At 50.9% G+C, this 70,420-nt stretch overlaps 2 protein-coding genes and 1 long non-coding RNA gene across 3 annotated transcripts; all 3 read left to right on the forward strand.

Annotated features, from left to right (window-relative positions):
- The first annotated feature begins 15,717 nt into the window (after positions 1–15,717).
- LOC120393272 (maestro heat-like repeat-containing protein family member 7) lies at positions 15,718–35,248 on the forward strand. Its single transcript, XM_039517817.1, has 13 exons — positions 15,718–15,735; positions 16,662–16,798; positions 17,804–17,901; positions 21,612–21,707; positions 22,953–23,032; positions 24,426–24,549; positions 25,177–25,263; positions 27,468–27,572; positions 28,733–28,868; positions 32,628–32,728; positions 33,786–33,935; positions 34,567–34,721; positions 35,101–35,248. The coding sequence occupies exons 2-13, from the start codon at positions 16,663–16,665 to the stop codon at positions 35,246–35,248; spliced, it is 1,416 nt and encodes a 471-aa protein (XP_039373751.1). The 5' UTR covers positions 15,718–15,735; position 16,662.
- A 5,462-nt stretch (positions 35,249–40,710) lies between these two features.
- LOC120393271 lies at positions 40,711–41,729 on the forward strand. The gene is made up of 3 exons (XR_005591989.1): positions 40,711–40,730; positions 40,838–40,975; positions 41,704–41,729. It is a non-coding gene; the product is annotated as an uncharacterized LOC120393271 (long non-coding RNA).
- Positions 41,730–47,588: 5,859 nt separating this feature from the next.
- Positions 47,589–48,819, forward strand: LOC120393273 (maestro heat-like repeat-containing protein family member 7). Its single transcript, XM_039517819.1, has 3 exons — positions 47,589–47,663; positions 48,346–48,447; positions 48,718–48,819. Exons 1-3 carry the CDS (start codon positions 47,589–47,591, stop codon positions 48,817–48,819), a joined length of 279 nt encoding a protein of 92 aa, XP_039373753.1.
- Positions 48,820–70,420: the final 21,601 nt, after the last annotated feature.

Below are 70,420 nucleotides of genomic sequence, written 5' to 3' on the forward strand. Positions count from 1 at the left end.
CTATACCTGGGCACCGCTGATTGCACAGGCTGATCCCCATGGGGCTAGGCCCATGTGCTCTCCAGCCTCTCCCAGCCCACCTGCATTAGGGGTGCTGTGCCTGTGTGTCGAACTGGGACTGTTCTTAATGTGGTCTGTGAATGCTGAGTGGGGAGTGTTGGCCTGGGAAGGTGGCAGGGGCGTTTGTCTGGGACTGGCTGCACTGGGGATGGGAAACGTGCCTTGGGGGAGGAGACCTGAGCATGTAACGGGAGAACCCAGGAAGGGGTTGGAGGCCAGGTGACACCTCTGCCCGGGACACTGGACAAAGGCTGGGGGAGGGGCCGGGGGAGGCTAAGTGAGGCTGGAGGGAGTTTCAGTTTGAGCTGGCTGGGAAAATGGAGAGGAGTCCAGATGGGGCTCTGATCTCCCAACGGGGCTCTGGCCTCCCTGCCCCCCCCCACCCTCGCAAGAGGGACCTAACTGAGGGGGTCCTGCTGTCTGTACCTGCAAAACCTGTCCTGGACTGTGTTCCTGTCGTCTAAATAAACCTGCTTTACTGGCTGGCTGGAGACTCATGGTGAATCACAGGAAGCCTGAGGTGCAGGGCCTGTCTCCCCACACTCTGTGGCACTGCACCTACCCATCCTCAGCCTGAGCCCCCGGCCCAGCGTTAGCGGGCACTGTGCTCTGTACCCTACACCCGTATCTCCCAGCCCTGCTGCCCAGCATTAGAGGCGCCTGTGCTCTGTACCCTACACCCCGCATCTCCCAACCCTGCTGCCCAGCATTAGAGGCGCTGTGCTCTGTACCCTACACCTGCATCTCCCATCCCTGCTGCCCAGCATTAGAGGCGCTGTGCTCTGCACCACACCCCGCATCTCCCAGCCCTGCTGCCCAGCATTAGAGGCGCTGTGCTCTGTACCCTACACCCCGCATCTCCCAACCCTGCTGCCCACCATTAGAGGCGCTGTGCTCTGTACCCTACACCCGCATCTCCCAACCCTGCTGCCCAGCATTAGAGGCGCTGTGCTCTGTACCCTACACCCCGCATCTCCCAGCCCTGCTGCCCAGCATTAGAGGCGCTGTGCTCTGTACCCTACACCCCGCATCTCCCAACCCTGCTGCCCAACATTAGAGGCGCTGTGCTCTGTACCCTACACCCCGCATCTCCCAACCCTGCTGCCCAGCATAAGAGGCGCTGTGCTCTGCACCCTACACCCCGCATCTCCCACCCCTGCTGCCCAGCATTAGAGGCGCTGTGCTCTGTACCCTACACCCCGCATCTCCCAGCCCTGCTGCCCAGTATTAGGGGGTGCTGCACTCCATACCTGACACATCACCAGCCCCAACCCCCCTGCCCGCCATTAGGGGTGCTGTGCTCTGTACCTACACATCTCCCAGCCCCAGACCCCTGCCCGGTGTTAGGCAGTTTCTAGTGTCTGCTCGGAGACCCAATTCTGCCATTATGTCCAGCCACATCTCCTCTCATGAGGCTGAATCCTCCCATCTCCCCAGACTCTCCATAGCCCAGGACTTGGGGGGCACCTGCTGGCAAGTGGCCTCGATCCCCACCACGCAGGCAGGGGTCATTCAGCCGGCGATAGCCCTTCTCTCGAGCCCTGAGTGCCTGTGTGTCATGGCTGCCTGCAGGGGTTCAGGGCCAGCAACTGCTTCGGGGGAGAGAACAGGGGCTGGCTAGGTAGGGGCTCAAACCGATGAGTGTCAGTTTGGATCCTCAGCGAGCCGTAAGGGTGCAACGCGGGACGGGGGGGCAGGGTGGTCAACCCCAGCCAGTTCATCATAGACCTTGTTCCTGAGGCCTCAGTAGAAATGGGGATATTCACCTGGCTGCACGCAGATGCGAAGGACTGGAGAGAGGAGGTGGCGGACGTGCCCTTTTGATGCCCGTGCCTGAGCACATGGGGAGAGCGGGCGCAGGCATCGCCCATGGTACTGCTGGCAAATGTCTGTGACTCAAGTGCCCTGGGTGCACATGCCCCTACGGTGGAAGATCTACAGGCACGGGATGGTGCCTAGGGAGCTACAGAGCCAGTGGTGAGAGGGTTTGGCCTTGACAGTCTGCTCTGGGTGCCTGGGCTGTCAGATCCCAGCCAGCCACTGGCATTGCCAGACCTCCTGATCTATGGTGCTGCTGCTCTCCTGCTTCTAGGAGTCACTGCCTCCCCTGGGCCAAGATGTGACAGTGCTGCCCATGGGAGCCAGCTGAGGTCACTCAATTAGGGTGAACTGCAAACAGAACGGGGCAGACAAACCCCAGAAGCTGGTGGTTATTCCAATACTTAGATTTACCAAGCCAGCACAGAACAGCTTCTACCATACCCCACTGATTACTCAGAAGTTCAAACACTGCACTTCCCTTAAAGTGACCAACCTCAAGCCTCCATCCAGACACACACGTCAGATATGATGATGATTACTGAAAATCTTATCTCATCATATAAAGAAAAGGTTCTTCCAATCTCAAAGGATCAGCCACATACCCAGGTCCAATTATAACTAGATCTTACCTAAAATACACGCTATAGCCAATTCTTATTAACTAAGCTAAAGTTTATTACAAAAGAAAAGCGAGAGAGTGTTGGTTAAAAGACCAATATACATACAGACTTGAATTCAGTTCTTGAGGTTCAGATACATAGTAGAGGTGAGCTTGTAGTTGCCAAAAGTCCTTTTAGAAATAGTCCATAGGTTATGGTCCAATGTCCATATTCAGGGTGACTCCAGTCAGTGACTGGGGATCTCAATCCTTATGGCTTAAGGTTCCCCCCTCTTGAAACCCAAAGCAGATCTGAGATGAAGTAGGATCATGTCCTAGGGTTCTTATACATTTCCAGCAGCCTTTTGGCTTGAGAAAACAATAGGCCTAATGCTCCTTCTCCCAAACATCCTGGCAATTAACACAGGGTAATTTAGCCATTAAATAGTTCAGATACGGGTTACCACAACCTTCAAAGAGACACATAGAAAATAATACTATTTCACTCAAGCATCTTCCTAAATGTTAATATTCCTTTTTTGATCTTTAAATTAAAGCCATAGCAATAAACAAGTCTTGTTTGCTTACATCACAAGACCTGAGCAAACACCTACCCTTCTACCTCTAACAATGCAGACCTGCATTTCAAAGCTCTATTCATTACACATCTTCCTAACCAGTTTCTAAAGTTCAGCCCTGGGTCAGGTTAGTCTGTGTTAGGCCTGAATGAAAATATAGCAGACAAAACAGTTATGCTAACCTGACTGAAATCAGGCTAGCAAAGGTTTTAGGTAATCCCAGAGTGGAAAAGTACTGAAAAGCAGCATTGTTTTACAGAGCCCTGGAAAACGTGAGACAAGCCTGAGATAAACCAGGGATTGCATGGCTGGCATACCATTAGCTGTGCTAAGGACAGTGTTTGAAGAGCTGATAAGGAACTCTAGCATCCCACGGTTCAGATTCTAACTTTTGGTTGAGTTATAGGTTTGTTTAAAAACTCCCCTGTATTTCTAACTTTTGGGTGTTGTTAAGATATAATTAATAATCTAAAGTTGTAGACATAAAGTCTAGGCATGTGTGTATATTAAAAGTGTCTAGTTTTAAGTTGTTAAACAAAGGGGTGGGTTTTGCTCAAGTGAGTGATGTATGACGTAATAAAACTGTCTATATAGGCTAATGCTAAGCTGTAAAAAGGGGCTGGTTCTCACTGGAGATGAGCAGCCTTTTGTTGATGCGTGCACTTGTCAATAAAAGGCTTTAGATCGGACCTTGCTGGTGTTGCCTGTCTCTTTGTGAACAGACAACGAATTTCGCTGTTGGGGTTAAAGTCCCTAACATCTTTGGCGACTCCGGCCGGGACTTTGTCTGACTCTCCGGCGGGGGATCAGACTCTGAGGCAACGCAGCAGCGCGCATCCTCTGGTTTAGAGGAGCCTTGCCTGGTAATCTGATCTCTGCGTCGGTGATAAGCGAGTTCTGTGAACCAGCTGAAGCTCGTAGAAATCCAGCAACATCCACCTACCCGTTGAGTAGGGTTAAGGTTGCCTGGGTTAGAGTCCCAGTGCAGATTGTCGGGGTTTGAGTCCCTGACAACTTAGGTCTGGGTTAGAGTCCCAGTCCAGGTCTGGGTTAGAGTCCCAGTCCAGGTTTACATAGGATCCAAGTAGTCTGGGTTAGAGTCCCAGCCTGGGTTTGAGTCCCAGTCCAGGTGTTTGAGTCCCCTGGAGAGGTAAGTGAGCGCTCGACGCGGGAGGTGGGGTTAGAGTCCCTTTACCTCGGCGGGAAAGAGGTTAGAGTCCCCTTACCATATGGGACAAGTTGGCAGTAAGTGCCTGGGGCGCCCCATTGTCTCTAATACTTAAAAATTAAAGAAGATTTCTGGAATTGGGTAGCTTTTGGAGCTGTATGTTTAAAGCTGTATGGAGAGCTCTTGTAAAAAAAAAATCCCCCAGCATATGCCCCAGAGCCACACTGGGAGGAAGACTGTCCGTGGGGACGTCTGTCTCTGTTGGGCTCACGCCATCTGAATTTATTGACTGTGCAGCAAGATAAGATGCATAGTGGTAATAGGAAATAATGGCTTTTGTGTGTGTGTGTGGAAAATGGGAGAGGACAGTCTAAATATTCCACCTCACCCCCTAAGGGTACCCCAGCATGTTACATGTACGTACATTATGGTCCTAAAACCTGCAGGTATTTAGAGAATTGGAATCTTTACACGCGTGAAAATCTATTTAAACAATGCCCATTAGAAGGTACCTTCAATCTAGATAAGATCATATATCTCAAAGGAGCTTTTAATCACCAAAGAAAAGCCTCTGACACAGTGTGAGCAATTTGTCTAGGAATGGGTTAATTTGAAATTTAGCTTGACTTGGTGAAACTGGAGAAGCCACGGGCTGGAATCTGAACTGGAATCTCTAAAGAGACACTGCAGGAGATTCCAGGGTGTAAACAGCTCTCCCAAGAGTGGAAGCATGTTGAAAATTCTGGACAAGCTGTATACAGGATAATCTCCCGTCTGCCTATTCCCCTTCTCTGAACGTTATACAGACGTGGCCAGTTTGGACATGTGTGAGTATTAAAGTGGCTTAAGGGTTGAAGTATTTATGTTCTTCCTGAGTAATGTGGGAGCGTTCCCAACACTCTTCATTGTTGTTTTATTATTTTTAATTAAGCTTTAAAATTTGGTTATAGGGTGTGTTTTATCCTCCCCCAACGTCCTGCAGTAGATGAATTGGTAACAGATTTGTCACAGTTTGGTGAGCAATTGAGAATGGGGGAGCCCTATAGAATTTACACCATCTATCTGTTTTACCTTTGTTATTTTGTGTTTCTTTGTTTGGCACTGTTGGTGTGATATGTTGAGGATTGCATGATTAAAGGTGAGCCTACTCTCAGCTGCAGTAAGTCTGAGAACTGGAAAGGGGATCTACCCTCAGTTGCAGCAGGACTGGGCAATAAAGTAGTTGGAGAAAAGAAACAAATATGTACTTAATAACTAGAATTAAGTAATTAAGAGCATAGATCATGACCCAGGCAGCAACTCAAACCTGCGCCCAGGGCAAGTTGCAGGCTTTGAGACAAGATTTCCAGTTAGAAAAGGAAGCCCTGGTTAAGCAAGTACCAGTCCTTTAGGGACTTGCCAAAATGTAACTATTTGTGCTCAGCATACACCGTAACAGCAGTGTGTTTGCTACAAGAGGAAATTAAATAATTAAACACCAGTGGGCCGTGCATTTTGCCCAGGTGGCAAGCCTCACAAGGAAGAACTCGGGTAGTTTTGTGAGTTAAAATGTTTTAGAGAAAAGACCAGAAGGGTGGGGGCTAGTTAAGAAGCCAACCCTCCTAGTTAAAACTGGTAGTGGAATACGTTGGTACACATGAAAAGAGACGGTTCAAAAAAAAAAAAAAAAGGATCGGGCCCAGGCGGCCAGGCAACAGACAGAGAGCTTGGAGAACAGGTTGGAAACTTTTAGGGAGTAGTGAAAAAACAAAAACAGAGTAAGTAAGTATACGCATAGGGGTTCATATACTCAGAAGAATATTTGGAATGGTGATCTGAGTTGGTAAGTGGCTGTTGAAAGGACAGGCAAGTGATTTAAGGCACAGTGAAAAGTTAACTCTATAGTTGCTGGAGGGAACAGCAGTTGAACTTTGTAAACGTACTACAGTAAAAAGTTCTTGGTGTCTTTGAAATGTTTGTAAATAAATTCAGGCAAAGAAATTATTAGATTGCAATCATTTGGCTATGAACAATTTTGTTAAATTAGCTGAAGAATGTATACAGTGCTATGTAATTAAAATTGTATTAGGCTCTAAGAGCACTGTGAGTGATGATGTTTTCTTTCAGTGTTTACAAGCAGGAGTTACAAGTAAAAAGTGAGCCAGCAAGCATCTGTATTAATGCAAATTATCTAACTAATAATATAGGAGCCACTAAAACAGGGGCTGCCTATAAAACACATACAAGAAAATATGGGGTAATTCCTTGTTTTGCCTAAAATCAACAAGAGTCTTTGTATATTTTTAGTAATGATTGCATGCCCAGAAGGGGTAGACTTCTGTTTTTGTCTTTCAGATAATCAGAGAAAACTGATGCTAGCTGAACAGCATTCAACATACCATGCCTTTGATGGCACAGTAAAAATTATGTTTTGTGTTTTATGTTCTGTCTTGTGGTGTCTGTCTCGTGGTCAAAATTGTTTTGTTTATGGGATAGTCTGGATTGGAATACAGATACTTGTTTTGTTCAACTTGGAATACAAAGTGTTTGGATAAATTGGGAAAAATATGGTATACTAAAGCTTAATACATTTCCTTAAATAAGAGAAAGAGAAATTTTATTGGCCAAATCTTTTAATTGAAAATTGTTAGTAAAACTTGCATACCAATAGTTTTTGGAAGCAAGGACATGGAAAGTTAACCCACTCCCCATATTGTATTTGGATCCTTCTGGCTATCTCAGATTTCTAGCCAGAGGGCTGGGGATGGTGGGAAACTATTGGACTAGAGGCTCTATGAAATAAACTCGTCCAAGTGGGTGTGCTTGTCCTAGCTTGTTGTCCCAAAGCTCTAAAAAAAAATTATTTTAGTAACAGACTATATGTGACAAACTTTACATAATAAGACTAATGTACTGTATAAAGGCAATGTATATGTGTTCATTGTTAGAAAAGGTGTATAAGTGAAAACTAAGTTTCCTTTGTAGGTTAAAAGAAGCCAAAAAAAGGAAAAAGGAAGAAGAATGAGTTAACTGAGGAAAAATAGCTGACAACCAAGACAAGGGGGGCTTAAATGTGCCCACACAGCTGTAAAGTCTGCAAATCGCTGACAGGCACTAATGAAATGTGTTAGGTTTCTTTTTTTTCACAGGTAAAGACGCACTACACAAAGACCCTACGAGCCCTGCCACCCTTGGAACCAGGAAACTGGATTAATGTAAAGCTCCACCAGCGAAAGACTGCTTTGGCTTTATGCTGGAAAGACCCTTATTGAGTCCTGCTGACCACCAACAGCGTTGTGCAGTGTCAGAATCCAGGATTTCCTGACCAAAAAGGACATTAAGGACTGACCCTGGTGAAGAAACAAAGAATTATACACTGAAAAAAAAATGTGTGGACCCCTGTTTGGGAATGTGGTATTGATTGGATTTTGGGGTTTATTCTACAGGCTGTACCCTGTGTTTTGGATAAATCCTTCAGCATGTATTGCCCTCCCTCATTGCATTTTGAATAACATTGTCCTTATCCAGTTTTTAGATTGCTTTTGTATACCCAGATTGCTCATAAGGGGCTGCCATTAAATTAGTATAACAGAGAGCCTGGGCTATTTCCTCTGCAACAAAGAGGGACCTAAAAGCCAAGAAAATGATGAGAAATTGGGCCAACTAGAAAAGGCCACTAGACTTATTTTTGCAGCTCAGTTATCTTAAGTACAGGCTAGAGTTGGTGAGTTACATGTCATTTCCACCCTTAGTTCTGTGACCCAGACATTACTGACAGAGATGGTACTGAATATCACTGAGGCTGGAAAGGCATTGCAGTGGGATCTAGTATGTTTAAACTGATCCTGAGCACTGGACTAGGCCCACTGCCCTTACAGATGCATCTGGAGTACCATCTGATCTGTGGTCAGGAAACATACTTGGACACTTTCTGGATGGAGGTGTGGACATTAACAGTGCTCCTTCCAAGCATATGGACCGGTTAGGGTGGGTGTTGGCTCCCACATACCAAATCCTGCTGGGTCCATGGGGAGGATGCATGTGGGACAGAATTACTCACCGGGACATTTGAAAACTTAAACCACTTGGTATACCTCACTAATTTATAGTCAGAGCCCCAAACCAATAAACTGTTACCCCTGAAGGCAATTTAAAGCTTCGTTTGCAACTGAACAAACTGTAACTCGGTTGTGCCCTGCCAAGCGGTAATTTGTTGTCCCAAGAGTCCCGTTGGTCCTCTAGGGACAAAGGGGGGATTGTTAGGCCTGAATGAAAATATAGCAGACAAAACAGTTATGCTAACCTGACTGAAATCAGGCTAGCAAAGGTTTTGGGTAATCCCAGAGTGGAAAAGTACTGAAAAGCAGCATTGTTTTACAGAGCCCTGGAAAATGTGAGACAAGCCTGAGATAAACCAGGGATTGCATGGCTGGCATACCATTAGCTGTGCTAAGGACAGTGTTTGAAGAGCTGATAAGGAACTCTAGCATCCCACGGTTCAGATTCTAACTTTTGGTTGAGTTATAGGTTTGTTTAAAAACTCCCCTGTATTTCTAACTTTTGGGTGTTGTTAAGATATAATTAATAATCTAAAGTTGTAGACATAAAGTCTAGGCATGTGTGTATATTAAAAGTGTATAGTTTTAAGTTGTTAAACAAAGGGGGGTGGGTTTTGCTCAAGTGAGTGATGTATGACGTAATAAAACTGTCTATATAGGCTAATGCTAAGCTGTAAAAAGGGGCTGGTTCTCACTGGAGACGAGCAGCCTTTTGTTGATGCGTGCACTTGTCAATAAAAGGCTTTAGATCGGACCTTGCTGGTGTTGCCTGTCTCTTTGTGAACAGACAACGAATATCGCTGTTGGGGTTAAAGTCCCTAACATCTGCGAGTTAATTAACTCTTTCTGGCCCTGTTTTTCTTCAGTGAGATATTAGATCAGACTCATAATGTCACACAAGACCCCCGCAGCAATCATCTCCTGGGGCTGCCGAGGCACTGAGCAGCTAGCAAGGCCTGAGACTCAGCTGGTGGGGAGGGGTAGGAGGCTGCTCTTAAAGCAGCTTGTGCGTTGTTGCCGTGGTGGAAGGGAAGCAGAGATGGGGCCGTTTTACATCCCATGGCCAAGGCACCCAGCAGCTTGGGCAGGTGCAAAGAGCCGCCCGCGTGAGCTGGGAATGGGAGCTGGGGGTAAGGAGAGTTCAAGAACCCCCATTCTGCGCTGTCACAAGGAGGAGGAGCCAGGATGGAACTGATGCTCCCACTCGGGGATCTGGGGAACCCCCTGGCTCCAGCTGCATAGATACAAGGAGGGGCTCTGGCCTGGGGTCTGCACGAGCTGGGACTAGATGAGCCCAGTGGTCCCTTCTGGCCTAACGTCTGTGACTGTGGGGAGCGGAAGGTCCTGTGATGGTACCTCCCATAAGTCTTTATGAAAATAGGACATAGCTGGAATATGTTTTGTGCTGCCTGTGCCATGTAACGTATCTCTGTAAAGGTTATGGTCTACTATATCTAGTCATCCTATTTGTACACATCTATCATTTTCTACTTGAGGTTAAGAATATTGGCTGTATACTTGCTTGATTTCTAAGTAAGCTTTGTGAGGCATTTGGTCAGCTTCTTTAGGAAGGAATTCGCAAGGCTAAGTACCCGATCAGGAAGCACTTGGGGAACAATGCCTCTTGGAATGCTCCAGTCCACATAAGAAGTCTTCCTGGAGACATACACGATATCACGTGGACAATGGCTTCTACCTGTAAAGACTGTGAGTCATGCATGGACATGTGACTTGCCCAGGTGACTCCAGGACTCCATCTTGGAGCTGGACTTTCCATAGGAGTGAGGAGGGGGATCTCCACCCACAAGAGAAAGTCTATTTAAACCTCTGGGAGACCCCTCCATTTTGTCTTCAGCTGGCTAAAGAGAGCCTCCCCACCCCCAGGATATTTGGACAGAAACTGCAACAAAGGGGTGTGAGTGATTGCTGGACCCAGGCTAAAAGGAGATTAGTCTGTAAAGGGTGCCTTCCGGAACTGGTGAGGATCTTATCAGTATTCAGTGTTTGATTAGACATAGATTTGCGCATTTTATTTTATTTTGCTTGGTGACTTACTTTGTTCTGTCTGTTACTACTTGGAACCACTTAAACCTACTTTCTGTGTTTAATAAAATCACTTTTTACTTATTAATTAACTCAGAGTATGTATTAATACCTGGGGGAGCAAAGAACTGCGCATCTCTCTCTATCAGTGTTATAGAGGGTGAACAATTTATGAGTTTACCCTGCATAAGCTTTATACAGGGTAAAACGGATTTATTTGGGTTTAGACGCCATTGGGAGTTGGGCATCTGAGTGCTAAAGACAAACACACTTCTGTGAGCTGTTTTCAGGTAAACCTGCAGCTTTGGGGCAAGTAATTCAGACCCTGGGTCTTTGTTGGAGCAGGCGGGAGTGTCTGGCTTAGCAAGACAGGGTGCTGGAGTCCTGAGCTGGAGGGAAAACAGGAGCAGAGGTAGTCTTGGCACATCAGGTGGCAGCTCCCGGGGTTTCTGTGATCCAACCCGTCACAGGTCCCTCCCATGACCCGGTGGGAAGGACAGGCTCTTAAACCCTGCGAGGCCAGAACCAGTCTGGGCTGGGGCATCCCATGGCTGGGAGTCACACACTGGCTGGCTTGTGACTCGCCTACCCATTGTGACATGCCCCTGCTGGCTGGCACAGCCTCATCCCCTCACTGTCAGGCTTGGCTCTGGCAGGCGAGTGCTTTCACGTGCTGCTGAGAAGCGCTGAGCCAGCCGTTTCAGCTCTGCCACCGGCAGCAGAAAGTGGGTGGACCATATACACACCGGCTTTTGCCCACTCCTGACTCAGGTAGGAGAATCTTCTATTGCCCACCTCTGCTTTTCCATTGCATCGCCAGCCACACCGAGCCTTCTGCGAGCTCCTGGCTGCCAAGTGCCCTGGTGCTGGCTGTCTAGCCCGGTGCCAGTGAGGAAAGTGGGCAGCGGCATGCGCACAGGAGGGAGTCTGGGCGGCTAAACAGAAGGGGTCGCACCAGTCAAGCCCAGAGGGGATGGAGACAAGGAGGAGGGTTTAGCGGGGCTGGTGGCAAGGCACGGGAAGGCGGCACAGGCTGGTAGATGAGGCATTGGGCTGGGACTCTGCTGTAAGTCTTCTGAGTGAGATCAGGTGAGTCCCTGACGCTCTGGGCCTGAGCAAAGTAGGAGAGTAAGTCCCTGCTCCATGGCGGGGGGGGGGTTGAGATGCTAAATACAACAACACCCGCATGCTCAGCTGCTGCTGTGATGGGGCCAGGTAAGTGTCCAGATAGGGAGGTAGCTGGTGGCCAACATGGGCCATGTGGGGGTGATGAAAGGCAAATGGGAAGAAGCATAAGAGGTGTGTGTCATGGAGTCCCTGGGCAATACTCTGGAGCTGCTCCCTATGAAGCCAGTCAGGACTCTGGTGAAGTCTCCTCTCTGTGAGCAGGCTCTTCTGGGCCAGAAGCTCACAGGGCTTCCAGCTTCCTGGGTCTGACCTTGGAGCATTCAGCATCCTCTGCCCCTCCTTGCGCTTCCCACAGTGAGTCTGCCCAGGCAGGGTCCTAGAGAAGCCAGAGGGTCCTGCACCCCCTCTTCGCAGTCAGACGTGACTCTTAGCCAGCCAGGAAAATAGAGGTTTATTAGATGACAGGAACACGGTCTAAAGCAGAGCTTGTAGGTCCAGAGAACAGGACCCCTCAGCCGGGTCCATTTTGGGGGGCAGTGAGCCAGACACCCACGTCTGCACTTCACTCCTCATCCCCAGCCAGCTCCAAAGTGAAACTCTCCAGCCCCTGCTCTCTGGCCTTTGTCTCTTTCCCGAGCCAGGAAGTCACCTGATGCCTTTGTTCTCCAACACCTTTAGCTATCCTCTTGCAGGAGGGAAGGGCCCCGGCCATTAGCTGCCCGGAAACAGTGTCAGCCATTTATGCGCACTGGCCTTTATCCCACCACCTAGAGACTTAAGAAATGCATAGGGGAAACTGAGGCACCCCTACAGTATTCAGAGGCAACATTAAGAACAGTCCCACTTTGTCACAGTGAGGAGTTGGAGAGTCTGTGGGAAGCCCACTCTCTTGTGAAATCAACCACCCCCAGACAGTGTGGGTCCTTCGCAGGCCTGAGGGTGCTGATCTGGGCTTTGTGCGCTACCCAGGGCTCTAATCCTGGCTCATTCCCAGGAAGCTGGGAATGTGAGTGCTGGAGCTGCCAGCTCTGGGCATCTCCCTTCCCAGCACGAGATTGCCTTGTGGCGGGGGGTAAGCCCACCCCAGGAGCTGGCATTTGTTGGCCTCTTCCACAGAGCACTGGAGTCTCAGCCGCTCCAGATTGGGGGGAGGGGCCAGCTGTGAATTTGGAGCCAGATCCGGGTTTGGATCTGAATCCGCCGGTGCTGCGGAGCGTTCAGATGTGGGGAGCTAGCTCCTGCCCACGCCATAGCACAACGTGCCACTTCAGCCAGCCACCTGCCAGGCTCTGGCAGCGCCCAGTGTGGAACTGCAGCTGGGCCCTCCAGAGCCGAGCTGCTGCTCCTCCTCTCTGCTGGCCAGCCAGCCGCAGCTCCTCAGCACCTGCCCGCTCAGCCCCACCTCAGTGCGCCTGCCTCCCCAATCTCCTCCCTGGCGCTGAACCTCGCCCCCGGCACCTGGCATGTCAGTACCCAGCGGGGCTGGGAGCCAAGCGCCCTGGGAGCCATCTGTAAGGGGCTGAGTCCCTCCTGTGCTGGGCTCCAGCCAATCCACAAGCCAGGAACTGGCCTTGTGACTCCCAGAGCAGCTATATCAGTCTCACAGCAGCAGCTCAGTCTGCTCAACATCACTCCAGGGCCAGGAACTTGCTCCTGCCTGACAAAGGCAAGAGTCTGAGCCTGCTCCAGCCTTGTTCCTAGTCCTACTCCAGTCCTGGTCTCCCTCCAGTCCCCATTCAGGAGACGCAGCGTGGGGGGAATCGGGCTGTGTCTGTACAATGTCTAGCACCGCGGGGCCCTGATCCCGGACTGAGCCCTCTGGGCACTACAGAAATACAAAGGAGAACAGCAGGGCTGGAGGATTTACAGGCTCCTTGTGAGGAGGGCTGGTTGGGTTGAGCCCGCAGTGAGTCCACAGTAACACAGAGCTGTGCTAGTGATGGAAGATCTATTTCATCTTCCCTACCTAGCACAGTTCATAACTTAGCACTGACCAGCTGCAAGGATCATGGTGGGCCCTGGTATGGCTGTAGCAGCAGATTCAATGTTCAGGAAAAGCAAGATCTGTGCAATAGGCAACGTTGTTCCATCTGGGCACCAGCCAGCTCCTGTGCCCCAGAGAGCTCCCACAGCTCACACTGAACCAGGGACAAAGCGGGCAGGAGGTTGGAAGAGACCCAGGAGACCCATGGTCATTTCCCAGCTCTGACACAGATATTCTGCGTGGCCTCGGGCAAGTCCCTTATTCCCTCTGTGCCACAGTTCCCTGTCTGTTCAGTGGGGGGTAGTTAGATTAAATGCAATCGAGGTTGGGCAGTGCTCTGATGCCATGGGGATGAGGGCCAGGATGGTGCCTAAGACAGACCAAAAGCAAGGGGGAGCTACAGAGCCGGTGGTGAGAGGGTTTTGGCCTTTGACAATCTGCTCTGGGTGCCTGGGCTGTCAGACCCCAGCCAGCCACTGGCATTGCCAGACTTCCCTGAGCTATGGTGCTGCTGCTTTCCCTGCTTCTAGGAGTCACTGCCTTCCCTGGGCTGAGACCCCCGCAACAATCATCTCCTGGGGCTGCTGTGGCACTGGGTGGCTAGCAAGGCCTGAGACTCAGTTGGGCGGTGGGGGGGGGGGGCTGCTCTTAAAGCATGGGCTGGGAGCTGGAGGAGGAGAGTTCGGGAACCCCGTTCTGTACTGTCACGAGGAGGAGGAGCCGGGATGGAAGTGATTCTCCCACTCAGGGATCCATCCGGCAACCTCCTGGCTTCAGCTGCATGGACGCAGGGAGGGGCTCTGGCTTGGGGTCTGCAGGAGCTGGGACTAGACAAGTCCAGCAGTCCCTTCCAGCCGAACGTCTGTGACTGTGGGGAGTGGAAGGTCCCTCCCATGACCCTGGTGGGGAAGGACAGGCTCTTAAACCCTGCGAGGCCAGAACTAGTCTGGGCTGGGGCATCCCATGGCTGGGGAGTCACACACTGGCTGGCTTGTGACTCGCCTACCCATTGTGACATGCCCCCTGCTGGCTGGCACAGCCTCATCCCCTCACTGCCAGGCTTGGCTCTGGCAGAGCGAGTGCTTTCACGTGCTGCTGAGGAACGCTGAGCCAGCCGTTTCAGCTCTGCCACCGGCAGCAGAAAGTGGGTGGACCATATACAGACCGGCTTTTGCCACTCCTGACTCAGGTAGGAGAATCTTCTATTGGCCACCTCTGCTCAGCCACTGCCATGATGGGGCCAGGTAAGTGTCCAGACAGGGAGGCAGCTGGTGGCCAACTTGGTCCATGTGGCAGTGATGAAAGGCAAATGGGAAGAAGCATGAGAGGTGAGGGAGCTGGAGAGTCTGTGGGAAGCTCCCTTTCTGGTGAAATCAACCACCCCCAGACGGTGCAGGTCCCTTGCAGGCCTGGGGGTGCTGATCCGGGCTTTGCGTGCTATCCGATGCTCTGATCCTGGGTCATTCCCAGGCAGCTGGGAGCGTGAGTGGTGGAGCTGCCGGCTCTAGGCATCTCCCTTCCCAGCACGAGATTGTCTCTGGGGGAAGCCCACCCCAGGATTTGGCGTTTGTTGGTCTCTTCCACAGAGCGCTGGAGTCTCAGCCGCTCCAGATCAGGGGGAGGGGCCCTCTGTGAATTTGGAGCCTGATCTAGGTTTGGATCTGAATCCGCCAGTGTTGCGGAGCGTTCAGATGTGGGGAGCTAGTTCCCGCCCGCGCCACATCACAATGTGCCACTCCTGCCTCCCCAATCTCCTCCCTGGCTCTGCACCTCGCCCCCTGCACCTGGAATGTCATTAGCGAGCTAGGCCTGACCACCTCCATCACCTTTGCTGACCCCATCACTTCCATAGGGAATGGCACTGAGGATGCCAGGGGAACTGGCATTCTCAGGTTGCCAGGAGCCATTGTTCTATTTACCAAGACAGTCTGATGCCAGGACAGTGCCCCTGAGCTCTGGACAGGGCTAGGGCTGCATTAGGACACCTGCCGTGCAGCTGCTGTAGAGTCAGCAGGAGACATTGAGTGAGGAATGGAGCCCCCCAGAGCAGGGGCCATTCAGGACACCCATCATGGGAGGAAACAGGCCTGGGATGCTCTCCAGCGGCTGCTGCCACACAGGCCTTGGAGAGATGATCCGTGAAACCCCCAGAAAGCGGCCCCTGGCACACAGCTTTGTAGCACTGGGACCCCATACACATAAGCCGCCATCCAGCAGGGCCTTGGGCCAGCCCACCCTCTCCCACTGCCCCACTCTGGGAGGCCAGGAACAGTTCACAACTTTGCAATGACCAGCTGCAGGGATCCTGGCGGGCCCTGGTATGGTTTTAGCAGCATTTTCAATGTTCGGGAAAAGTGAGATCTGTGCAATAGGCAACGTTGTTCCATCTGGGCACAAGCCAGCTCCTGTGCCCCAGAGAGCTCTCACAGCTCACACTGAACCAGGGACAAAGGGGGCAGGAGGTTGGAAGAGAAGGTGCCAGCCTGGGACCCAGGAGACCCATGGCCATTTCCCAGCTCTGCCAGAGATAGTCTGCGTAGCCTTGGGCAAGTCCCTTATTCCCTCTGTGCCACAGTTCCCTGTCTGTTCAGTGGGGGTAGCAGCCAGGCCCTGCCCTGCAGGGGGTGGTCAGGATAAAAGCAATTGAGGTTGGGCACGTTGGAAGAGAAGGTACCAGCCTCTCCGCTGCTCTCCCACCTTCTGCTCCTGCCCTTTCACGGGGGTGTGAGCAACTCCTGCTGCTCACGAGCCCGCCCCAGCTGCCCCACCCCCCTGGCCTCGCCCACCTGGGAACTGCCATGGCCCCAATATTCCTGGGGGAAGGGATTAGGGTAATTTCCCTGGGCAGGAAGAATCCTGAGTGGCTGGATCCAGCCTGTCTGCTGTGCAGCTTGTGAACCAGCAGAAGGAGAGGTGGGAGTGACCCAGGGAGGCCGTTTGGCCTGCGGGATGGGGTGCTGGCTGGGCATAAGGAGACCTGGGTTCTAATCCTGCCTGTCCTGCTGACTGGCTGGGTGACTTTGAGCACATCCCTTCACTTGTTTCTCTGCTGGCTGCCTTGGCTAGTTAGAGTCTGAGCCCTACAGCCCAGCGATTGTCTGCAGCACCTGGTGCAACAGGGCCCTGATCTCAGCTGGCATCTGTAGGCGCTGGTGGAACAGAAATAATTGGGCTGGCCCTGATGCTGAACGGGGCAGTCACCTCTCGTCACTCACAAGCAATGCCTTGTCCTGGCTTCTTGCAGGATGGCTGAAGAAGCCCCCAAGGACCCCTCAAAGCCCATCGGTGCCTGGGAGGAGACAAAACCTCCCCAATGGAAGAGTTGGCAAAAGAGCCCACAGCAGAAGCAGGAGCTGTGTGTGCCTCAGCCCTTCCATGCCGGTGAGTGGGTACCTCCTGCGTGGGCGGAGGGGGCTGCAGAAATGGCCGGGGCCATGGCCCTGCATTGCGGTGGGGCTTGGCCCCTCTGGGGGTTGGGTGGCAGGACTAGGGTGTCACTGGGGGGAGAAGACTCCATAGACCTTGTATTGCTCTGAGCTGCCATGAGATGGAGAGACAGGAAAACCCCGGCAGGGGGGAATGGCCCCTCCTGCTGGCAGCAGCTGCAGCCTCTAGAGCTGATTGGGGCATTAGAAACGGCAGCCGAAGCATGGGGTGGATACTGACTGAATCGCCCACCCTTATCTGTCACGCTGCAGGGTTGGAAGATATTTTCCACCCGTCGAAGGGGCTGCTTGGTGCAGGGTGGGTTGTTAAAGCCTAGGATTGCAGGGCACCGGCCAGAGCATAAGATGCCCCCTGGTGTTGCAGCCCCATCTGCTGGCTCCTTTGTTGCATGTCTCAGCACAGGGCATTTGGGGGGGAGTGTTGACGATGGGAGCCCAGTGCCTGCCCAGGTTACACCCGATGGCTCTGGCTGGCTGTTGGTGGCAGGAGAGGCAGTCAGAACAAGCAGAACGGGCAGGCTCTGGGTCCCCATCTCTCTCACAGACTGGGCAACTGTTCCCTCTCCTACACGAGGACCAGACCAATTCACTGCCAGTCCCTCTGCCCCCTCCAGCAATGGCCTGGAGAGTTGGGACACCACTCATGGCCTGACATCATCCCTCCTTCCAGATGTGACGCTCTCCAAATCCCCAGACTGAGCCTGCATGCTGGGCGGGGAAGTGGGGTGGCTGTTGGGAACCAGGGCTCTGACTGGATCTTTGCTGGGCTGGGCAGCAAAGAGGTGAGGAATCCAGGAATCGCTGTGCCAGACCCTGCTGTGCATCGGGGCTGCTCCCCTGCTGGGGCGGAAGTGAGGGGTAAGGGTTTTCTCTAAGATCTCTGTCACCCAGCCTGCAGCTTGGTAGACCCAGGTATTACCACCGCTCTGTCTTTGATCAGATTCACCAGCCTACTGTAACGCCTGCTTGATGAGGCTAGACTCGGAGGAGAAAGAGGCTCTGGATTACATCGAAGCCTTTCTCACGAGCAATGAACAGGTACTAAGAGCCCTCCTCTGACCTGTCAGCTAGTGCCCTGTCCACATGCACCATCCGCCCTTCTCCGGGAGACGCATGGATTCTAAGGCCAGATGGGACCACTGTGACCTCCTGTATAACACAGGCCAGAGACCAGCCCCCGAATAATTCCTGTTTAAACTAAAGCATCTTAAAAATCTCCTGTCTTGAGTTACAAAAGGTCACCCACCATGCCACTTGCTCAGTTGTTCCAATGGTCTATTACTTTCTCAGTTAAAAACGTACATTTCCAGTTTGAATTTGTCTACTTTCAATTTCCAGCCCCTTTGAGGTGCCACCTGATGTATCGGGATACCACTGAGCCCGCCTGTTCTGCCAGCCTGGGCCCCCTTTACCTTGTCTTGCTGGGCTTGGGCAGGGCCACCCAGAGGGGGGGGAAAAGTGGGGCAATTTGCACCAGGCCCCGGGCCACGCAGAGGCCCCCACGAGAATGCCGGAGGCTCCCTCCGCCTGCCCCCATCCCCCGGCGCCTCAGCGCACCGCCTCCAGGAGTGGCCCTGGACAGAGCTAAAGCAGCGTGGCTTGGGCGGGGCCTGAGCTCCTCCCACTTGGAGCCACGTGGTAAGGGGGCGGGGCTGAGCTCCTCCCACTCAGAGCTGCGTGGTAAGGAGGCATGGCCTGAGCACCTCCTGCTTGAGCTGCATGGTAAGGGGGCATGGCCTGAGCACCTCCTGCTTGAGCTGCATGGTAAGGGGGCGGGGCCTGAGCACCTCCTGCTCAGAGCCGCATGGTAAGGGGGCGGGGCCTGAGCACCTCCTGCTTGAACTGCATGGTAAGGAGGCATGGCCTGAGCACCTCCTGCTTGAGCTGCCTGGTAAGGGGGCGGGGCTGAGCTCCTCCCACTCAGAGCTGCGTGGTAAGGAGGCATGGCCTGAGCACCTCCTGCTCAGAAGCACATGGTAAGGGGGCGGGGCTGTGAGCTCAGGTCCCGATGGAGCCAGGCTGCTGCAGTGCTTTCCAGGGGCCAGGAAAGCTCCTGGACGCGGCGCGCTCTGAGGCTCTGGGAGAGTGGGGAGGTGGGAGTAAGCAGCATGGTAAGCCCCTCTGAGCTGGACACCCTCCTGACAGGCCCCCCCAGCCCTGAGCCCAGCTCCCCACCCAGCCCTGGGCAACAGCAGCACCACCCCCAGGCAGCGCCGGCCCATTGGCACCAACCATCACCATCACCCAGCGACAGCCCATTATGTAATTGCAAATGTATACATACTGTCAAGGTTCCTTCCCCACTCTGAACTTTAGGGTACAGATGTGGGGACCTGCATGAACACCTCTAAGCTTAACTACCAGCTTAGATCTGGTTTTGCTGCCACCACTCCTAAATACTAACTCCCTTCCCTGATAGTCTTGAGAGACTTCTTCACCAAGTCCCTGGTGAACACCGATCCAACCCCTTGGATCTTAACACAAGGAGAATTTAACCATCCCCCCTCCTTTCCCCCACCAATTCCTGGTGAGTCCAGATCCAATCCCCTTGGATCTTAAAACAAGGAAAAATCAATCAGGTTCTTAAAAGAAGGCTTTTAATTAAAGAAAGAAAGGTAAATCTCATCTCTGTAAAATCATGATGGAAAATAACTTTACAGTGTAATAAGATTCATAGAGCCCAGAGGAACCCCCTCTAGCCTTAGGTTCAAAGTTACAGCAAACAGAGGTAAATCCTCTTAGCAAAAAGGAACATTTACAAGTTGAGAAAACAAAGTTAAATCTAACACGCCTTGCCTGGCTGTTACTTACAAGTTTGAAATATGAGAGACTTGTTCAGAAAGATTTGGAGAACATGGATTGATGTCCGGTCCCTCTTAGTCCAAAGAGCGAACACCACCAAAACAAAGGGCACAAACAAAAGCCTCCTCCCCGCCGCCAAGATTTGAAAGTATCTTGTCTCCTTATTGGTCCTTTGGGTCAGGTGTCAGCCAGGTTACCTGAGCTTCTTAACCCTTTACAGGTAAAAGGATTTTAGTGTCTCTGCCGAGGAGGGATTTTATAGTATTGTACACAGGAGGGCAGTTCCCTTCCCTTTATAGTTATGACACACACATTAAAGCATTGAATGTTTTAAAATCATGTATTTCGTGTATACCTCTACCCCGATATAACACTACCCAATATAACACGAATTCGGATGTAACGCGGTAAAGCAGTGCTCTGCGGGGGGTGGGGCTGCGCACTCCAGTGGATCAAAGCAAGTTCGATATAATACGGTTTCACCTATAATGCGGTAAGACTTTTTGGCTCCACAGGACAGCGTTATATCGAGGTAGAGGTGTATTTTCAAATTATTAAAAATTATTTTTGAATGTATTTCACTGGTTATTTTTTACATTTCCAAATACATGACACTATAGTATTGCAACTATTTTTTTTTATGGAAGGGGCTCCTGAAATTGCTTTGCCCCAGCCCCGAATCCTCTGGGCGGCCCTGGGCTCGGCTCACAAGCCACTTTCAGCCATACACTCAGGCAGGGCCATGCCCAGCTGCAGAAAGACACAGACCCTGAGATCAGCTCTGGGAAGACTCAGCTGAAGGGGCTTGTCCCAGTACTCTGGTGCCCACCTCCTTTGGAGTACAGACCCAAAGGTTTTATGAAATTTGCCTCCTCCCTTGATGTGGAGAGAGGCATGCCCAACTCTTTGCCCCTCCCCCCAGTTACTAATTGTACAAACTGGGTTATGGTACAAACAAGAAATAAGATTCTTAACTACAAGAGGTAGATTTTAAGTGGTTCTAAGAGATAGCAAACAGAACAAGGCAGATTACCTTAGTAAATAAACACAACATACAAACTAAGCTTTCCACACTAGATAGATAGGATCTACACTAGCAAATTCTCAGGCTGGCAGATTCTTAAGATTCTTTGCTGTGCAGCTTGGATTTCCCAGGTTTTCTTACACAGGTTAGGAATCTCTCTCCAGCCTGAGACCATCACTTCTCATAGTTCAATCTTTGTCCCTCAGGTGTTTCCAGGTGTCTTATTGCAGGGAGCGTGAGGTCCCCCCGATGTCATTGTTCCCCTTTTATCTCCTCTTCCCACCTGCTGGAAAACTCTTTTGCTGCGACCTGGGTCCAACAGTTCCCACTGTGTAGCGTTATCTCGAAGAGGTTTCTATGCTGTTTGTGTGCATTTCCTCAAGAAGCCATTGTTTGGCATTTTTACTGTTGTACCTGAAAGGTTGTTTTGAACCTCACAACGTGTTTCAGGAACACATACATAGCTGAACTTCATAACTGCACATACAGCGATAGCACATACAATCCAATGAGACATTAATGTCTAGCAGATAAAGACTTTTACAATACCTTACAATATGTACTTTGTACAAAACATATCCTAATGACATGACAGTGGTGAATATTGGGGTGTCAGGGTATCCCACCCAGATGTTCCTCCCACTCTGTCAAGCCCCTGCTAACACTGTCTGGCTGCTTAGCTGCCATGTTGCAGTTCCTCTCTGGACACCTACCCCGTGAGATCTGCTCCTCTCTGGTCGGTTTCATACAGAGCTGCCCTGCCCTCCCCAGATAGTCACTCCTGTTGCCGGATGAATGGCCTTCTGCCATTTGGCATATCAAAGCCTGAGCAGCACTGGGGGGAAGCTTTCTGACATCTCTCCCACTGGCAGCTCCTTTCCACGCTAACCTTCCTGTTTGTGTCTAATCTCTGCGGGCGTAGGACGAGGCCAAGAAACTCAAGTTCTTGGATTCCATCAGCACCCTCAGAAGCCTGCCTGCTTTTATGAACAAAGCCCTGCTAGTGGAGAAGATAAAGGTGAGTAAAACACACACTGGGGCTGTGTTACTTGGCGGGTTTAGTGATTGTCCTGGAGATCTTTGCAGATTTGTCGAACTTCAGCTGCCAATCATTGGATCGAGTCAGACTGAAGAGCCCATTATCCAGTATTTGCTTCCCCTGTAGGTACTTACAGACTGTCATCAAGTCACCCTGTAACTTTCTCTTCGTTAAGCTGAACTGATTGAGCTCCTTGAGTCTCTCACTATCAGGCATGTTTCCCAGTCCTTCAGTCACTCTTGGGGCTGTTCTCTAACCCCCCTCCAATTTATCAACATTCTCCTTGAATTGTGGGCACTGGACCTGGACACAGGATCCCAGCAGCGGTCGCACCAGTGCCAAATACAGAGGGAAAATAACCTCTCTAACAACTGGAGATTGCCCTGTTTGTACATCCCGGGATGGCATTAGCCCTTTTGGCCCCAACTTCGCACTGGGCGCTCATGGGCAGCTGATTACCATGACTGCCAAGTCTTTTCCAGAGTCACCGCTTCCCAGGTTAGGACCCCCCATGCTGTGGGTGTGACCTGCCGTCTTTGTTCCTAAACATATAACTGTATTGAAACGTAGATTGTTCCCTTGCACCCAGCTTCCCAAGTCACCGGGTCGCTCTGTGTACGCCAGTCTCCCTGCCCAGAGCCCCAACACTCCGCAGTCAGTGCCCACTAGGGAACTAGCAACAAATCTGCTCCGTAGATTTGGAAAGTCTTTGCTCTCCAGCGCTGCAGAAAGCTTTCCAGAGCTAACCTCCCTTCCCTGAACGTGGGACAGCGTGGGCTGGTGGGTGGTCCAGTGGGCTGGGGCTCAACACACAGGGGTTCTACTCCCAGTTCTGCAGTAAGACCTTGGGCAAGTCACTTCCCCCTCTGTGCCTCAATTTCCCTCCCATGCCTTGTCTCGTCTAGTTAGCTCGTGAGCTCTCTGGGGCAGGGACTGGCTCTCACTGTGTGTGTGCAGCACCGGGCACAAGGGGGCCTGATCTCAGGTGGAGTCCTTGGGTGCTAATGCTGATGGAGCCTTTGCAGAGCACTGGCGCGTGACACTGGGACACTGAGCACAGGCCCTGCACTGCGCTCCCCGGCTGGAGCCCTGCACACCATCAAGCCTGCAGTAGGACGACCTGGCTGCCGAGCCCACGTGTTGCAGGCCCTGCGCTTTGATCCCCTGTCGGAGCCTTGCAGGAGCTTGGAGCCCAGCTGGCATTTCCCCACATTGTCTCCTCAGGAGCTGATTGATCACGAGTCCGTCGACTCCCTGACCGGCGTGATGCGTCAGCAAGCTATGCTCGCCATCATGAAGCTGAGGTACCCAGCCTGCCCGGCCCAGCCCCAGCCAGTGCTACGTGCAGCCAGACACGCCAGCCTCTTGGCATGGCCAGTTTTCCAGGGCATTTCCCCCTCTGCTCCTCCCCCATCTTCTGATTCCCCCAGGAAATGTGGCACCAGATGATGGTGCTGGTGCATGTGGACTGGCACCAGTGGGTAGGTGGTGGAGGTTCCTTCGGTGCCTGGTGACCTCTCCATGTGGCCTTATGAAGATATGGTGGAGGGGGCGTGGGAGGCAGGACCAGTCCCCTCTGGGGGGAGAGGGGCAGTTAGGTGCTGCTGGAGCGGAGCGACTGGAGTCGGTGCCAGCTGTGCCAGCTGCGTCACACTGGCAGCTCAGCGACTCCCAGTGGCTGAGAGGCTGGGCAGGCTGAGCCCTGGCACTTGGCACTGCCTGTGCCATGGGGGGCTCTCTCTCAGTGCCACTAGCGCCCTGCTCTGAGCTTCCCCTGTCCATCAGGCGTCTGGAAGGTGATGGATGCTGCGGGCTGGAGCTGGGCTCTCGCTGTTGGCTCGATAGGTTCCCCAGGAATGGGAAGAGGAGGCGGGGCAGGAGCTGGAGCAGCTCTCCCCACTGCACACTGGCTTCCTGACAATGGGGCAGGCGACGGCATTGGCCATGATCGCGTCTCTGCGGGGGTGAGAGGGGGAGGGATTTGCGTCAGCAGTGGGCGTAGCTGTTCCTCACTGGCTGCCGCCTGCCACGAGGGGCGCGGCTGCAGGGGCAGCTCAAGTAGTCACCTGGCACCTCATTGCATGTGCTGGGGCCATGCTCTGGCAGTGGGGGTGAAGAGGTTAATGCTGTCTGGCCTGTCCCCACCTTCCTGCCCCCCCTGCACACAGCTGTGTGCCCTGTCCAGCAGGCTGAGAGCAATGGGCAGGGGCAGGGCTTAGATCTCTGCTTCGGTTCTGCCCGGCTGCGGGTTGATGCAGCATCTCGGTGCTGGCCTGGACTGTGCAGCCGCAGTGCAGACGGCTGTGGTGGGAGGGTCTCTTGCCCCCAGCGGGGCAGGACTGGCAGGCTCCTCTGCACTGTGGCCGCTGGGTTCAGAGGCGCTTTGGTGCCAGCAGGCTCTAGTCTCCCGTCCATGCCATTTGCAGGATGTTGTTTCTCGGTGAAGCGCAGCGATCTCTGCCCCAGCCGGTGAGTGCTGGTGGGGTCACAGCAGACAGCTGCAGGCTACACTAAGTCCCTGCCTGCTGGTATGGGAGAAGGCAGCACCAACTCCTTCCACCACCCCCTGGCCTGTTCTCATCTGCCACCCGCCAGCTGGAGCCCCCGCAGGTGTTTCCATGTCCTGGGAGCCTGAGGGCAATATTAGCACATCAGTCCCGCCTCAGACCCCAAATCCGCATGTGTCTCTTCTCTTAGCAAAATGAAGCTACCGGTGCGGATCCTGACACAACCCAGCCTGCTCGCCACCTGCTTCTCCAGCATCTTCTCCCTGCCTCCAGCACACACCATGGAGGAGGTGGAGGCTGCTCTCTACACCAAAGTAAGCCCCAAACCGGCCATGTTGAGCTGTCCCAAACTGAGTGGGAATCCTGCCACTCGCTCGTGTACTGTCCCCTGGGTTACCTGGCACTGGCATAAGAGTGTAATGATCACAGCTCCCCGACAGGACTTCAGCTCAGGACCTGCAGCACCAAAGCACAGGCCCTAAAGCACAGGCCCAGATAAAGGAGTAACTCCCTCCTAGGGTAGCAGTAGTAGGCATTTATCCTTCACATGCACTGACAATTAGTGGGGAACAGACACTCCCTTCACAAGCACATTCATCCCCCATGCGTGGCTGGGGGCACAGGCCTGAGATCGGCTGCTTCAGGTGCACATAGGCCAGGAGCCGAAACTTGGCTGGAAATCTGCCCTCCAAATGTGGAGTCCTGTCTGACTCTCCCAGTGGGATAGACTGTGTGCAGTGGGCTTTTTGGGGAGAGCAAAGACAGGTGGGGCCCTGTTGCCAAGAGGAGTTTGTAGTAGGTCCCCTGCGGATACAAGTGAGTGGGTGAGCTGTAATACCAGGGGCTGCTATGACCTGGGGGGTGTCACACGCCAGGGCATTGGTTCATCACCTGGCTGGGTAACTCCACTTGCTCTGGTTTCTCCTCTGCTCTGCATGCAGACTTTGAAAACCATGGATGAGATGCTGAAGGCCTTGGTGTGCGAGGATCAGGAGCCCAACCTTCTGGTGCTGCAAATCATCTTGAAGGTCTGGAGGCGTGGGGGCAGGAAGGGGACTAGTCCTGTAGCTGGGGTGGGGCTCAGGGACCAAGGCTCTGTTTAATCCCAAGCATGGGACACCCCCGTGCCTTCGGCTCCTCAGAGTACGTTCTCTACAAAGGTTCTTGGGCTGGAGGGCCAAGTGCCCCCACTATATCTGAAAAAGTCTGTATGGGGTGGGGGTGGAGGAGCGTGGGCGGGATCTGCTGTGTTCTCCACTGAGCCCTCATGTGAACCTGGCATTCCTTTGTGTTCACCATGGGCCCCACCAACCTGGCCAAAGCCCGGAGCTAGATTCCCCCAACATTCTAGTTCTGGGGCCACAGGAAGTAGATTCTGTGGGTGGTTTGTGCTCCCAAAAGAGGGAAATGTCCTTAACAGAGATTCGGTCTCCTCGATCCCAGAACCTGGGAAGAGGGAATCACAGAAGTGCAGGGCTGGAAGGGATCTCAAGAGGTCATCTACTCCACCCCCTGCACTGAGGTAGGGCCAAGCATTCCTAGACTGTCCCTGTTGAGTGTTTGTCCAGCCTGTTTTTTAAAACCTCCATGATGGGGAGTCCACCACTTCCCTAGGTCACCTGTCCCAGTGCTTAGCCACCCTTAGACTTTTTCCTAATATTTAACTTAAATCTCCCTTGCTGCAGATTAAGCTCATTACTTCTTGTCCTACCTCCAGGGGACATGGAGAACAATTTGTCACCATCCTCTGTATAACACCCCTTAACGTATTTGAAGACTGTTACAGGTGCCCCCTCCGTCTTCTCAAGATGAAACATGCCCAATTCCTTCAACCTTTCTTCACAGGTCAGGTTTTCTAAACTGCTGATCATTTTTGTCGCTGTCCTCTGGACTGGCCCCAGTTTGTTCACATCTTTCTTAAAGCGTGGTGCCTACAACTGGACACAGAGCTCCAAGCTAACACAATTCAGAATGGCATTTCCCTTTTTCACAACAGCATCACACTGTTGATTCATATTCAGTGTGAGATCCATGATAAGCCCCAGATCCTTTTCTGCAGTACTGCCACCTAGCCGGTTATCCCCCACTTTGTTTTTATGCATTTTCCTTCCTAAGTGTGTTACGTCACATTTGTTTTGACTGAATTTTATCTTGTTGACTTCAGACCAACTCTCCAATTTAGCAAGCTGATTTTGAATTCTAATCTGTCCTCCAAAGTGCTTGCAACCGCTCCCAGCTTGGTGTCATCCGCAAACTTTACAAGCATCCTCTCTTTTCCGTTAACCAAGTTCTTAATGAAAATATTGATTAGTACTGGACCAGGCACACCCCTGGGGGACCTCACTTGAGACACCCTCCCACTTTGCCAGCGAGTCAGTGATAACTCCTCTTTGAGTACGATCTTTCCATCAGTTGGGCGCCCACCTTATAGTAATCTCATCTGGATCAGACTGGCTTAGTTTGCTTAGGAGAATGTCTTGTGGGACTGTGTCAAAAGCCTTACTAAACTTCATATACATCATCATATACTGCCTGCCTCCATCCACTAGGCAAGTAACCCTGTCAAAGAAGGAAATTAGATTGGTTTGGCATGGTGCTATTTGTTATTACCCTATTATCTCCTCTAGATTCTTACAAACTGTTTAATAACTTGTTCAGTATCTTTCTGGGTACCAAAGTTAGGCTGACAGGTCTATAATTCCTTGGGGCCTCCTTGTTCCCCTTTCTGAAGACAGGTTCTGTGTCTGCCCTTCTCCAGTCCTTTGGGACCTCAACCCTCCTAAAGGTTCAGCGATTTCTTTGCCTAGCTCCATCTAGGGTGAATATCATGAGGCTCTGCCAACTTGAATACATCTAACTGACCTCAATTGTCTTTTACCTGTTCTCTCCCTAGTCTAGCCTGTATTCCTGCCCCCTTGTTGTTAATATTGTGTTAAGCATCTAGTCGTCATTAACCTTTTTAGTGAAAACTAAAGCAAAAAAGGCATTAAACACCTTGGCTTTGTCTGTGTCATCCATTCTTTGCTCTCCTTCCCTGCTGAGTAGTAGCCCCACACTTTCCTTTGTCTTTCTCTTGCTCCTAATGCATTTATAGAGCTGCTTCTGATTGTCTTTTATGTCCCTTGACAGTTAGAACTCATTTTTGCCTTTGCCTTGCTGATTTTCTCCCTATGTGCTTGGACTATTTTTTGGTACTTCTCCTTAGCAATTTGTCCCAATTTGTTTCTCTCAGGTCCTGCTCCCCTGGACCACATCCAGGGAGGTACATGAGCGGCTGAGGGCAGTGGGAAGGATCAGGTGGCTGATGGAATTCATGGGGTCTCAGTGCAAATTCCAGGTGAGCAGCCTGTGACCCTGGCCACCTCCTAACTACACTGAACAGCCTTGCGGTGCAGCATGCCCTGGCATGGAAAATGCAGGCCTAGAATAGTGACTCAGCAAGATCCTCAGTAGGAGTCCAATCTAACGAGCCCTGATGTCGATGGGTCTTTCCTCTGACTCCAGTGGGCTTTGGGTCGAGTTCCATCATTCTGTCTCCAAGGACTCTCCCCGCTGTTCCCCTAGCACCAAAGTCTGCTCTGCAGGGTCAATGCATTTACACAGGATTGCCCTGACAGCAGCCTCCGAACCCAGGTGTCTGTTCACCCCCTTTGTCAGACGCCTGTGGGATGCCTTGGCATCAGCTTCTGCCAGGCTGCCAGATGAACGCCCCTTGCTCTGCATGCTCAGGGCCATTGAGCTGCTCCAGATGCTCCATCCCCCCTATGGAAGGGCCTCCCCTCCGGCAGCTGGACGGGGGCGCTCGGATGATGTGCCCCCAGAGGCTGGGGCAGCAGAACAGAAGGAGGGAGGTGGGAGGGGACACAGTGAAAGGGATGGGCGGGGCCAAAGGCGCCAGAGAACTGGGGAGTGGGAGTGGGGAGGCTGTGCAGACCCCGGGAGAGGAGGGCAAGGGGCTTGGTGCCAGGTGGGGAAGAGCAGGGAGCCAGTGCAGGGGCTGCAGGAGGGGGAGACGAGAGGACAAGGCTGCAGGAGAGAGCCGGCAGGAGAGAGCAGGCAGGCTGGGGGCGGCGCGGAAAGGGAGGGCTCTGGGGAGCTCCAGGATGGAGTGAGAGAGGCAGGAGGCAGAGCAGAGGAGTCCAAGGTAACTCCAAGCTCCTGGGCCTGAGGTCAAAGAAGGGAGGGGGATGGGAGAAGGGGCTGGGATTAGGAACTTGCCCTTGAGATGGAGACTGGACGTTAGTTCATTCGTTACCTGGGTCCCCACTCGGGGGTAACGTTTGCTGACTTTGCTGCCCAGATTTCTCCGTCCCTGCTGAGCTTTCCTCAGCCCCTGGTGATGGGCCCCACAGCTCCTCCTGCTCTCATTGTCCCCAGTCTCTCTGCGGTGGCCTCTGCCTCCCCCTGTTCTAACCCACTGCTAGGGCAATGCCAGGGGGACTCACTGCGCTAGGTCTGCAGGGGCGAGTGACTCCCTTTGCTCCTTCTCTCCGTCAGGAAGTGGAGGAGTTCAGAGTCCTGGGCCAGCTGGTGGGGTGTCTCACTCTGTGCTGTGTGGAGCAGGAGCAGGAGATCTGGCAATCGGCTGTGGAGGGACTTCACCACCTCTTCTCCTTCATGCAGCTGCTAAAATGTAAGAGCACTGGAGACCCTTGTCCTTCCTAAATACACTGACATGGGGTTTCCAACATGAAAAACATATTTATTGAACACTTCCACCTTTTCTGCAACCTTTTAAACAGTCTCCATCTAGTAATGAGCCTACACCACTGCTACGATTTCTTTTGTTCCTAATTCACTTTTTTTAAAGAAACCCTCCTTAGTCCTGCAAGCCATGGAGTTTCCCCCGATGTCTTTAGCTTCCTCTATCCGTATTCTACTCTTCATAACTCACATAAGAATGGACATACTGAGTCAGACCAATGGTTCATCTAGCCCAATATTGTGTCTTCAGATAGTGGCCAGTGTTTCATGTTTCAGAGGGAATGAACTGAAGAGGGAAATTCTGAGTGATCCATCCCCTGACATGCAGTCCCAGTTCCTGGTAGTCAGAGGTTTAGGGACATGCAGAGTATGGGGTTACATGCCCTGATTATCTTGAATCCAATTATACTTTTAGCCTTCACAACATCCCACGGCAACAATTTCCACAGGTTGCCTGTGCATTGTGTGCACAGATACCTTCTTTTGTTTGTTTTTAACTTGCTGCCTATTCATTTCATAAAGTGACCCCTAGTTCTCCTGTTATGTGCAGGAGTAAATAACACTTCCCTAGTCACTTTCTTCATACCAGTCATGATTTTATAGACTTCTATCATATCCCCCCTTAGTCATCTCTTGTCTAAACGAAATAGTCCCAGGTCTCTACTACAGACCTATATTGTTATAACTATATTGCTCAGGGGTGTGAAAAATCCACACCCCTGTCGGCAGGAGCACCTCTCCCACTCACCTAGCCAGCGCCTCTCGGGGAGGTGGATTAAGAGCTTCTTTGCATAGGAGCATCTTCACTTAAACGCGACAGCGCCAGTGCAGCTACGGCGATACAGTGTTTGAAGTGTACCCTTGTCCCCCATCTTTTTTATCTCTCCTCATATGGAAGCTGTTCCATCCCCCTAATCATTTTTGTTGCCCTTCTCTGCACCTTTTACAATTCTGGTATATCTGTTTTGAGATGGGGCGACCAGAACTGCAGGCAGTACTCAAGGTTTCGGCGCATCATAGATTTATATAGAACCAGTGATGAGCTGCCAAAATCTTAACAACCGGTTCCCTATAAAAAGTTCTGATTTAAGGGAGGGAAGCAGAGGAGAGTCTGGGGGCCCCTGCAGGGCCTGGGGCAAATTGCCCCACTTGCCCTCCCCCCCGCAGCCCTGGAGCTCGTAGTCTCCCCCGTACCTTACCTTGCCGGCATCTCAAAGCAGCAGGACGACTCAGGAGCTCAGCTGAGCTGCCCAGCTGCTGGCCACGCTGAAGCTCTGCAGGGGGCCGGGAGGAGACATCCTCGTGGGGCCAGGGGGCCGTGGCAAATTGCCCCACTTGCCGCCCCGGAGCTCGCAGCCCCCCGCCCCTTACCTTGCTGGCAGCCCAGAGCTCAGCTGAGCTGCACAGCTGCTGGCCATGCTGCGGCTCTGCGAGGTGGGGGAAGCGGGGGAGAGCCCAGGGGAGACATCCTCGTGGGGCCGAGGGGCCGGGGCAAATTTCCCTACTTGCCCCACCCTGCAGCCCCGGAGCTTGCAGCCCCCCGTCCCCTTACCTTGCCGGCAGCCCAGAGTTCAGCTGAGCTGCCCAGCTGCTGGCCATGCTGCGGCTCTGCGGGGTGGGGGAAGCGGGGGAGAGCCCCGGGGAGACATCCTCGTGGGGCCGGGGGCCCCTGCAGGGCCTGGGCCAATTGCCCCACTTGCCCCTTCCCCTTCCCTCCCCTCTGGCTAGCCCTGGAGCTTGCAGCAGCCCCCTCTCCCACCCCACTTGCCGGGCTACTCAAAAAGTGGCCGCAGGACGACTCCCGAGCTCAGCTGAGCTGCCCAGCTGGCGCCGGCAGCTGGCCACGCTGCAGCTGGGGGGAAGCGGGGGAGGGTCCAGGGGAACCTCAGCCTCCCCAGCTGGGAATCCTGGGAGCAACAGGATGGTCCCGCCCACGGACCGGAGTTCTTTGCCCACCCCCTGGCCCTTTAACAACCGGTTCTCCACTGAGGTCTAATTTTAGCAACCGGTTCTTGGGAACCTGTGGGAAATGGCTCCAGCTCACCACTGTATAGAACCATTATGATATTTTTCTGTTTTATTATCTATCCTTTTCCTAATGGTTCCCAACATTCTGTTTGCTTTTTTAACTGCCGCTGCACATTGACTGGATGTTTTCAGAGAACTATTTACGATAACTCCAAAATCTCTTTCTTGAGTGGTCATTTCAACCCCATAATTTTGTATGTATAGTTGGGATTATGATTTCCAATGTGCATTACTTTGCATTTATCAATATTGAATTTCATCTGCCATTTTCTTGCCCAGTCCCTCATTTTTTTTAGATCCCTTTGTAGCTCTTCGCAGGCTGCTTTGGATTTAACTATCTTGAGTCATTTTGTATCATCTGCAAATTTTGCCACCTCACTGGTTACCCCTTTTTCTGGATCATTTATGACTATGTTGAACTACACTGGTCTCAACACAGATCCTTGGGGGACCACGTTATTTACCTCTCTCCACTGTGAAAACTGGCCATTTATTCCTGTCCTTTGCTTCCTATCTTTTAACCACTGACTCATGAGAGAACCTCCCCTCTTATCCCATGACAGCTTCCTTAGGTTAAGAGCCTTTGGTGAGGGACCCTGTCAAAGGCTTTCTGAAAGTCCAAGTACACTATATCCATTGGATCACCCTTCTCCACATCCTTGTTGACCCCTTCAAAGAATTCTAGTAGACTGGTGAGGCATGATTTCCCTTTATAAAAGGCATGTTGGCTCTGCCTCAACAAATTGTGTTCACCGACGCATCTGATAATTCTGTTCTTTCCTATAGTTTCAACAATTTGCCTGGTACTGAAGTCAGGCTTACCAGGGATCACATCTGGAGACTTTTTTAAAATTCACTCTCACATTAGCTATCTCATACAGAGGCCGATTTAAACGCTAGGTTACATACCACAGCACTGCACATAAGTCTGTCTGGATGTCTCGTGATAGCTGCAACCTTTGCACCAGGCAGGCAATTTACCATGCGGTTCTCCCAGTCATCACAAACCCAACTGTTTATGTGTCTATTGATTGAATCCCCCATTACTATTTCCTGGCTTCTCTTTGTAAGTGGGATTCCCACCTCAGGAGGGGTAGCCTCAGTGTGAGAGGACATCATGACTTCATCTGGAAGGTGGGTCCCAACTATGGGATCGTCTCCCTCTGCCCCAGCTCGATGTTCTCCTTCCCCGAAACTTTCACCCTCCTCAGCAGCACAGAGGCTGTCAGACTGGGAGTGGGACTACTCTACTGCATCCCTAAAAGTCTCCTCTATGTACCTCACTGTCTCCCTTGGCTCCACCAGTTCAGCCCCTCTGGTCTCCTGGTCTCCGAGGGCCAGTAGCTCCTTGGGCCAAATGCCCACATATGCTACCTACCCACAGGGCTGGTAATCGTACATGCTGCATTCAGTGCAATCAACTGGAGAGCCCCACGCTGCTGCTGCCCTTCTGCCTGGTTTATTTTTACTCTTCCAGGGAGGTTAGTTTGTTTAGTTTGGGGGAGGGATGGGGGAACAGGTTATTGGCCTGAGTTTACAGTATGTTTGTTAGATGTACTTGTCTCTCACACACCCTCTCTAAACTTCCTTGCAAAACTCCCGTTTGCTAACGAAGGTCTGATTTATATTGCCTGTTGTCTGTTTCCCCTCCCTGGGTCAGCCAAAATGCTGGTGAAGCACGGCGCAGAGTATCGGCAGATCCTCAAGGACAGTCAAACTGAGAGAGCCTTCTGGGTCACCAACATCAGCAATATCACATCGGTAACTACAGTCAGTGCTTCCTGGGATTGTTGTGCCCAGAGTTATCAGGAGTCAGAAATTAACACCCTAGGAGTCAGGGGGAAGGGACAGACCCAGGATGTGACTAACCCCATCCAGCTGGGACAGAGACCTGCCTATGGCCCACTCCACCTCAAAGAATAATAGGCCTCAGGAAATTATCTAGTCCAACCCCTTACTCAAAGCAGGACCAACCCAACTAAATCATCCCAGCCAGGGCTTTGTCAAGCCTGACCTTAAAAACCTCTAAGGATGGAGATTCCACCACCTTCCTAGGTAACCCATTCCAGTGCTTCACCACCCTCCTAGTGAAATAGTGTTTCCTAATATCCAACCTAAACCTCCCCCACTGCAACTTGAGACCATTGCTCCTTGTTCTCTCATCTGCCACCACTGAGAACAGCCGAGCTCCATCCTCTTTGGAACCCCCCTGCAGGTAGTGAAGGCTGCTATCAAGTCATGTGCCCCAGCCCCCGCATCATTTTCCTTGCCCTCTGCTGGACTCTCTCTGATTTGTCCACATCCTTTCTCTTGTATGGGGCCCAAAACTGGACGCAATACTCCAGATGTGACCTCACCAGTGCCCAATAGAGGGGAATAATCACTTCCCTCCATCTGCAGGCAGTGCTTCTACTAATGCAGCCCAATATACCTGCCTACATGACACACCGCAAGATGCACTGGGGCTCATCCAAACCTGATCCCAGCTCCTTGTCAGGTTTGCTGGGAGCTTCCTCAGAGATTAATGCAATAAAAGGCATCACTGCATCTGCGTACGAGCATCAGCCCCTGCTGAGCCCTAGAGAGTGTATCCGTGCTGCGCAGTATTGTGCCCCCGTGCACTGCCACGCTGGCCTCTGCCATGCATGACAGCTTCCAATTGCTGGCTGGGTACTGTGCTGCCCAGGTGCAGTAAGCCAGGCCTGTCCCGGTAGAGTGGGGTTTGCCTGCACTCCTGGCCGGGCCAGTCCTGGCTGCTTGGCCGCTGACAAGATCCGCGCTGGGCAGCAAAAGGGGTTTCACTAGCAGTTTGTTTCAGCTGTTTGGGAAGTACTTCAACCCATCCGAGAGCATGGACTTCCTCCTCATTGCTATCGACGGCGTGAGAGACTCCAGCGTCCATGACGCAGTGACGGCCAGGAACATGCTGCATAAGATCCTGGAGGTTCCCGGCCTAGGCTTGGTGAGGGTAAGAGCTGCAGTGAGAACACCATGCTGGGGGAGCCCATCCGTGGGAGACTCTGTCTCTGGGTGCTAGGCATTATTGGGGGGCAGTTCTCTGAACTGTGAAATGCAGGGGGTCAGTCTAGGTCAGGGGTCAACAACCTTTCAGAAGTGGTGTGCCGAGTCTTCCTTTATTCACTCTAATTTAAGGTTTCACGTGTCAGTCATACATTTTAATGTTTGTAGAAAATCTCTTTCTATAAGTCTATAATAAATAACTAAATATTGTTGTATATAAAGTAAATAAGTTTTTTTAAATTTTTAAGAAGCTTCATTTAAAATGAAATTAAAATGCAGATCTCCCTGGACCGGTGGCCAGGCCCCGGCAGTGTGAGTGCCACTGAAAATCAGCTCACGTGCCACCTTCAGCACACATGCCATAGGTTGCCTACCCCTGGTCTAGGTGATCACCATGACCGCTTGTGGCCTTGCAGTCTATGAATCGATAGGCTGGGAACTGGTGCTGTGTTCTAGGCCTGGGGCTGGTGAAGAGGTTCTGGGAGGGCAGATGGCTCTCAGGTGCAGCAGGTCCTTGGCTCCCCAATCAATAGCCGTGCGAGGAAGCCAAGGCCCCCACCTCCCCATTTTCCTTCCAGGTGTCAGAGGCTGTGAGGAGCATTCATAAGCACCTGGACTCCATCAGCGAGCCACTTGCCCGGCAGGAGCTGCTCAGGGCCCTTCTCCTGCTGGGTTCCCAGTTCAGCGAGGAGGTGGTCGGAACCCTGCTGGGCTGCTCACTGTCATGTGACAGGTACGGGGCTGCGGCTACCACCACTTGCACTCTGGGTCCCCCGGACTGGTCCCGCTGCCAGAGACAGGGGAGTGCAGAACCCTCCAGAGATCTCCTGCTCCCTGCAGAGCTGCTGCTTCTCCTGGAGGGTTTTGCAGGCTGGCTTGCCCTGGACACAGGCCAATCTGCAAAACCCTGTACGGCATCCCTCGGCCTCTCCTGTGGCTGACACTCAGACCTGGCTCCATGTAGCCTGCACCAGCCAACGGGGTCCTTGCAGGAGCAGGAGGGCAACAAAGGGCCGGCCGGTGAGGGGAGACCCAGCAGGCGTGCCAGTGCTGAGGGGTGCAGGAGGCTGGCAGGGCTCTGATCGGGTGCCACTGGCTCTCTCCCTTTGCAGTGTTGCTGCGGAGATGTGGAAGATGCTGACATCCCAGCCCAAGAGCACAGAAAAGATCCTTAGGGAGCTGGTCAGCAGGCTGCAGGGGCAGGCTCCACGACGGCATCAGCTCTCTCAGAGACCGGCCGGCGTCGCCTCCTGGCCGTAAGTACCAGCCCCTGCAGCAAGGGAAGGAGTGCTGTGTGTCCCCATCATGGCCTGAGGGGGTCTCTCAGTCTCCCACGGGGTATAGTCATTGGGCCAAAGAGAGAGAGAGTGTGACTTTAGCCAGTGCTATATTCGAGCTGGAACACGCCGAAACGCTCTCCTGGTGCTATTCAGCAGCACTCATAGAATCACAGGGTGAGAAGGGATCGCAAAGTCAGCTCGTCCAGCCCCCTGCAACAATGCAGGACTTCTTGTTTCTAACCCACCCTGGACAGATGGCTCCAGCCTTCTTCTGAAAACCTCCAGCGAAAGAGTTTCCACAAGCTCCCTAGGCATCTTTCCCATCGTCCTACTCTTCTTACAGTTAGGAAGTTTTTCCTGAGGCTTAATCTACATCTGCTGTGCTGTAGTTTGACCCCATCACCTCTTGTCCTGCCCTCCGTAGCAAGAGAGAACAACTTTTCTCTATCTTTTTTTATGGCAGCCTTCCAAGTATCTGAAGACCATTATCTAGTCCCCCCTTAATCTCCTCCTTTCCAAACAAAACATAGCCAGTTCCTTCAGCCTTTTTTTCTTATGGCTTGTGTTCCATCCCTCTAATCACCTTTGTCACTCGCCTCTGGATCCTTTCCAGTTTCTCCACATCCTTTCTAGACATTGGTGACCAAAACTGGACACCGTACTCCAGCTGAGGCTTAAGCAGCACTGAGTAGAGTGGTACTATCGCCTCCCATGACTTGCATGCTATACCCAGGGGCGGCTCTAGTAATTTCGCTGCCCCAAGCAGGGTGGCACGCCGTGGGGGGCGCTCTGGCGGTCGCTGGTCCGCGGCTCCAGTGGACCTGCTGCAGACGTGCCTGCGGAGGGTCCGCTGGTCCCGCGGCTCCAGTGGAGCATCCGCAGCCATGCCTGCGGGAGGTCCACCGGAGCCGCGGGACCAGCGGACCCTCCGCAGGCACTCCTGTGGGAGGTCCACCGGAGCTGCCTGCTGCCCTCCCGGCGACAGGCAGAGTGCCCCCGCCCCCCGCGCGGCTCTCATTGCCGCCCTAAGCGCGCGCTTGGCACGCTGGCGTCTGGAGCCGGCCCTGGCTATACCTCTGTTAATGCAACCTAAAATTGCATTTGCTTTTTTTGCAACAGCATCGCATTGCTGACTCATGCTGAGGTTGTGATCCACCACAGCTCCCAGATCCTTCTCAGCTGGTTATCCTCCATTCTGTATCTGTGCATTTGCTTTTTCTTCTCTAAATGTAGCACCTCACATTTGTCTTTGGTGAATTTCATTTTGTTATCTATAGCCCTGTGACGCTGTAGGGAGAGGGATGGATTGATCTGGAAATGGTGTTTAGTTTTACTGGGACTGTCTGCATGGGGGATGGGAGAGCAGGGGATGACTTTAGGTGAGGGTCAGTACCTGAGGCTGTAACCTGAGCCAGAAAAGGGGGTGGGATGAGTCGATACTGCATACTAAGGTTATTCCCTGTTTACACTGGTGCCCCAGCGCAGCAGCAGCAGCAGTGCACTCCTCTTTATTTCTCTCGAGGAGGTGGAGGACACGCAGCGCTGTAGCCAGGAGATACAGCGCTGTATGTGCCTTGCCAGTGTGGACGGGGAGTGAGTTACAGCGCTGTTGGTGGCTTTATTGTGCTGTAACTCTCAAGTGTAGCCAAGGCCTAAATCCACGTTCACACTCAGCCATGCTGCATGAAATCACACGCGTGGAGCTGAGCAGTGGTTTCAGCTCAGCTGGCACTTCTGACCAGTATAATCAAGAAAGTCATGCTAGGCATTGACAATTTCTGTCAGTGACAGACCAGATTGGTTACACAGCTGCCCTACCTCCTTTTCACTTTATCTAAGGCCTTGGCTACACTTGAGAGTTACAGCACAATAAAGCCACCAACAGTGCTGTAACTCACTCCCCGTCCACACTGGCAAGGCACATACAGCGCTGTACCTCCCTGGCTACAGCGCTGCTTGTACTCCACCTCCCCGAGAGGAATAAAGAGTATTGTGCTGCTGCTGCTGCTGCTGCTGCTGCGCTGGGGCACCAGTGTAAATAGGGAATAACCTTAGTACGCAGTGACTGATCTCCGGAAGCTTCCCATAATCCTTTTAAGTGAAGGTTCCGCTCTTTGTTTTGTTGCAAACTCTGGGCTCCGGGAGCTGCTTATTAAAAAAACAAACACAGCTCCTGTTTGCTGTAAATGAGCAGAGGCAGAGGGCTCCCTTTGGAAGGCCCACAGCTAGTGTTTGCTTGAATAGAGGGGGAGGGAGGAGGGTCCGTTTCGGCGAGCGGCTGCTTATCTGGTCTGTGAGGAAAAAGACAAAGAGGTGCTGTTCACTTTCAGTGAGTCAGAGAGGGCTAGGGGAGGGGGTTGGAACTTGCAAGGCAGCTGCTGACACAGTGTTGGCTCCAAAAATCCACTCTCTCTCTCCCCCACGCTCCCTGTCACACTCCACCCCCCCTTTTGAAAAGCACGTTGCAGCCACTTGGAACGCTGGGATAGCTGACCATAATGCACTGCTCCCAATGCCGCTGCAGATGCTGCAAATGTGGCCACGACAGCGCGCTGGCAACTGTCAGTGTGGACAGACTGCAGTGCTTTCCCTACTCAGCTGTACGAAGACAGCTTTAACTCCCAGTGCTGTACAGCTGCAAGTGTAGCCATACCCTCAGCCACATGACTATGATTGTGAATGGAAATGTAGCAAGGGGCTTATTCCGCATACATCATCACTCACGTTTAGCAAGCTACATGGCCCTTCATTTTCCATGTGGCATCCTCTCAGCTGTGCCAGAACTTGGCTCAGACATCCTTGTTCTCCCTCTGATTCACAGACACAGAAAATACAATATGGAGAAAGACGCTTTGTGGAAATACTTGTAAAAATTAGATCAATGCATTACAGCAGGCCTTTGCTACTCCAGCCCGTTATGCCTTGATGTATTTTGTGTTACTTGTGTAGCCTACTAGCTACATTTAAAATAAACTTTTATTATTTCAGCCTGATACAGTAATGTCTGTAGTGCAGCAGCATGATTTATTTTCTATTTTCATTAGCCTATAGGCTAAAGTAAAAAGAAAACGTGTTACGCATTCATTGGGTTTTTACCACTGTACTGTACACTACTGTCTAGAGTTATATCTTTTACATATTCTATTGTAGACACAGTAATGGCATTTCTATTGTATTCTATTGCATACACAGTAATGGCATTTCAGCACAATGATTTCAACATTTAAAATAAATTGAATAGCTACTATGGGGGGGTGTACAATTAAAAAAAAATCCAATACCTTGTTATTTTGGACAGCTGGCCTGTCTCCAGCCATGCCTGGTTTAGCCCAGGATTACTGTACCAGAAATTCAGTAGACAAATAAAATGTGAATTTCTATAATTCATATTGAAGAAAATCAGTATTTTAGTGGCATTCCAGGACCTTCATATTTTCGACTACACCACTGTCTCTAGCCCAGTGGTTAGGGTTACCCAACTGGGAGACCTGGGGTCAAAACTCTGCTCCAATGACTATTTAAGTGTTCCCAAGTAGAGATAGATACCAAATTCCCTTTAGGGGTGGGGCTTAGGCCACATCCCTCTCCGCCACATTTCCTATTGGTTGGTTTAGGCAGCTCCTCACTCTTAGCTTCATAGAGTTCAAGGCCAGAAGGGACCTCTGCGATCATCTAGTCAGATCCCCTGCCTGACACAAGCCAGAGAACTGCCCCCAGATCATTCCTAGAGCAGGTCTTTGAAGAAAAACATCCCGTCGTGGTTCAAAAACAGTCAGTGATGGAGAATCTATCACCACCCTGGGTAAATTCTTCCAATGATTAATTACTCTCACTGTGACGTTTATGCCTTATTTCCAGTCTGAATGTCTACCTTCAACTTCCAGCCACTGGATCATGATAGACCTTTCTCTGCAAGACTGAAAAGCCAATTACTAAATATTTGTTTCCCAGGGAGATACCTATAGACTGTAATCAAGTCACCCCTCAACCCTCTCTTTGTTAAGATGAATAGATTGAGCTTCTTGAGTCTCTCACTATATCTCTCACCAGAGGTCCTGATTTTTATAGGGACAGTCCTGATTTTAGGGTCTTTTCCTTATATAGGCTCCTATTACCCCCAACCCCTGTCCTGTCTGGTCACCCTATCACTATAAGACATGGTTTCTAGTCCTTTAATCATTCTCATGGCTCTTCTCTGAACCCTCTGCAATTCATCAACATTCTTTGTGCATTGGGGCACCGGAACTGGACCCAGGATCCCAGCAGTTGTCACACCAGTGCCAAATACTCCCACTCTAGATTCTTCTGTTTATTTATCCCAGGATCACATGAGCTGATTATCCACCAGGACTCCCAAGTCCTTTACAGAGTCTCTGCTTCCCAGGATAGAGTCCCTCATCCTGTTCCTAGATGTATTCATTTACAATGAGCCATATTAAAACACATACTGTTGGATTGCTCCCCAGTTTACCAAGTGATTCAGATCGCTCTGTATCAGTGACTTATCCTCTTCATTATTTACCACTCACCCAATTCTTGTGTCATCTGCAAACTTTATCAGTGACGATTTGATGTTTTCTTCCAGGTCATTGATGAAAATGTTAAATCGCTTAGGGCCAAGACCCGATCCCTGCAAGGACCATCCTGGAAACACACCTGTGCAATGCTGATTCCCAGTTTACAATTACATTTTGAGACCTATCAGCCACTTTATAATCCAATTCAAGTGTGCCACGTTACTTTTGTATCTTCTAGGTTTCCGATCAAACTGGAGTGCAGCGCCAACTCAAGCGCCTTACAGAAGTCTACATACATTATGTCAATACCATTTCCTTTATCTACCAAACTTGTAATCTCATCAAAAATTGTTGATTTGCATTAAATAAATTATCCTCTTTAATTCTTTATTAATTGAATCTTATACCAGCTGCTCCATTATCTTGCCTGGGATCGATGTCAGGCTGACAGGCCTGAAATTACCCAGGCCATCCCTTTCACCCGCTTTAACAATTGGCCCAACTGACTCTCTCTGGAGCATATACGGAGCCTGGGCACTTAATCCAGGGCTGTGAGTCCACTGGGCAGCAGGGCACATGAAGCTGGGCATGGCCACGCTGGGCCGAAGTCCCTTGTGTGGTTCTAGCCAAGGTCTCACAGGCTAGGAATTGAACCCAGCATCCCAGGCCTTAGCCCGCAGCCCAGCCCACCCCTCTAGGTGCCCTGGGAGAGCGTGGGAAGGACGAAATCCCTGCAGCAATGTCTGTCTCCTGTTCTTATCTGCAGGCCACAAGAGCCCTATATGTGATCCTGCAGGAGCAGGCCTGCAGGCAGGAAGTGAAGGAGCTCTTCCCTCAGCTCTATGTCGCGCTGCTCTTCCACGTCACCCACACAGTGCAGCACACTGCTTCGCAGGAGAGGGAGCATAACCAGGAGGACACGGCTGCACCCCTCAGCCCCGTCAGGTACCGCCAGCCCGACACCCAGCCTGGGTTCTGCAGCGTCGCCCGCAGGCACGCAGCAGGGCCTGGCCTGGGCTCACTCAGTAACAAGAGGCTCGCTCTGCACACAGGTTCGCGGTGAAGGCCATGGAAGCTTTGCTTCTATGCGCTGGCTACAAGGAGCAGGCCACCTTCATGATGAAGCATGGCCGCTGGGACCTGCTCATGAGCTCCGACACGCACCACAAAGGTGTCTGCCTGCTTGCCCGGTGAGTGCTGCCCAGACCCGATCACAGCAGCAGCTCCTCCTGGCCCAGGACACGGCCACATTGCCTTCCCTGCTGGGTGAGACGGCTCCCAATCGCCTGCATGGAACAGGCCGCAGCCTCTGTGCTGTTGGCCAAGGGGTCAGTCGGCTACTTCTCCACCCTGCGCTGCCTGGCGTAAACCGCTTCCTGCATGGCTCTGGCAGGCATGGCTGGGCAAAGACAGCCTCCGCCATGTCTTTCCGCAGCGTTGGTGTAGCCCTGTCAGACCCAGCACATGAGAGAGACAAGGTGGGGGAGGGAATGTCTTTGGTTGGCCCAGTGACTGTGGGTGAGAGAGAAGCTAACACAGAAAGCTCCAGCGCTTGTCTTGGGTGAATCTAAGATATTCTCTCACCCACCCTTCTGTCTCTCATCACCCAATATCTGGGCACATGAGGAAGACCACCGACCCCACCAACACCCTTCTTTGTCTGCAGTTCTCTTGAAGCCCCAGCACTATGTGCTCAGAGCTGGCCTCATGGAAGGGCTCCCTGTCGAGTGATTAAGGGTTTGGGTCTCTAGCACATAAGCCGCTGGGCATTTTAAGCCAGCAGGAACTAGTCTGTGCCAGCTGCGCGTGACTAGTCGCCGGGATCCCCTGTCCTGTGGCACTGGTCTGGTTAGATTCGTAAATGGAGGACCAGTCCTTGCCCACCTTGATGATGTGGTGTTTGTGTTTCCTATGCCAGGGCCATGGTTTCGCTCAATGTCGAGGCGAAACTGGATTTTCCACCATGTCATGGCCATCCTCAACGATCGGGACGATAGGCGATGCGTCCCGGCCGTGGCGCTCTTCATTCAGGTGAGCCTCACCAGCGGGTGAGGGTCGTGAGCGCCCCGGCCCAGCGGTGACTGGGGCATGGGGCTGACCTATGGCCAGGGACGGCAGATTTGTAGAAATTTTGGTGGTGCTCAGCAGAACCTGCCCCTCCAAACTCTGCCCCCCTAAACTCTGCCCCCACCTGCCTAAGTCTCTGGGAGGGAGTTTGGGTGGGGAGGGCCTGGGGTGCAGGCTCTGGGATGGGTCAGAGGGTGGGAGTGCAGGAGAGGGTGGGGATGCAGGCTCTGGGCGGGAGTTTGGGGACAGGAGGGGTGTGGAGGGAGGGGGTGCAGGCTCTGGGAAGGAGTTTGGGGGCCGGAGTGGGGTGCGGGAAAGGGGTGGGGGGGCAGGCTCTGGGAGGAGTTGGGAGGGTGCGGCGCGTATCTGGGGCCAATGGGCCAATGGAACTTGCCGCTGATGCCTATGGCCAGGAGAGGGGTGGCCCTGAAGGCCCTGGGGTGGGTGGGTGAGCAGGGGCAGGAAAGCTCCTACAACCCTAGGGGTGGAGTCACTCAGTCTGGGCATTGTTACCTGGCCCAGCTGGTGTCACGGGGCTGGAGCAAGGCCCAGGGTCAGGTGTCTCTTGTTCCCCAAGACTCAGTTCCATAGAATGGTCCCTTGTGTGACCTCGGCCCTCGAGCCCCCTCTGACATCCGTGTGCCATGTGCAGGCCGGGCAGCCGCCTGCCCATTCATGGCCAGTTCACCTGCCCCCCGCAGACCGGGCGACCCTTTGGAGCACAAGGCTGCAGACCCCCCCCCCCCCGCACACACCACTGCTCCGTGTGCAGCTGAGCCTTAGTGAGGGAGCAGGGCAGGCCTTGATCTCAGCTGGAGCCTCGAGGGGCCGTCGCGCTAGAAGCGTTTCAGTGGGGCCCACACGGTGACCAATCGCGATGCCCTGCATGCAGCCCATGCCGGGCCTTGGCCAGTGGAGCTTAGGGCCCGTGGCAGAGATGAGTCGCGAGAGGCCAGCCTGTTCTCTAGCTTGATTTGCTGTTGGTGTGTTAGCTCCTCAAGTGCCCTGACCTTGGCAGCGAGCTGGAAGACGCCATCGTGGAGGAGATGAGCGGGCTGCTGAGCGACCCCAAGACCGTGGTGCGCTGGTTGGGGCTCAAAGGCCTCCTCAATCTGGCCCTTCACCCAGAGAAGGTGAGAGGGGAGGAGGGCTGGGGGATAAACCCAGAACCGCAGGGAGCTGCTGCAGGGCTGGGGTATTGAAATCTTCCCGGGGGTATGGCCCTGGCCTGGAGTCAGGAGCCCTGGCTTCTATTCCTGGCTCTGCCACTGACCTGCGGGGTGCCCTTGGGCAAGCCCCTGCCTGGCCTTTGTCTGCTGTTCTGCAGGGCAGGGCCTGGCTCCTGCAGGGTGCGTCTCTAGGTGTGTGGAGCATCTGGCACAGCTGGGCCTGATTGTGTCTGGGGTCTCTGTGATCCAAAGAACCCTAGCACTAGAGTAGCAGCAGAGCTGCAGACTCTAGACCCCCAGGGAATGCTGGCGACCCCAGTGATCAGGGACGCTTGGATAGAGCCATTTCACTACAATTAGGAACCATTTTTTCCTATAAATCCCCTTTTAAAGCCTCATAGGTTTTAACTGTTGACGTCACGGCTCTGTCCTGCAGCACTCGCTCCTCTGAAGAGCTCTGGAAGGGCCTTTTGCTGCTAAGATCTCATAACAAGTTTGATACCCACAATATAGTGAAGTCAGAGAAAGCCCTTGGGACTTAAATACACAGATCTGACAGCCTGGTAAAGAGGAGACAATCTGAAGGCAACTCTCGTTAATGATAATTTACTTCGCCTGAGAATAGGGGGGTCAGTCCGGTTTATTAAACCCGGACTATGACTAGATCGGACATGGAGAGGGCGTGACTGTAATTCTCTTTGTTATACACCATTCCCATCGTTCCATGCACTTCAGCCTGGTTTTCACTTGCTTGTGGTTCATTTTCCTTTCCGGAACCGGTTAGCCTGTATATGACCTATTTTTCCCTGATGCCGGTTGAGATTTTGTGGGGCTGTCTTTGAAAGGTTGAAAAACCAAACACAGAAATGACTGAATCTGGCTTTTAGTAACAGCCTAACCCTAGAACTAGTGTGCAAAATCGACTCCCTCCCCTAGGCTGGGCTGTAAGGACCAGGATTCAGGAGAACCCAGGTTCGGTTCCTGGCTCTGCCAGACTCCCTAAGTGACTGTGGGCGAGTCCCGTAACCTCTCTGTGCCCGAGTTCCATGTCTGTACAATGGGGATAGAAATCCTGCCTTCGTGTGTCTAGCCTGTAAGCTCCAGGGCAGGGACCGTCTCTTCCTGTGCCTGGAAAGCCCCCAGCACAAGCCCTCATTGCAGACAGGCCCTCGAGGTGCTATTCGAACAATAATACACTTGATTTATTTGGGGTCAACGTGTTGTGTAGAGAACTTTCCACGGATGATATCTGCTAATAAAAACCATCCCCTGAGATCTGGAGTACAAGGAAGCAGCTGCTTATGTTGCAGGTTGCCGGACCCACTGCCCGTGATCTTAGCTGGCTGTGCAAAGGCTTTGAGGCTGTAATATGTCTCTGGAGGCAGGGGCGCTGGAAGACTTTTTATAGTGGAGGTGCTGCACACACCCCCTTACCCCTGTCCACACACCCCTCCACCACTAGAGCTTTGGTCAGGAGCAGGGCCATGGCTCCAGGAGGCGGGGGCGGGGGGTGGATGGGGCAAGGGGACCAAGGCTGGGGCCATAGCTGGGGGTTGGCACAGGGCCGGCAGCTGGGACCCTGTGTGTGGGGCCAGGAGCAGAGCCCTGCGTAAAACCTGGGAGTGCTGCAGCACCCCCAGCACCCCTAGCTCCCATGCCTCTGTCTGCAGGGGAGGCAGACATTGTTTTGGAAATGGCTTGTTGGGTCACTGGGGGGTGTTTCGTAAAGCAGCTCCTTGTTTCACACAGGTGGGGAAACTCCAGCATCTGCTGCCAGATGTCCTGGAGCGACTCCAGGAGGTAGACAGAGACCTCATCCAAGGCCATCGCCGTGCTGAAACACCTCCTCGCCGGCATGGACAGGCAGAGCGCCAGCTGCGCGGCTGTGCAAGTGGCTGCGCAACTCCTGCCGTTGTTTCATGATGTAAGGCCTGGCAGCTCACAGGAGATCCCATCAAACTGCAGACATGTGAGTGGGGGCTAGGGGGTGGGCTAGCAGGGCCTGTGCTATGGTCCTAGCCAGAAAACGGATTGTCATAAATCATGAGCCCATTCCCGCCTTCCTCTCACTCTCCATGAGAGCACATGGCAGAAAGGATGGGAACCCTGGTGTCCCGCAGGCCTACTGACAAGGATGAGGGCAGCCTGGGGACGAGGCTCCCCTTGGGGAAGGATGTGCATTCCTGAGCCTGCATGCAGCGAGGGGGCCTCTGCAGCACAGGGTGCTGCAATGCTCTTGCTGGCTTCCAGGGTGACAAGTGATGGTACCTTGGTGAAAATCTGCCCCTCCTTTCCCTGGCCAGGAATCCTACAGCTGGCCTGTCAGTTCCATAAGGAAATGGCTCTGTCTGTAGGTTCTACAGCTACTGCCCTTTCCTCTCCTCTTCGTTCTCATGGCAGGGCAGCGTCAAAGGAGGGGAAAGTTCTCCTCAGATCTTTTGTACCCACAAACTAGCCCCCACTGGTGCATTCACCAGACTGATGTTCAGTCCCACACTGGGTGGCGAGATCCAGCAAGCGGGCAGGAGAAAGGGGCCCATCCATTACTGCCTTCCAGGGGTAATGCCCCAGTGGGTGCTCCTGGAGGGACTCCCCAGCTCTCATAATGGTAAATCCTACTCTCAGCCCTCCCGAATTCTGCTGGGACCGTGCCGCTCTTTATTTAGTAGTGGCACAGGCCTGGCTAAAGCTGTTCCCAGGGTCTCCTGGATCCCCAGCTGGCCAAAGGGACAGGGCAGCCTGGACCAAGGATGCAGGATCTCACCCTGGGGTGAGCCCTTTAAACCAAACCCCTCTCAGGCCCGGGGGGAACAGAACAGGTTCTTTATGGGGCAGGGGTTATATCCAAATAGTGTTAATGAACACAACGCCCATTGTTGTCAGAAGTGTGTTGTCAGAGTGCTACCGGTGTGGTGCTCTGCTTTCTCCTTGTTGATATCACTCGGCTGCGTGCGTGTGTTCCCTCTGTGTGCTACCCCAGCTCTGCAGATAGCTGACACAGCAGACCCGACGACAACCCCCAATAACCACAGAGTCCAGTAAGATGCAAAGCCACGTCGGCTAGGTTTATTGCGACCTCAGACACAATTGCAGTTCCCTGTAGGTTTCTTAGCCTAATTCAGGGCATACTACGAGAAAGTGCCTCTTGGCAATGGACCCGGCTCAGTGGCGGGACTTTCCACTGCCCCCTCGGCCAGACAAAGGCACCGCCCCAGGGATGCATTCTTATACACAGACACAAACAAGTTACACATCACACCTGACCTATGAGGTACAACCCCTCCACGTAGCACGGTACAACCTTTCTACGTATTTAGGTGCCACCTTCTACCTTGTACATGTTGGTTCGATCAAAACAACTCTATCCATCATTTTACCCTTTTGCCCCTGTCATTGGGATGGGCCAGCCTGTTCTTTGTTATCTGTGTGGAATGTGCAAGTATGTGAATGTTCAGTACCTTTTAGGTACGTATCAGCCCTTTCCTTGCCAGCTTCTGTGAGCAGGGCCTGCCTCTGGCTCACAGCTTACCTTTGCTTTATGTTAGCAAAGTCTTGTTCATTACTTTAGTTCAGGCCTCAGGCCTCATACTGGGCCTTTATCATGGCCTGCACTTACTACACCCATCACCAGGAAAGGCAAACTGGCCTGAACACCTGGAGGGAAGACCAGAGAGGTGCCAGTTCAACATCTGCCTGTGCAGTCTGCAGTGCAGCCCTGATGCCCCACTACCCCTCCCACGTGTTTTGTACAGAGCCTGCCCAGCTGACCAGCTCAGCTGACCACCTGACCATCTGGGCTCAGCTGCCCAGCTGACCATCTGAGCTGACCCCTCACCCCACCCCAAACCCCTGGAGGCTGGGTGGCTTCCAGTCATGGCATCCAAGGCCCCCTATCTGGGAGCTCCTGCACATTTACCACCCCTTGGCCCTGGTTAAATTCACCCCAGGTCCCTGAGCATGGCCCAAACAAACACCAATGGTAGGAATTTGCCCCCTATGCCTGGCCTCCTTGGCCCGGCTAGAGGGCTGCTGTGGGTCAACACCAGTGTGAGCTGGGCCTGCAAAGTGGGTGGACAAACTACACCCCCCCTTCGCTCTTTGAATCTTTCCTCATCGCTCCCTCTCTGCCGCCCCTGTCCTGGCGCTGCTCCACCCTGAATGTTTCCCCTTGGCTGACACAGGCGGGTGCTGATGTCAGTGCACCCAGAGCTGGCTGTGAGAGCCCAGGGGCAGTCTCACCCCAGCTTACTGCTCTCCCTGGCCAAGAAGTTACCAGGCCAGCCCCTCAGCTGGTGGAAATCTGCATCTCTATTGCCTTCAATGGCGCTATGCCCATGAGACTCTGGCCCCAGCTGTGGCTGTATGGCTGGGGGTGAGTTACCAATACCCCCTGCAGGGCAGACATCTCTGGCACAGTGTGCGCTTGCCCCGCTGGATGAGAATGACTGTCACAGTGTCTCCTCCCCTCCCTATATCATCTCTTGCAGGTGACCAGCAAGCTCCAGGTGCTCTCCATCACCCTTTTTAAAGACCTGCTGGAGCTTGTAAGGGGGCCCAACCGAGGCAGATGAAGGAGCATGTGCTCCAGAGCCTGGTCCCACTGCTCCTCCTTGTGCATGATGAGTGTCCCAACGTGTCCCAGGTGAGGCCACGGGTGGAGTCTGCGTCTGAGATAGTTACAGACAGGGCTCTAGGCACCAGCAATTTGTTTGGGGGCAACATGCTGACACCCTTCTGGCGGTCTGGCAGGGGTGAGCGGCAGGCTGAGCAGGCGGACCTGCCGCAGTCATGCACTGCAAAATCCACCGGAATGTTGAGTCCAGTAGTGCCATGACCGGATGGCGCTCCTCAACACCCCCTGCAGCCAGGCTGACCTCCGGTGCAGGCAGGACCGCGCAATGTGCCCTTAGCCGCGGCCCGCGACAGCCCGTGGTCAGCCGTGGTACATGCCCAAGCCCCTCCCAGTCATGCCTCTGCACATGCTAGTGCTCATGGCCCCATCACTTGGGCGCCTCCCGCGCATGACTGCTTGGGGCGGCCAAAACGCTAGAGCAGCCTCAAAAATATTGAACCCCCATGGGCATTAGGCACCTAAATCCCTTTGCAGCCCTGGGCCTAAGCAACTTGCCTGAGTTCCTGCACAGAGAGCTGGGAATTGAGTCAGGTCTCCAGCCATTGCCTTAGCCACACCGCCGCCCTTCCGTGAGCAGCCAGGGCAGGGAAGCGTTCAGCACGCACGGCCTCCCTGGTCTCCGGTAACTAGGCTAGTGGCTTCCAGCTCCCATAACTGTGTCCGGCTCGCCCCGGCCCCTCTTGTTTTGCAGGTGTGTTGGGACACCCTCAGCAGTGCCGCCCAATTCCTGAGGTGGCACCAGCTCAGTGGCCTCATCCAGCACAAGGAAACCTGGCGAAGCTGTGACTGCCTGGTGAGGGAGCCCTCTGGCCATTCACTGCACAGCCCTCGCTGGCAGAAGTGGAGGAATCAGTGGATAGGGCACCCCCAATTGCCTGGCTCTGTGCCCACACTGAGCCCCAGCCCCGGGACCACACCTGGCCCTGGGTGTGGTCCCTCTGCGTGATCCTCCCAGCACAGGAAGGAGGGGAAAAAACAGGATGTGCGCGCCACACACCTGCAAGCTGGCCTGTGGGACGGAAAGGCCTTTAATAATCTTGTGCTCCTTTGTTCTGGCTCCTAGGTGATCCACTACAAGGAGAGAGCTGATGACTTCCTGGGCCAGACCATGGCCTTCCTGCAGAACCCACAGACTCCAGTTAGGAAGCAGCCATCAGGTTCCTAGGTAACCACAGAGCAGAGGGGTCCCTTTAGCAGAGGGGTTGGATCTGGTCCCAGGCTCTCCTCAGTCCCTGCCAGCAGCGAGAAGTGATCCCTGGGCTCCTGATTCCCTAATGAAGGCGAAGGGTGTCAGAAACCCACAGGAGCAAGCTCACCCCAAACTGCCCTGATCGGCTGATGGGACCCCTCTAAGCCCACTGCTCCTCATGCAGTCCCCATTCTCCGCCCCCACCCCACCATGGGCTCTTGGTAGTGGACCTTCAAGGCGCTGTGCTCTCCTTTGGCAACCAGCCCTGTAGCCATCTCTGGGGACTCGCCCTTTCCCCTGGGGATTCAGGAGCGTGTCCTGGCCAGTGAGGGGCGGGGAAAGCCGCGGTGCTTGGAGGGTGACAGGCTCTTTAACACCCTTGCTGGGGACGCGGGATGTGATGAGCTGTTTGTGTGTGTAGGGCTCACTGCCCGGAAGCTGGACCAGGGGAGCCAGGACAAGCTGGACGCCATCTGCGACAGTGAGTGGTCCCGCTTTGAGTACTGAGCACTAGGGGGATGAATGGCCCAGGGCTGCAGGGTGGGTTCAATCTCCGACACCAGCAACGTGGTCACAGGCGAGAGCCACAAGGGGATGCAAAATGTCAATCCCCAACCCCCTGATCAGCTGCCCCCTCACCCTGTCGTGTCTGCTGGTTGGCATGTGCCCAGGCACTTAGCCCTGACCTCAGAGCTGTGGCCTGGTAGATCCCCAAACTGGGCCTGAGCTGGCTGGCCTTCGCAGATGATTGCCCCCCACAAACACAGCCAAAGTGGGGTGCCGCCTCCCCCCTTGCACTCACTAGCCCAGTGTTTGGAGCAGTCACCTCCACGTGGGACACCTGGGGTCAAGCCACTGCTCCAAATGAGGCTGAAGTGACGTCCGGTCACCTACCTCCCTGCTGCGTGTCCGGACTCCTGGGCAGCACAGGGCAGAGCAGCATCTCCACCACATTTGTTCGGGAAAAGGGAAGGGTGGGTGACATAGCTCAGACTCCTCACTCCCAGAGCAGATTCACAGCTGGGCCTCCCAACCGGAGCTAGAGAATGGCTGAGCTCCTCCTCGGCATTTCCTGGAGGGCAGCAGAGCACCTGAAGTTAGGCGGCGCCTAACAATGCCCAAGCCCCTTTGTGACTCTCCCCTCTCTAGGCCTAAGTGCCCATCTATGCATTGGGGGAAGGGGAGGGTAAATACAGGCAGGGATGAGGCTCTCAGATACTGCAGGAGGAGGCAGTCCTAGAAATAGTGAGTGAATGGGGTTCATTGGGACTTCTTGCCTGTGTCTGGAGGCTCCCCCAGCTGTGGAGGGCGGCGGGGATGTTTAGTGAGGGTTGCTGGTTGTTCCCGCTAGTCCCCTGCCTCCTGCCACCTGGCCTGCTGCCTCCTTGTTGTGGGCCAAGAGGTACAGAGCTGGCTTGGCCTGCCGGGGCTCTCCAGAGTGCCATGGCTCTGACCTCCATTTCCTTCCTTTCAATCTTAGACCTCAAAGGCTTGCAGCAGGACAGCAAGTCCTCAGTCCGATGCCTGGCTTCTCAGACCATCTTCATCCTGGAGGCCTTCAAGAACCAGCCTCCAGCCTGCTGCAGCCTATGGACATTGGTCCATAGGATAAGAACAATGTGCACTGCGGAGAGCCAGCTCATTGAAGCTGCCCAGCTGCCCTAGGTCTGGGAAAAGCCAGCCTCCCTTCTCTGGGGGCTTGGTGCATCAGAGCCCACCTGGAGCAAGGTGGAACACATGGCTTCTTCCCAACTGGCTGCCTGCCCTGCCCAGCCATGTGAGTAGTTAACTGCTCGATAGCTTTCATCATCATGTACTTTTGGACAGGTTTCCATGCACCGTGTTGCATTTACGTCCTGCCCTCCGTCCCCATTTCCAGTCGTGTACGTTTTTGATGCCGTCGGCCATTTTGAAAATTTATTTTGTATTATTTTTCTGTGTTTGGCCGGGGGAAGGTTGTGTGCTTGTGTTTTGACATATTTAGAGAAAAAGTACGAATGAGTAGAAAGAGAGGCTGTAAAGGGTTTGCAGTCCCCGTCCCCCCAGGCCCCACCGTCCGTCCATCTGGGTGGGAGACCACACCCCTTGCTATGATACTTCCGGGTACGGTGGTTCAGGGGAAAATTAGCTCAGTGTTAATGGCTCTAGCCTGCAGTCAGGCCAAGTAACGGTAGAGAGTCTGTTTGCCCGGGGCCCTCAATCAGGGCAGGGCGTCAGTCGAGAAGGGGATCTGGCCTACAGTCAGGCAGGCAGAGCAGCAGGAGGTCCATTTGCCTGGCCCTTGATCAGGGTAGGGCAGCAGTCAAGTAGGGGGGCTCTGGCCTACAGTCCGGCAAAGCTGTCGCAGTCTAGGGGAGGTTAGCTCTCTGGTGGGAATGTCAGGACAACCATCTGGCATCTGGATTCAGGTGGGTGCCAGACCAATTCAGGCCTCCTGACAACCAGGGGGGAGGCTGCCACTCCTGACGTTGAGGTGGTAGGGGCAGAGGAACTCAGGTCCTCCCATTCCACTGCATCCCAGCCCAGGACCCTAACAGCAGTGGAGTTGTCTGCCACTGGGTCAGCGGGGAAAGTCCAGCCGCCACACGCTGGCTGGCTTGTAGTCAATAACACAGCCAAACCTAATTCTGCTTCCCTTGGCTCCATCCGACACACCCATTCCGTGTGTACATGGGTTCCAGGGTTGTTGTTAAACGCTGGGATAGACAGCTAGTGGCAGCCCCCCCAGCTCCTCGGAGATCCTGGCATCTGGCAGCTTTGTCAGCACCTCTGGGTCTCTGTCAGGAGAGCGGTCTCCGTTAGGTCTGGGCTCACGCAACGGGGAAGAGACGTCCTGCTCCTCAGGCAGCCCTCCCCCGGCTGAGCTGGAGGACCAGCCTTTTATAGTTCCGCTTCCTGTCCCACCCCTCTGCTTCCAGCGGGGAGGCCATGCAAGTCCCCGTTCTACCCACCAGGGGGGCGTTCACGGATCCCTCCCTGTCTGTCAGGACAGGAGACTATGCCATCTCGCTACAGAGGCCTTAAAGAAAAGGAGTTTTAAAAAAAGAAAGATTGCTTAGGCTTAGAGGAAAAAAGGAAAGAAAGGTTATCTTAAATAGAAGAAAGAGGGGAAACTAGAGAAAGCAACAAGAGAGAGGAGTTTGTAAGAACGTGGTAAAAGGTTATTTTTGTTGGGACTAAAAAATTATAAGAGTAAAAAAAATTGAACTAAATTTAAAAAACCAAAGGCTAATTAAATAGAATAGGAAATATAAAGGAAGGTTGAGAAGGTCGGGTGAAAGAACTCACCTGGCAGAATAATCGTCAACCGAGCAGCACAGCTTCCGCTGCAAACTCTGCTCTCCCATTCTTGCATCAGTAGCAAATTTCTCCATGTTGTCGGTGCTGGGCTCCACTGAAAGCTACAGAAGGAAACCATTTCCGCCTTTTATCAGCCATCTTGAACCGAACAGCTCTCCTCGTTTCATGCCATTTTTCCAGGATTACCCATGCAGGCACCATAGCGCGGCAAGTATGTAGCCCACTCAGATCTCTGCTGCAGTCTTGACCATTGTAAATGCCTCACGCATTATCCAGCAGTATGTGAAATTTCTGCAAAAATGGGCGAGGAAGCAACGACAGAGCGATTACTGTACTGATGAGGACATGGACACCTCTGTTCCTAGAAGCACAGCATGCAGCGATTGGGAGATCATGGTGGTGTTGGGCCAGGTTCATGCCGTGGAACGCCAATTTTGGGCCCAGGAAACAAGCACAGACTGGTGGGACCACATAGTTTTGCAGATCTGGGATGATTCCCAGTGGCTGCGAAACTTTCGTATGCGTAGGGCCACTTTCAGGGAACTTTGTGACTTGCTGTTCCCTGCCCTGAAGCACAGACAGCAAAATGAGAGCAGCCCTCACAGAGTTGAGAAGTGCGTGGCCATAGCACTGTGGAAGCTTGCAATGCCCAACAGCTACCAGTCAGTCAGGAATCAGTTTGGAGTGGGCAAATCTACCATAGGGGCTGCTGTGCTGCAAGTAGCCAATGCAATCATTGACCAGTTGCTATCAAGGGTAGTGACTTTGGAAAATGTGCAGACCATTGTGGATGGCTTTAATGCGCTGGGGTTCCCTAACTGCAGTGGGGCGATAGACAGAACGCATATCCCTATCTTGGCCCCGGCACACTGGGGCGGCCAATATGTAAACTGTAAGGGGTACGTTTCCATGGTGCTGCAAGCACTGGTGGATCACAAAGGACATTTCACTGACATCAAGGTGGGATGGCCGGGAAAGTGCATGACACTCGCAACTTCAGGAACTCTGGTCTGTTGGAACAGCTGCAGGAAGGGACTTACTTCCCAGACAAGAAAATTACTGTTGGGGATGTGGAAATGCCTATAGTTATCCTGGGGGACCCAGCCTACCCCTTAATGCCATGGCTCATGAAGTCGTACACAGGCACCCTGGACAGTAGTAAGGAGCAGTTCAACTATAGGCTAAGCAAATGCAGGATGGTGGTCGAATGTGCTTTTGGGACGTTTGAAAGAGCGCTGGCGCAGTTTACTGACTTGGTTAGATCTCAGCACAACCAATACTCCAATTGTAATTGCTGCTTGTTGTGTGCTCCACAATATCTGTGAGAGTAAGGGGAGACGTTTATGGCGGAATGGGAGGTTGAGGCAACTTGCCTGGTGGCCAATTCGCACAGCCAGAGAACAAGGCGATTAGAAGAGTGCAGCAGGGTGTGCTGTGCATCAGAGAAGCTTTGAAAGACAGTTTCATGATTGGCCAGGGTACAGTGTGACACTTGTGTTTGTTTATCTTGAAGTTACCCGCCCCCTATATATATGAAAGGAAATAAAGTCACAATTGTTTAAAACCATTCTTTAGTATTCATTGCACAACACATGGAGAGAAATCAGAAGGTAAATGGGGGGAGGAGGGGTTGGGTTATGGGGGTGGAGAAGAAGGGAAGGAGAAGTCCAGAAACCAAATCAAAAGTTCACATATGCCAACTTTCTGCTGCTTGGGTGAGCCTCTGGGGTTGAGTGTGTGAGTCCCCTTAGACCTCCCCCGTCGTGTTCTTGGGCGTCTGGGTGAGGAGGCTATGGAACTTGGGGAGGAGGGAGGGCAGTTATACAGGGGCAGCAGCGGCAATCTGATCTTTCTGCCTTTCCTGCATTAGATCCACCATACAGGGCAGCATGTCAGTTTGCTCCCCCATGAGCTCGACCGTAGTGTCCTGCCTTCTCTCATCGCGCGCGTCCCTCTTCTCTTCGTGTTCCTGTAATGCATTACGTGACTGCGCAATTGTTTACCACCACGCATTCAGCGGGGCCCTATCAGCGCTGGAGGACTGCATGAGCTCGGCGAATATGTCGTCCCGAGTTCCTTTTTTCTGCCTTCTAATCTGGACCAGCCTCTTGGATGGAGTAGATTGGGGCTGCGTTGAAACATTTGCACCTGCAGGAGGAGAAAAAGGAAGAGTAGTATTTTAAAAGATACATTTCAGAGAACAAAGGACACACTGTTTCTCAGTGAAACAGGCAATTCATAGTACACAGCACATCACACACAGCCGGGCAACAGAATTCAGCTTGCAGCCAGCCATGGTAAGCCCTAGGGGCACACGGGGTTCTGTTTCTTCCGCATTCATTTCAATACTTTCAAACTGCTGGGCCCCCTTTCTCATAGCAAGCAATGCCTGGTAGGTTTGCAGTATAAAAGGAGGTCCTGCAGGCTCTCTGGGATGATTGCTTCACACAACACACACACACAGACTCGCACCCACTGCGTGGCTCCGATGAGGCTCTGAGCAGGGATGAGCCCTTTAAACTAAACGCAAACAGCCCAACGTGGCTGTGTTTTACCCACCCCCCACCCCGCCACCGCATGGCTCCGATCAGGCTCACTCGCCAGAAGTACCTTCTCCAGGATCATGGAAGTGGGGGTGGGGGCTATTGGCTCCTGCATTAAGAATAGTTCCTGGCTAGGGATGAAAATGGATTCCCCACTTACCGCCTGTGCACTGTCCTCCTCCTCTTCCTCTTCGTCCTCCAATAACTCATCCTCCTCGCTCCGTTCAACTTCCTCCTTGGAGATATCCACGGACAGTGGTGGGGTAGTGGTGTCGTCACCCCCATAACTGCATGCAGCTCACGGTAGAAGCGGCATGTATGCGGCTGTGACCCACAGCGCCCATTTGCCTCCCTGGCATTTTGGTACGCTTGCCTGAGCTCCCTGATTTTTGTACAACACTGCTCTGTGTCCCTGGAGTAGCCTCTTTCCGTCATGGCCCTGGAGACTTTAGCGTACGTATTTGCGTTCTTTTCTTTTTAACGTAGTTCTGCCATAACAGATTTTTCTCCCCAACATTCGATGAAATCCAGTACCTCCCATTCGGACCATTCTGGAGCTCATCTGCGAATCCGGGACTGCGTGGTCTCTTGTGATGGTGCTCTCTACATGATTGCCTATGATAGTGGACTGTGCTGCTGGTCACCTGTGCTGCTGGTGACCAAACAGGAAATGAAATTCAAAAGTTCCTGGGGCTTTTCCAGCCCACCTGGCTAGTGCATCAGAGTTGAAAGTGTTGTCCACAGCAGTCACAAGGAAACATTCTGGGATACTTCCCGGAAGCCAATAACTTCGAATTGCATCCACACTACTTTTAATCCGGGATTGCGATCTCGATTTAAGCGCTGCTCTACTTGCCGAGGTGGAGTACAGAAATTGGATTAAAGAGCCCTTTAAATCGAAGAAACCAGTTTGGTCATGTGGAAGGAATGATTTTTTTTTTCTCCAAATTAACTCGGCTAATTCCGAAATAAATGAGTAGTGTAGACCAGGCTTGAGAGAGGGAGAGTATAGAAAACAGCAAGAGATCGTTTTTGGTTAGTGAGAGAAGGACAGTATAGAAAGCTGCAGGGAGGGGACATGGGGGAAGAGAGAACTTACCCTTGTGGCTGCCTCTGGGAAAAGAGGCTCACAGCCGCCAGCATGGTTATCTCCGCCTCTCGGGCGGACCAATCAGAAACTGTTCTACAGCTGCGTCATAGAATTAATTTCTCTGAACCAAACCTATCAATCCAAGATTTTTAAACAATAGCCCTCTCCTCCCCTCCCTCACTACCCACCCCTTTAACTGCCTTATTCTTATCTAAAAACAGGCCCAAAGTATCTTTCCTGAGATGAGAGAGAGAGATGTGGTGTATGGAGATAGATAGATAGATAGATAGATAGATAGATAGATAGATAGATAGATAGATAGATAGATAGATAGATAGCCCTATTGGCTTTACGCCCTTTTACATTTTATGTGATTTTTCTCTAATCTCAGCTCCTTGAACTTTTTCATGGTCCAAAGCGAACAACAACCCTGGAACCCATGCACACATGGAATTGGCGTGTAGGAAGGAGCCCAGGGAAGCTGAACTGGGTTCAGATGTGTTATTGACTACAAGCCAGCCAGCGTGTTATGGTTGGACTTTCCCTGCTGACCCAGTGGCGGACCACTCCACCGCTGTTAGGGCCCTGAGCTGGGACGCAGTGGAACGAGAGGGCCTGGGTTCCTCTAACCCTACCACCCCAACGTCAGGAGCGGCAGCCTCCCACCTGGTTGTCAGGAGGCCTGATTGGTCTGGCACCCGCCTGAATCCGGATGCCAGACGGTTGTGCTGACTCTCCCACCAGAGAGCTAACCTCTCCTGGACTGTGACAGCTCTGCTGGACTGTAGGCCAGAGCCCCCCTACTTGACTGCTGCCCTACCCTGATCAAGGGCCAGGCAAATGGACCTCCTGCTGCTCTGCCTGCCTGACTGTAGGCCAGAGCCCTTTCTTGATTGACGCCCTGCCCTGATTGAGGGCCCCGGGCAAACAGACTCTCTACCGTTACTTGGTCTGACTGCAGGCTAGAGCCATTAACACTGAGCTAATTGTCCCCTGAACCAAGGTACCCCCGGAAGTATCGTAGCGAGGGGCATGGTCAAAGGGGCTGACGGCGCCAGAAATGGGGATGGGGTGTGGAAACCTGCCAAAAACTGTATGGTGATGAAAGCTATCAAATGGTTAACTACTCTGTAACGGGCGGTGTGGCTCCTCCTCCCTGGGAGGGTTGAGCCCCGGACACCGGAAGGGGCGGGGCTACAGAACAGTGAGCCCGCCCCTCAGAGGGTCAGGCGGCGACCCAGAAGTATAAAAGCCGGCCATCCGAGCTCAGTCAGAGCCCAGGCACCGCTGGGAGCAGACCTGCCCGAGGGAGCTCGTGACTGGGAAGCCACTGGGGCCCAGAGCAGTTGCCCGGACTGGCCGGAGCTTCCTCACTCGCTACCGGGAGGACCCGCCAGAGCTTCCCGTGCCACCTACGACGAGGAGCCACCGGAGACTTCCCTCTCCACTGTTGTTACCCGAGGAACCCCGGGCAGCACTGGCCGGACTTCCCGAGGAACTGCCGGATCTACCCCCACCGGGCTGCGAGGAGCCCATGCTGTGGGACTTCCCAGGAGTGGACGCCGCGGACCAGGTAGGCCCAGAGGGGGAACTTGGACGTGGCCCGGGGGCAGCCGACCCTAGTCAGGCTGCAGATCAACCCATACCCATGTCAGTGTGTTGCGGTCAGGATCCCCACTGACCGTCAGCCGTGGTAGCCGCTGCCTAGGACCCGGGCCGGGCGCAGTGGAGTGAATGGGCCTGCGTCCCCACTGCCACCCCACTGATGGGTGGCAGTTTTCCCTCACCTAAAGTGACCATACGTGCTGGTTTTACCAGTACAGTACTGGTTTTTGGACAGTGGTCTGGTTAGTCGTGAGATGTAACCAGTACAGTTTAGGACTACAAAATCAAAAATTATTAATTTATCAAAAGATTGAGTACATCAAATCAATACTTGATAAACCAGCCTAAATCAATTTTATTAATTTATCCTAGTTTTAGTTTTATTTTACCACGGTTCTTGTCGTTGGATCTCGGCAATACTCAGCATTCAGCACACGCACTCTCACTATATTGTGGCGGCGACTCTTCGATAATACTCGCGCATTACATACAGCCCAACCGTGGGAACTCGATGATGATGTCATCACACAGAGCCCGCCAAAATCGACCAATTCGGTGTTAGCTTCGGACTATAAAAGGCCCTCCGCAGCACAAGACAGGCACCAGTGATCTGGCATCTTCGGACCGTGACACTGGCCCTCAGAGCTCCGCGCTCTCTCGGTTACTCGAGCTTTTCACTCCGCCGTTTTCACGGCGCACCTGCTTCGCCAGGACCCGATGACTTCGCCCCTTTGGACCAGGACCGGCGTCTTCGCCCCCCTCGATCCTGGACCGGTGACTTCACCCTCGGACCAAGACCGACATCCGACGAAGTTTGTAATAATTGTTTATTTTTGGACACCCATGGCGCCAAAACGACGAAAGTGCGTCTTCAATGACAAGTTAAAATCGAAATATACATTCATCAAAGCAAGTACTAATAATGACAATAGTGAGGTGGAATGTGTAAAATGCAGAAGTATATTTTCTATTGCAAACAGTGGAAAAACCGACATTGAAAACCACATACAAACAGTCAAACATAAACGGGCCGTGTCTGCAGCAATTGCAAGTACGAGTGTGACATCATATTTGAAGAAAAAAACAATTTGAAGATGCTGAAAGAAAACTAGCTGCAGCTGAAGGTTTATGGGCGTACCACACAGTAATGCATAATCACTCATTCCGATCAATGGATTGTACCTGCAAACTGATTAAAGCATGTTTTGATGCCAGGTTTACATGTTCTAGAACAAAATGCGAGGCAATAGTTACCGATGTGCTGGTGCCTTATGCGAAACAGTTATTGGAAGAGGATTTAGATGCTGCAAATTTTATTTCTATTTATTCGGATGCATCAAACCACAAGGAAGTAAAGTTGATTCCCATAATAAGAAGATATTTTTCATACCAGTCTGGAATACACGTCAAAATTTTGGAAGTAAGAGATTTGCCAGGCGAAACATCTGACATAGTTACTGATTATATTTTGGAAGTGTTAAAAAAGTATCGTTTAGATACCAAGGTACTTGGATTTTGTGCTGACAACACCAATACTAACTTTGAAGGAATGCGAAGAAGTGGGAAAAATAACATTTTACCAAGCTGAAATCAAATTTGGGTGGAAGAGAGCTTGTGGGAATTGGTTGTGCCGCTCATATTTTGAACAATGCTATACAAACTACAGGCGACTGTGTACCAATTGATGTGCAAACTTTCATCACCAAGTTTTATTCATACTTTTATATATATACAGTGCGCGTTAATGAATTGAAAGAATTTTGTGAATTCGTGGACATCGAATATAAGAAAGTCTTGGGATACAGTGTCACATGATGGTTGGCGTTACGACCCGCGATTGAGCGTGTCCTACAAATATATCCTGCCCATAAATCATATTTTGCCTCAAACGAGAAGAGCCCCACAATTATCACAAATTATTTTGATAATTCAGAGACAGAGTCTTGGCTTTACTTTTTGCATAACGTGTCATCAATGTTCCACAATGCTATTTTGAAAATAGAAGGACAGGAGATTTCTATTATAGAAACTAGCAATATTTACAGTGACTTAAAAACAAAATTAGCTGACAGAAAAGCCAACATTTTCTTGCCGTTACAGGTGCGGCAAAATTTGAAGCAGCTTGAGGAAGAAGGCATATTAAAACCTGCTATTTTCAAAGAAAATGTGGTAGAATTTTATGACACATGTATTCAATATCTAGAGGAATGGGAAGGACCTATTAAGCATACCGAAAAATTCAATTGGGTTTTGTTAAACACTAAACTCACCCATGACAACATTCAAGTTTGCAGTGATTACATTCTTCAGTATTTTTCTGAAATCAATTTAGTAGAAGATGAACTGTTTGATTAAACCTGCTTTGTCCTGCGCTACATTACAGATGAAAAAATTACTCACTGGAGACAAAATTCTGTACCACTATCGAACAGATGGATTGAAATATTCAAAGCCTTCAGTGAAAATGATGTTTCCTACAAAAATATTGGCAAATTGGTAGAATATTGTCTCTGTTTACCAGGAACCAATGCACCTGCGAACGTCTTTTTTCTTAGATGAACAATATCTGGTCCAGTGATAACACTCAAGTACATGTTGAAACTTTGAAATGTTTGCTAATTACTAAATATAATTTTAACCAAACTTGCATGGAATTTTATAAAAACATCCAGGAAAACAAATTATTATTAAAATCAATCCACTCTTCACAAAAATATAAGAAGCAAAATTAGGAATGTAGATTAAGTACTTTTGTACCATTTTTTATTAAAACCATGTTGTTTTACTGCTACACTTGTTTCTTTATTACTTGGATCCCAAAATCCTAAGTATACAATTATGTACTAATCTACCCATATCAAATATTTTTTTCGCAAAATTACTTTCATAATATATAATATAAATAAAAGAAGTACATTTTATTGTATTCTTTCACTTAAAGAAAAAAGATAAGCATACTCCATAATATTTTTTCAATTTATATTCTACGACAGCGACTATTACTCATGCTGGCTGAGCTATTTTAAATGTCCTGGTTTTAAATTTGAAAAAAATGGTCACCTTACCTATGGCAGTGGAGAGTCTTTCCCCTCTCTCTTTCTGTTTCTCCTGGGTCCTTTCGCTCTCCCTGCCCCTGTCCCTTTCTCTTGTTTCTTCTCTAAGTCCTTGCTCCCCTTCCTGATGTTTCCTCCTTCTTGCTTCCCACCCATGTCCCTTTTCCCATCTCTCTCTGCTCCCCACCTCCTAGTGGCTCTGTCTAGTGCCTGCTCTCACCCACACACTCAGAGGCAGAGGAGATTCCCTTCTCCTTGGGTGGGAAGGGTTGCCTAGTGGTTAAGGCACAGGCCTCAGGCTCAGGCGTTCTGGGTTTGATTCTCTGCTCTGCCACAGAGTCCCTGCTTAGCCTTGGGAAAGTCACTTCACCTCTGTGTGCCCTAGATCCCACCTGCCAAATGGCGCTAATGCTGACTCTGTCTCCTAGGCTAAATCCATTCATGGTGGTGTGATGATGGGGGAAATGGCAATACCAAGGTGGGTAGATTTGGGCTGAATTTCTCCACAGCCTGAGAGTAAGAGCCAGCTCCATGCAGGGTGAATGGGAGAGAGAGGGGGGCTCAGGCCAGCTCCGCACAGTGTGGGGTCAGAGCTTCAGCCCTGTAGCTTCTGCCACTAGGGTGGCTGAGGCTCCCGAGCCAAGGACTTCAGCCCCACATCTTCTGCCAGAGTCCAGGGCTTCTCTCCCTCCCCCCCCCCCCCAGCGCGGCTCCTGCTGGGTCCAGGGCTTCTCCTCCCCTTAATCTACCACTGCACCGAGCCCTAGCCTAGCTGGGCTCCCTTGGGTCATCTGATGCCTGCTGTGGCCAGAGTCAAGCCTGGCTGGCAGGGAGCAGCCATACACATGGACGCCATGGCCATCAGCCCAAGAGCTGTGCGGTGCCCTAGGTGAGCAGGCGCTGGCTGTGCTGCTGCTGCTGCTAGCCCAGCACTCCTGCCCACACCAACCCTAAGGCAGCTTTTTGTTTGTTTGTTGTGAGACTCACTCAGCCCCTGTGAGACTCAGAGAGGCACAAAACAGTTGATCTGAGCCTGCCTGCCAAACAGCTGATTGCAGTTGCGCGCAGGCTACCAAAATAAAACAGCTCATCTGCTGAGGCACCCGCAAAACAGTCGGGCTGGCCGGGGCCCCTTCTGACTCTGGGCCCGGCACCATGGTAAACCCGATATTGGGTGTGGGAGCAGTAAGGGCCTTCTCCTGCTCCCATTGAACCAAATGACAAAACGCCCGTTGACTGCCATGGTGCAGGATCATTACATTCATTAAGATTTGAGAGGCACTCAGACTACGGAGCTGAGTGCCATAAAAATGCCCATAAACAAGGGCCAAATTATGACATACTTCCTCCTGCTGAATCCTCAGCAGAGAGTCCCACTGAAGACAGAGAGGGGAAGTCGTCTTGGCGTGAGGTGCTACCAAAGTGATTAATGCATCTGGTTTAATGTCAGTCCTAGGCTAAAGTGGGAGAGATTGGGAGTTTTGGGTAAATTGGGCAGCACAGGAGGAATAAGTGACCCCAACTCTGTAGAATTGCGGGGAAGGAACAGAGAAGATCTCAAGATGGGAGGTGCTGAACAGGCAGATGGATGAGATTACAGTAACCGGAATGAGTCCTTTTTCAATTTGTCCTGAGTCCAGGAATTAGGTATCATCACAGTACTTCTTCCCTTTCGATATCTCTGCACAAAGCTGAGTCACTTGCACCATCTACTGGATTTGCTGTGCATTACCAGCTTGAGGATGTAACAAAAACACTTCATAAAAGCAGTAACACACTTGCAAGAAGGGCGTGTCACTGTGCTGTGAGATGCACATGATTTTTTGGGGGTGGGGGAAGAGGATGGCTGAATAATAATCAAAATGACAATACCCACATAGAGCACCGCCTTTTACCCAGAGTTATGGCATATTCTGCTAACGTTAAGTAAGGCACGTAAGGGGTACATAGGCATTGCATTGCTCATCGCTGAAATGCAGCCACCTCTGTTGTGGAATGTGGAATGTGGTGGCTGTTTAACAGTGCACAGAACACTCTTTGGGACAGGAGGAGATGAATGCTGTTTCCAGCTGAAATGTCTGTGGAATTCATGGATGCAGAATACAATCACAGAGGTTTGAATTTAGCCTGGATGCTGCAGTCCTGCCCTTATTAATAGTGCTGTGTGCTCTGATGACCTGAGTTTAAGACCTGAATTTCTGTGTGATGTGAAGGATAGCTGAAGGTGTGTTTCGCTGAATTTACCACAACATACTCAAAGCATGTAAATGTCCCGTGTTACTGCATACTTAGTCACTTTATATATTAGGATCCCTATGTGTGACAATTTAATTACTGATATTGGCTGTACATTAGCCTAATCAGTGGACTGTTGCTTTAATACCGGGTATATAAGGTTATTGGTGCAGCATGATGTTAGTTACACGACAGTACATCCATCGTGTTGGAGTGGATTGAAAATTCTATTCAGGTGCTGAAGAATTCCCAGCTCTCCAACTGGAGTAGGATAGGGTATAAAAACCACTGAGAGGATGGAAGATATCTGCTCTTGTGAATGAGTGAGAGAGATTGGCTTGGGAAAGAGTTTATTCATTTTATAGCACATTAATAGAATAGTGGGTGAGGGTCTTTGTGCTTTGACCATTGTAACTAGCATTGTATTTTGAAAGAGCTTCTTTTTGTGGTATGAAAACCATCTCTTTTGGTTTGCTGTCTCCTGTTAAGTATTGATCCTTGGCACACACCGGTAGCCACTTTCATCCAGGAATCTCAAAGCACTGAGTGAATTTACCTTCACAAATACAAGTAGGAGGTAGATAAGTATTAACTCACTTTTCCTACTGGATAAAATAATCCACAGAGAGTCCACAGCAAGACAAATGATAGTTTGGGAATAAAACCTGAACTCCTGGTTCACAGTTCCTAATAACTAGATACAGCCACCTTCCAAATAAAAACCAAGGCATCCTGACTCCTGTGGGTCCCAGCTATCCAGTAGGTGACACTCCTGATCTGAGCCAGATTTTCAGAACTGCAGGTGCAGAACCACATACCAGATTACAGTTTACAGTTGTGTTAATTGCACATGCAAATTTCACATACATTTTTGCACGCATGTGACCATTTGCACTGCAAATCTGACTTAGTGTTTTCCACGTTCTGCTTTCTGGCTTTTCTTACCAAAAGTTTAAACCATTGTTCGAACCATGTTTTAATTTTCTGTTTGGGTGTTTCCAGGTGCTTTAGTATTGTGATCAGGTTTGTGCTTTCATATGTATGAATATCAGGGGCATATGCGGCTTCTAATCAATGCATATAGCTCTCAAAGCCATCAAATAGGCTCAAGATCACTCTGTGGATCCAAGTGATTTACAAGAGAATATCATGGGCTATTTTCTATTGTGTATCATTTGTTGTAATCAATCACACTTTTCCTGCGTGCAGATTTTATTTTTCCTGGGGAAGTTCCTGCTAATCTCCTCATAGTTGTGAGGACAGTGTACTTCATTGGAAAGAATGAGCTGATCATTTGCAACATAATGCTGTTATGGCAGTGACCAGTATCCCTGCAACCATAAGGGGCCAGTAAGTGTATGCACAATTGTTTTGGATAGACATAGGAAATAATTCATAGCAAATTCTCCATGAGCAGCCCTATGATTTTCTGAAATGCAAATACCTGTTGCAGGGAAATAATGTTTAGTTTGTAAGTTCACAAATAGTTCATTCATATATATTTTTAAAACTGCCTAAAGTTAGGCTCCTAAATCTATATTTAGTCATTTAAGTAGAATGGGAGCTGCTGGCTGCTCAATGCTTTTGAATATTGATCAGTTTATTTAGGTGCCTATAAACAGTGTTGGAAGCCTGACTTTAGGGCACGCATCTTTTAAATTCCTGGCCTGTATTTGATATCTGAGCACATGGGCTGGTGTTGATTGGACACAGGGTCGGATTAAGACCTTTAGAGGCCCTAAGCACTGAAAAGATTATGGTGCCCTACCCATATGTAATTCAAAATAAAAACAATACTATATCGTAAAATAAAAAATTATTCTTTGAAATGACACAACTGACATGTATGCTGAAATTAAAATACCTTTTCTAGATTTTGATTGCAAAATTCTGGATACGCTCATCGAAGCTGACTCGACGAAGCACGTCCGCTTCCATACACAATAGGGAAAGTGAATCAAGTCTGTCCTGACACATTGTTGTTCTCTGAGGGTTTTTTATTCTTTTCAGCTGAGAAAAAGAGCGTTCTGCGGAGCAGTTAGTAATCATCAATGTTAGAAAAATACGTAGTGCGATCTCTACATTTGGAAATACACATTGTATTCCGTCTTTCAGTATTGTGTCATGAAGATCAATGTGACTGAATTTCATTTTTCCTGTTTCATTAAACTTTGCACGCATATAACAGTGGAACTGCTGTACTTCTCCACAGAGATTCATGTTCAAGTCAATGTGGTATGAGTAAACTAGCTTTTGGGAACCTTGTGAATATTGTTCATCAGATAAGTCCATATCGTTTAGAAAATAAAATCTACTTGATACTTCTTTGTACACTTCACCTCTCCTCTTCATATGAGCTTCAAGTGCATCAATTATAGCGTAGTAAGTAGATACGCGAAATTTGTCTCTAGGATTCAATGCTGTTTCTGTTGCACTGCTATCATTTGCTTGTTTTTTCCTGATTTGCTTGCGGGACTGGGCTTCTTTGTAGTTAGTATCAGGCAAGATATCTTTTGATATGTCTTCAAATCTTTTGAAATCATTCCTCAAAGTGTGTAAGTGGTCTGCTAATGATTGACAGAGGTCTGCACATGTTTTCAAATCCAATTCTTTTTCTTGGAGAGTTTGACTTGTGTGGTAAAAGTATTGTTGTAAAATTTCATTCCACATGGTCAACATGAATACAAACTCTAGTTCTTGCATCTTGTTTGCAATGTTTTCTGCCTCTCGTATAGTTTCTCCCTTTTGTAATTGGTCTTCAGCTATACTTTCTAATGCATCCACAATCTTTGAGTAGGACTCCAGAATTGCACTTATTGCCACTGCATGTGCCTCCCAGCGAGTATTAGAAAGAGATTTCAGCACACGATCATTGCCCAAATATGTTTTAAGAACTGCCCATCGGTGTGTTGAGGCAGAGAAAAATGTCTAAAGTAACTGGACTGTTGAGAAAAACCTTACTGTCACCGGACAACAATCAACAGCACTGCGGCCAACAAGATTGAGAGAGTGTGCAGCACACGGTATGAATATGGCATATTTGTTCTGTTCTAAAAGCTTCTTCTGCATTCCTTGATAACACCCTGACATGTTGGCAGCGTTGTCATAAGACTGACCTCTGCACAAATAATGCAGTACTTGATTTGCCATTTCTTCACCAGTGTGGCTTTTCAAATTGAGGAACGTTATAAATCATTCAACTGGTTTTCCAGCTGTGGGAGACACATATCTTAGTACAATACTCAACTGATCAATATGTGAAAGATCAGGTGTAGAGTCGACAGAGAAACTGAAGTACCCAGCAGTACTTATTTCATCCACAATAGCTGACCGAACTTTGTCACTCATTAAACCAATGAGTTCATCACATATTGTCTTGGATAGGTATGATGGGTTACCTTTGCCAGCATTCCCATATTTTGAGATATGGCATGTTAAAAATGGGTCAAACTGAGCCACAAGCTCCAACACTCCTAAGAAATTTCCATTCTGCAATGATCCAGATGTGTCATTTGATCTCCGGAAAGGCAGACCACGTTCAGCTAATATTTGAAGAACGGCTATAACATGCTGCAAGACATGTTGTCAGTATTCACGCTCCCCTTTAATTTGTTCTTCCAATTTTTGTGTCAATCCAAAGCCCTGTCTTCGATTTAAATATGTCAACATTGAATCTCTGTGAGTAGTACTATTTTCATGTTGTTCAATTAAAACAGTATTCCACCAGTCACTAAATCCATCTGCAGCAAACTGGGATGTTGAAGGTTTATATGCAAAAAGTTTGCAAACAAAACAGTACACAGACCCTGTTGATGGTGAATACAGTAGCCATTCACGAGTGTATTTCTCACCATTCGCTTTCATGCCAAAAAATATTTTTTGTGGACAATATCTTGTTTGTTTGCCACTGGTAAATGTCCAATGTGATTTCTCAAATGGCCCAGTGTGGTGTTGACAGTCATTTGGTCCACGATCTATCCAGTAAGCTACATCATCGGTACTGAAGTCAACCCACACACCAGGATCTTTTCTCCTATTATTTACAGCATGAGCAGGTTCAATCTCTGACACATCCACACCTTCTAGAACAATGTCTACCACCAGGAGTAGGATGATCAGTTACAGTCTCTGATTTCCTTGCATTATTTCAATCTACGTTAGTAGGACACCCCCCTGGTTTAGGTGGGGATGAGTAATACAAAGAGAACAGAAAACCGGGGAACAGTGTGTAGTGGAGTGTAAGGAAGTCTAACAAAGTTATGATTTTTCCCATGATTACTACTTGATGATGTTTCAAAAAAGCAAATATCTTTTTTTGTTTAAATACCTCTTTTTTGGTGCCCCTGCTTTGCTGGTGCCTAAGCACCCTAATAATCTTTGTACAAAATATTCCTTGTGAGATATCATTTAAAAACTAGGTTTCAGAGTAGCAGCCGTGTTAGTCTGTATCCGCAAAAAGAACAGGAGTACTTGTGGCACCTTAGAGACTAACGAATTTATTTGGGCATAAGCTTTCGTGGGCTACAGCCCACTTCTTCGGATGCATAGAATGGAACATATAGTGAGGAGATATATATACGCATACAGAGAGCATGAAAAGGTGGGAGTTGTCTTACCAACTCTGAGAGGCCAATTAAGTAAGAGAAAAAAGCTTTTGAAGTGATAATCAAGATAGCCCAGTACAGACAGTTTGATAAGAAGTGTGAGAATACTTACAAGGGGAGATAGAGTCAATGTTTGTAATGGCTCAGCCATTCCCAGTCCCTATTCAAGCCTAAGTTGATTGTATCTAGTTTGCATATCAATTCCAGCTCAGCAGTTTCTCATTGGAGTCTGTTTTTGAAGCTTTTCTGTTGCCAAATTGCCACCCATAGGTCTGTCATTGAATGACCAGACAGGTTAAAGTGTTCTCCTACTGGTTTTTGAGTATTATGATTCCTGATGTCAGATTTGTGTCCATTAATTCTTTTGCGTAGAGACTGTCCGGTTTGGCCAATGTACACAGCAGAGGGGCAAATCCTACATGCATGTGAGTAAATTTACTCATGGGAGGAGTCCCATTGACTTAAATGCAGATTATTTGTGCAAGTATAGTTTAATCCTGGAAACACTTACGCACTTGAGAAACTGTTAATAATTCATCAGTTTCATATAATGCTGTTAATACACTTGGGATCAAATTCTGTGAGCATCCACTGAAGTCAATGTACCTTTGTGCAAGGGCACCATGTGATTCTTGGCACCATTAGTGTGAAAGTTTGAATGCACTGGGATGGACTCTTGCCTGTATTGGAACTCTACCTTCTTGATAAAGTCTTGTCTCTCTGATCTGTAGTTTCCTGGTTAATAAAAGGGATCAGGAAACTTGCAGTTGGGCTCTTTGCCACCCATCATCAGTCAGAAACTTTTCAAGTCATTATGCCACATAATGCCACTCAAAGCTCTGTATACAGTAGGCAGCATGACTGATCTGTGCCTAAAATTAGCAGGGTTCTGATGTCGGCTGAGCAGTGCCACAAAAAGAAAACAGTATGGGCCTTTCCTACTGTGGAGGCCAAGAATTAATTAATAGAAGTTTGAAGGGATCTTAATGTATGTTAGCTAATTAGCAGAGGTTAAGATGTTACCCTGTAACTGGTGCAGAGTGAATTGTGTGAAAAGTCGTTACGACCTTGTGAATTGCAGTCTTGTTTTCTGTTCTAGTATTGCAGACAAATAAGATAATGAATAGGCTTATGTATAAACAAATGCAAATGTTTACTTTTACTGTCTGCAAGTATGCTAACCATGGTCTGCTAGAAAGGTATAAAGATTGTTATAATTGTTTACTAATTGAGAGAGATCCGTCCAGGGCAAGGCAAACCTAGCTCCTGACTCTCTCTCTCCCTCTTGTGATCACTAGGTATTAAAATAAAGTATTTGTTTCTGCTGCATCCAAACAAAAGTGAGAACTGAGTTTTTCTTCGACAATTTGGGGCTCGTCCGGGATGGCAACGCCCACGGACACACAGGCGGCTGCTACGGATCGTTCCCCTTCGAACCCCATGGCGCCACAATAGAGGTAAAGAGACCTTTGAAATCTCTATTGGGGTATCGGAGGAGGACTGTCTGTGGGGGACGTCTGTTTCTGCTGGAGCTCACGCCATCTGAACTTATTGACTGTGCAGCAGGATCAAATGCAGAGTGGTATTGGGGAGGCCCCAATAAGGTTAGTTTATAGCAGTACTGGGAACTGCTGAGTTGGTAACAGGTACATGCATAAGGTAATGCATGAGGTAATGCATAATGTAATGCATTAGAATGCACCGTTGCTGAGGGGTTTTGTTTTACCGCCTCAAGAGGGGTTGTCATACCGCCTCATAGTATTGGTCCGGACCAGGTAACGATGCATCTTGGTTAAAAAAAAAAAAAAAAAAAAAAAAAAAAAAAAAAAAAAAAAAAAAAATAAAAAAAAAAAAAAAATTTTAAAAATAGATTAAAAAAGGGTTAAAAGAAAGGATAAGAGGCCTTGGTGTGTGTGTGTGTTTACCTGTGTGAGTGTTTGTTGCTGGAAGAGCGCCCAGATTGCCCTGTGAAGCGGTGCTAATGATCAGGAGTAGTCTAACGCAAGCCCAGTAACTAGAGGATCTGTAGGAGATCCGACCCACGGTGGGCTGACTCAGCTTGGCATAGTCCGGCGAGGAAGCTGCCTGGGTCTAGGAGTGTGTGAACCCATCTTCCCTCCCTTTCCCTTCTGTGTGGGCTACTGACAATCTGATCGTTTCCCTGTAAGCAATTAGAGTATGCGGCTTTATCTCCCGGAAATGGAGTCTTTAGCCGCTCTTTGCTGAAAGGACGTGTCTGAGAGTCGTAGTCTTTCTTGTGAGTCTCTCCTGTTTGTCGTACCCTGTAGAGAACTCCTTAGATTCTAGTCCATGGCGCGGACAGGGAACCCCTCTGAGTTTGTGTGATTGGAACATGGGGGAGGGACAGTCTAAACTTTCCACCTTACCCCCTAAGGGTACCCCTGCATATTACATGTACGTACATTATGGTCCTCAAACCTGCAGGTATTTAAATGATTGGACTCTATACACGTGAAAATTCATTTAAACAATGCCCATTAGAAGGTACCTTTGACTTAGGTAAACTTACATACCTCCGAGAAACCCTTAGATCTGCGCCTCTGCTGCTTGGTGCGAGCAGTTTCTGTCTTGGTGGGAGGAAGCAACAAAGAGACTCCATGAGTCTCGAGTGCGGAGTCTGAAGGACTCCCAAGATAAATTAAAAATTGAAGTACAGGATTTAAAACTTAAATGTAAGACATCCAAAGGTATTCCTGCTTCAGTGCAGCCCTCTGCTTCTCTTTATCCTCAGTTAGTTAAGCCTGACAGTGAGGAAGAGACTGCAGAAGATATAGTGGATTTTTTTAGCAGCATTCCACAGCCGCTGCCAGCCCCCACGACCCCTTCTCCGGGCTGTGCAGGCAGTGGTTGTCTCGCCGCCACAAGTATCAACTGCCCAAGTTGTTCATTCTCCTTCTTCAGAGGAATTATCTTCTTCCTTACTCACTGACACCAGTAGTCCGATTAACCCTGCTTCTGCTGGTAACAATGCTGGCTACTTTCTTAGAAGCACGACACAGGCACTCCAGGCTCCTTTGAGAGACTTGCCTGGAGCTGGGGCTGTAGGGGGGTTGGTTAAGGTCCATGCCCCTTGGACGCCTGGGGATCTTAGAAACTTGGTGAAAGAATTTCCTAAAATCAGGGAGG

This window comes from Mauremys reevesii, unplaced genomic scaffold (assembly GCF_016161935.1).
Source record: "Mauremys reevesii isolate NIE-2019 unplaced genomic scaffold, ASM1616193v1 Contig175, whole genome shotgun sequence".
Lineage (NCBI taxonomy): Eukaryota > Metazoa > Chordata > Testudines > Geoemydidae > Mauremys > Mauremys reevesii.

Bases quoted from the DNA above. Each gene is read 5' to 3' on its own strand.
- LOC120393272 (XM_039517817.1), top strand. From the start codon at position 16,663: ATGGCTGAAGAAGCCCCCAAGGACCCCTCAAAGCCCATCGGTGCCTGG. The intron at 17,902-21,611 runs GTACTAAGAGCC...CTGCGGGCGTAG, and splicing joins TTCTCACGAGCAATGAACAG to GACGAGGCCAAGAAACTCAA. The intron at 24,550-25,176 runs GTAAGCCCCAAA...CTCTGCATGCAG, and splicing joins AGGCTGCTCTCTACACCAAA to ACTTTGAAAACCATGGATGA.
- LOC120393273 (XM_039517819.1), top strand. From the start codon at position 47,589: ATGAAGGAGCATGTGCTCCAGAGCCTGGTCCCACTGCTCCTCCTTGTG. The intron at 47,664-48,345 runs GTGAGGCCACGG...CTTGTTTTGCAG, and splicing joins AGTGTCCCAACGTGTCCCAG to GTGTGTTGGGACACCCTCAG. The intron at 48,448-48,717 runs GTGAGGGAGCCC...TCTGGCTCCTAG, and splicing joins GGCGAAGCTGTGACTGCCTG to GTGATCCACTACAAGGAGAG.